This window comes from Ascaphus truei, chromosome 14 (assembly GCF_040206685.1).
Source record: "Ascaphus truei isolate aAscTru1 chromosome 14, aAscTru1.hap1, whole genome shotgun sequence".
NCBI classification, from domain to species: Eukaryota; Metazoa; Chordata; class Amphibia; order Anura; family Ascaphidae; genus Ascaphus; species Ascaphus truei.
The window spans coordinates 20,953,339-21,025,427 of NC_134496.1; the positions used below are offsets into that span (position 1 = coordinate 20,953,339).

At 46.5% G+C, this 72,089-nt stretch overlaps 2 protein-coding genes and 1 long non-coding RNA gene across 4 annotated transcripts in view; all 3 read right to left on the reverse strand.

Annotated features, from left to right (window-relative positions):
- The window catches only part of LOC142465444 (ribosomal protein S6 kinase alpha-4-like), a 14,470-nt gene extending 7,945 nt beyond the window's left edge, over positions 1-6,525 (reverse strand). The window contains exons 1-4 of the mRNA XM_075569400.1: positions 5,249-6,525; positions 1,393-1,464; positions 1,048-1,266; positions 334-449 (exon numbers count right to left, since the gene is read on the reverse strand). Coding sequence (XP_075425515.1) covers positions 334-449; positions 1,048-1,266; positions 1,393-1,464; positions 5,249-5,297 — 456 coding nt within the window. The 5' untranslated portion in view covers positions 5,298-6,525. The remainder of the gene's footprint in view (positions 1-333; positions 450-1,047; positions 1,267-1,392; positions 1,465-5,248) is intronic.
- A 6,279-nt stretch (positions 6,526-12,804) lies between these two features.
- Positions 12,805-32,293, reverse strand: LOC142465786 (uncharacterized). The gene is made up of 3 exons (XR_012787975.1): positions 32,185-32,293; positions 17,187-17,304; positions 12,805-14,784 (listed from the first exon to the last, which is right to left on the reverse strand). It is a non-coding gene; the product is annotated as an uncharacterized LOC142465786 (long non-coding RNA).
- A 27,879-nt stretch (positions 32,294-60,172) lies between these two features.
- The window catches only part of AHNAK (AHNAK nucleoprotein), a 37,134-nt gene continuing 25,217 nt past the window's right edge, over positions 60,173-72,089 (reverse strand). For both annotated transcript variants that reach the window (XM_075570075.1, XM_075570074.1), the window contains exon 5: positions 60,173-72,089. This exon is cut by the window's right edge and continues 8,250 nt beyond it. In XM_075570075.1, coding sequence (XP_075426190.1) covers positions 61,443-72,089 — 10,647 coding nt within the window. In that variant the 3' untranslated portion in view covers positions 60,173-61,442.

The following is a 72,089-nucleotide window of genomic DNA, read 5'->3' on the forward strand; positions in this document are numbered from 1 at the left end:
GTGATGTGTGGTGGGCGGGGCTCCTGCTGTATGGTTGCCAGTGGACGGGGCTCCCATCTGTAGGACGCGCGATAGGTAGGGGTTCTCCATGTAGAGGTGCAGTGGGTGGAGCTTCCAATGAGTGGAGCTTCCAGTGGGCAGGGCTTCTCCTCATAAGGCTTGCAGTGGGCTGGGCTTATCTGGGTAAAGTTAGCAGTGGGCGAGGGCTTCCCCCTACCGGGCGTGCAGTGGGCAGGACTTCCCCTACAGGGCTGGCAGTGGGCAGGACTTCCCCTACCGGGCATGCAGTGGGCAGGACGTCCCCTACAGGGCTTGCAGTGGGCGGTGTCTCACCTTGTGCAGATGCTCCAGCGCCAGTATAACCTCCCCGGAATAAAACCGCACAGCGTCTTCAGAAAAATGGTCCCTCTGATAGAGGTGAGTGAAGAGCTCCCCCCCACTGACATAATCTGGGCGGACACAAGAGGGCAGGAGATAAGGTGACACAGTGACACAGACAGAAGGGAGCTATGAGTTTGTACCTCCCCCTGCAGGGTGACACAGACAGAAGGGAGCTATGAGTCTGTCCCTCCCCCTGCTGGGTGACACAGACAGAAGGGAGCTTGGAGTCGCTTTCCCAATAGTTCTGTACTCCAGTTCTCAAACCCCCCTTTTAACGAAGTCCCTACTTAAGCATAGGGGGTTTAGTCAAAATGATTGAGCCACCTGTGCTTAAAACCCGACCTGTGGGGGGTTCTTGAGGATTGGAGTTGGAAACCACTGGGATAGAAAGACTCCTAGGTCTCTTCTGTCTGTGTCACTGTCACCCTGCGGGGGGAGGGACAGACTCATAGCTCCCTTCTGTCTGTGTCACCCTGTGGGGGGAGGGACAGACTCATAGCAAGGAAACAAACAGAAGGTGGCTAGAAGTCTGTCCATCCCATCGCAAGGTGACAGTCACAAGGTATGAACACAAGACAAAGAAAATGCATACACAGTTTTGCACACATACGCTCTCACTCTGTTCAGAAGGTGTAACATAGGATCACCAGAAGGACACTCACTCACCGAGTATAAGGTGCAGCTTGGCTTCTGTCTGGAAAGCGTAGTGGAGGGTCACCAGGAAGGGGCAGTCCCTCACGTGTTCCAGTACCGTACGCTCTGTCCGCGTGTGCTCTGCAGTCTTCTGCTTCTGGATCAGCGCTGCTTTGCGGAGAACCTTCATAGCGTAGAGATGCCCAACATCCGGACCACTCACCTTACGCACCAGGAAGACCTTCCCGTATGCTGCAAAGCAGGAGAAAATGGGAAGGGTCAGAGAGAAAGAGAGGGAGGGATGTGGGGTAGGAGATAGAGGGAGTGAGACAGAGAGAGAGAGGAACAAGAGAGGGAGAGAGTTGCAATCGCTCTTACCTCCGGTTCCCAAAATCTTGAGCAGTTCGAAGTTTTCCATCCCAACTTTATCTTCATGTCCGGTGAGATTCACTGCGGGTGAGAGAGGTGAATAAAATAATTATAGATGCTGGTTTGAGACTAAGAGTAGGTATTCACCACACTTATTAAGGTTATGGTGGGTAAAAAAAAGTGACAAAAACCCTCCACAGTAAAGCATATGGCAAATGGAAATATTACTGTATGTTCATTTGCATGTGTTAGACAGGTCTGCAACCAACCATTATCACCCAGCATACAGCGCTTCCACTGCAGCAAGGGATTCTGGGCAATGACATGCATTGGCTTAAGGTTGCTCATGTAATATGAGCTTGAGACAAAAGGTGGCACTGTGTGCTCATTTGCATGTCATTTCCCAGAATCCCTTGCTGCAGTGGCAGTGCTGTGTGCTGCGCGATAATGGTGAAAGACAGGGTTGCAGACCTGTCTAAGACATGCAAATGAACATACAGTAATATTTCCATTTGCTATATGCTTTACTGTGGAGGGTTTTTGTCACTTTTTTTTATCCACCATAACCTTAATAAGTATTTAAATCATATATATCATCTCCAACCCTTGTCTCCCACTGCTGGATGAAGCTTCCCAGTGATCTCCCAGGTACTGTGCTTGCAGCCTCTCTTCTCCACGTTGCTCCCACACATTTTCTGATTTCATCTTCCAATATTATGTTTGATCGTCATCTTGCTCTTTTAATTTCCTTTGGAATGGAATCCAGTAGAGTACCATCTTTGCCCAACGATGGTCATTTCTTCTTGTGAGATGTCCGGCCCAACAGCATTTTAATTTCTTCCCCCATGTGAGGATGTCACAGACTTTTGTTTGGTTTCAACCCCATTTGTTATTTTTCCTGTGTCTTCGGGTAATACCCAGCATACATATCCATGCTTCTTTGAGTTGTCTGAAGCTTCCGAATTATCTTCATATTTAGGCTCAGCGTTTCACATCCGTACATGAGCACGGGCAGAATACACTGGTCAAAAATGTTCCTTTTGAGGCACAGTGGAAGGGTCCCTTGAAAGATTGTCTGGTTTCTTCCAAATGCCTCAATCCCATCTTCATTCTCCTATTAATTCAGTCAAAAGGTTCCCATCCATTGTTACTTGCCGGCCAAGGTGGACATAGTCTTCGACTTTTAATTCTATTCCATTTATTTCGATCTTTGCAGAGGTGACACATTTCTTGAACATCATTTTCTATTGGAGAGATTCTTATGGAGGCCTAACGTCTTACTGGCTTCAGCGAGTTCTCCAGGTTGTTTCTGGAGATCTTCTGGACTGGTGGCAAAAATAGCGATGTCATCGGCAAATCGTAGCCAAGTCAAGTATCCACCGTTGATTTTGATCCCTTTTTCTTCCCAATTGAATATCTTGCAAAATTCTTCAAGCGCTGCTGTGAAAAGTACTCCCCTGCTGATCCTTATATCGATTGTCTCTTCATGTAATCTAATGATTGATGTGGAAGTCTGGCAAATGTCCCTAATAATATCAATGTAAGCTTCTTAAACAGCTTAACTTAACGCATGAAGACGACAAAATGCTGAAGAATAGATTGATATTATAAGGACCATTTACGTGAATGAAACATCAACCATTAGATTACATAAAGATACCAGCGAGATAAAGATCGGGAAGGGAGTGTGACAGGGAAACACGGTGTCACCAATGCTTTAGACAGCAATACTTGCAAAATTGTTTAAGACATTGAATTGAAAATCAAAGGTGAATACTGGAGTCTCCTACGATTTTGCAGATGACATTGTTATTTTTGTCCCAAGTCTAGAAGACCTCCAGCAACAAATCATAGAACATGCCGAACAAAGTAAGAACGTGGCCTCCATAGGAATCTCCGAAAGACCAAAGTGATGTTCAACAAATGTGTCACCTCTACAAAGATCTAAATAAATTGAATAGAAGTAAAAAAAAAAAAAGTTGAAAACCACATCTACCTTGGCCGGCAAATAACAATGGATGGGGACCTTTTGAACAAAGTCAATAGGAGAATGAAGATGGGATAGAGGAATTTAGAAGAAACAAGACAATATTTCAAGGGAACCTTCCAAAGTGCCGCAAGAAGAACGTTTTCAACCAGTGTATCAGCCCGTGCTCACGTGTGTATGTGAAACTTGGACCCTCAATGTGAAGATAATTCAGAAGCTTCAGATAACCTAAAAGAAGTATGGAGAGATGCATGCTGGGTATTACCCAAAGAGACAGGAAAATGAATGAATGGGTTTGAAACCAAACAAAAGTCTGTGACATCATCACAAGGGGGAAAATTTTAAAATGGTAGAAGGACAGACACGTAGCAAAAAGAAATGACCATCGTTGGACAAAGATGGAACTCGACTGGATTCTGAGAGAGATTAAAAGACCAAAACGACAATGAAAAGTAAGATGGGAGGGTGAAATCAGAAAATGTGGTGGGAAAACGTGGAGAAGAACGGCTGCAGCCTAAACATTTGGGAGGCTTAATTCAGCAGTGGGGAGACAAGAACTGAAGATATATATATATATATATATATATATATATATATATATATATATATATATATATATATATATATATATATATATATATACATACACACACACACAATCAAATAACTAGAGAGTACAAATCATGACAGCAGTAAGATACACACACACGTAAGGCCTCGGGCATGGTTAGCGCTTAGGCGCTGACCCGTGCTGAGGCGCGTTTACGCTCAGCAGTGAGCCCCTGCAGCCACAATGAGAGCGGCTTTAGCAGGGGCTCGCGCACGCTTCCGCACGCTCCCCCCCCCCCCCACAACACACCATGGCACTGCAACAAAGACACACAAGTGTATCTCACATACATAATACAGCCACATGTTGAATACAGATGTGGGTCATTCACATATCCGTGATGAACTGCCGCGGGTGCTGAGCACATTGTAGCCATGTAGAATAATGGTTGAAGAAGAAGCAGTGTTACACATGGACTCACAGCTGACAGTGACAGTTTAATCAGTCCCAGGATTGATGTTTTGAGCCTCTGTTGGACCGATTAGCTACAAGTTCATGCTAGGCCTGCTTCTTCAACCATTATTCTACACGGACACATGTCACACACACAAGCTGTCAACACACTGCACCGCGACACACACGTGTAACACACTAATGTATCACACAGGACAGATACACATCCCACAAAAAGATGTACCACACACATACGCATAAATAACACTGAACACACACAACATTGTAACACACGACATACATAATAACATACCCATGTGACACACACACACACACACACAAACATTAATTGTAATAATGCACATCTACTGTGTGCGTAAGCCTCCCAAAGTACCACTTAGATCGTAAGCTCTTCAGGGCAGGATGTCGCTTTACCTTAAGTTGTTAATTACCTGTCGCACTTATCCCCATTCTTTGTATTTTATTTACCTGGTATTGTCATTTTGTAAAGTGATGTGTACACTGTGGCACTTTAGAAAAAGAACTATACATAAACACACACACACAACATTATGACACACGGAAAACATGACATAACACACACAACATTGTGACAGAAAATATGACATAACACACACAACATTGTGACAGAAAATATGACATAACACACACAACATTGTGACAGAAAATATGACATAACACACACAACATTGTGACACAGAAAACATGACATACATACCACATACACAACAAATATAACACACAACATTCATAACATTGTGACACGACATATCACACACAGAGACACACACACACACACACACACACACACACACACACACACACACACACACACACACACAATATTGTGTTACCGTGAGTCAGATTGTGGGTCACGATCTCGGTCCCGCCTGGATCCTCCATCTCGGGTCCCGATCCGCTTCTCTTTCTTCCGGTTCCTGGGTCCGGTCTTCCCCGGTTCTATGGCTCCGGTTCTGGTCTTCCCCGGTTCTATGGCTCCGGTTCCGGTCTTCCCCGGGTCCCTGGCTCCGGTCTCCCGCTGCACCGGGTCCCTGGCTCCGGTCTCCGGTCTCCCTCTGCCCCGGCTCCAGATTGTCCCGGGTCCCTGGCTCCGGTCTCCCTCTGCTCCGGTTCTTGCTCCGGTTTTTTGATCTGGTTATTTGATGTATCAGGAAAATGGATACAAATGGGGAACTTCCTGTGTGTGTCACACGGTGTGAGTGTGTCCAGTTTGTAATGTGATAGCGTGTGTGTACTGCACGGGGTGTGTCACAATGTGTGTGTGTGTGATGCACAGGGTGTGTCACACAGTGTGTGTGTGTCCAGACTGTAATGTGATATGCGCAGTATTTCACAATGTATGTGTGTGTTCTGCACAGTCTGTCACCATGTGTGTGTTTGTACTGCACAAGCTGTTGGTGTGTCACAATTTGTGTGTACTGCACAGGGTGTGTCACACTGTTTGTGTCCAGTCTGTAATGTGATGTTGTGTGTGATGCTGTGTGTCTGCGCTGCACAGGGTGGCACAGTGTGTGTACTGCACAGGGGGGGAGGAGGGGGGGAGTGTGTCAAGTTTATAATGTGACGATGTGTGTGTAATGCACAATATTTCACAATGTATGTGTGTGTTCTGCACAGTGTGTCACTGTGTCACTGTGTCAGTGTGTCTACTACACTGGGTGTGAGTATTGCACACAGTGTGTGTGAGTGTGTCCAGTCTGTAATGTGACACTGTGTGTGTGTTTGATGCTCAGAGTTTCACAATGTATGTGTGTGTTTTTCACAGTATGTCATTGTGTGTGTGTGTGTGTGTGTGTGTGTGTGTGTGTATGTACTGGACAGGGTATGTTACAATGTGTGTGAACGGGGTATATGTCAGTGTGTAAGTGTGTTACTTAGTGTCACACCCCTCTTCCAGCGTTAAGTCCTATTGAACGGAATAGGAGGCCGGATCAGGCGCTAGATGTATCTGCCCCATAGGGTGCATTTAACACACGCGCACACACGCACACACGCACACGCGCACACACGCACACACGCACACACGCACGTCAAGTGGAGCAATTCCGGGGCATACATATACTGCGGCTATTTTTGCCCCAGGACTGCACCACATTTGCCTTGATACAGACACCATAGTGCATTTATTGTACATTCTGCCCCTCCTGCCCCTGCTGCTCCTCTCCTCATGACGCAGCATCCTTCATTCCACATGGTGTTGTCTCCCTATTACATACACACAGCTGTTGTACGTCGGGTGAGCTGCCACCTAGCGACAGCAAACGGCTAAGCCAGCGATGATGTAACCCCAGCTGGTGGAACTGTAGCAGCCTTTCAGACCCCTATAAAAGTTGAGTCTCAATAGAAATAAATCCGCTGTAACAATGCAGGGGGAAGACTATGGGGCAGATTCAGCAAGAGCCGGTGCGGTTAGCACCGCCAATCCGCCGTTGACTCCAATATTAAAGTCAATGGATGGTAACATCTCATTGGTTCCACTAACCCAGGGGTGGCCAACTCCAGTCCTCAAGGGCCACAAACAGGTCAGATTTTCAAGATATCCCTGCTTCAGCACAGGTGGCTCAGTCCGAATGATTGAACCACCTGTGCTGAAGCAGGGATATCCCTAATACCTGGCCTGTTGGTAGCCCTTGAGGACTCCAAATAAACAAACGAGTCTGCGCTGGTGACACTTTAGCCGATATCCCAATGGGTTGGCCGTTTCTGCCGCTCCCACTCACTCCCGCGATCCAACGGGGCCAATGAACCGTGCCACGTGTAACAGAAAGGGGCGCAAGAAAAACCAAAGCCAATGTGCTAGAAATAATTATATACTTACTCACTGCTCAGCGGGTAAAACATCAGCGTTATCAGCACATACAATAAATAAGGCTGTCTGGGCACATTTCCTCTCCTCCCCCCCCCCTTTTCCCAAGATGCACACAAACCTCAGTGCTCTGCGTGGTTCTCTCACCACCGGGCCCGGTCGGAGGCTGCGGATGACGTCCAAGCTACCAACACGAAGTGTTACTGAAACACGAAACGCGTAGAGGGATCCTGAGCCTCTGCGGGACGTGTGACGTCATCGCAGGACGCGGCTGGGATTCCCACCTTCCCCCTCCCTTCCCTCAGTAGCGGGCGTGCAGCTTGAGCTCCGCTGCCAGCCCAGGTGGTATTAGCGTGGGCATCATCTGCAGCCTCCGACCGGGCCCGGTGGTGAGAAAACCACGCTGAGCACTGAGGGCCACCACCAGGGTGGGAGCACTGGGACAACCGTCCAGGGCCCGCCAGCAGGTGGAGACCTTCTTGGCTGACCCCAGAAGTTGGGCCCGGCTGGCTGGTCCAAAGAGTCTACTGCGGAGCAGCATGCAGTCAGTGTCCCGTTCCGCAGTCCTCCAGGCTGCAGCAGGACAAGTTAGGAGGCTGGGCAGAAGGAGCTGTCAGGGAGGCTCTGGTTGTAGTTGCACTTGTGATAGCAGGGATGGGTAAGTAACCCTTTCCTACCTTTCCCAGTCCAAGAATCCCCACTGACCTAAGTTATCCTGCTTTCCCCCCACCCCACCCCCAGCCATCCACTGACTTTAAAATAAACCCCATGCCGCCGGAAATACCGCCCAAAACTGGGCCTGAGGAACTACCCATTACTCTAGGGCAGGGGTGCACAATAGTTTTCCCCTGCAACCCCTGCCGGCTCTTCCCCCCCCCTCCTCGCGCCCCCTCCCCCCTCCTTACCTTGGTTCCGGCGCTCTGACGTCACGTTGCCATGGCAATGCAGTGTCACGTGACCATGGCAACGCGTCTCCAAAAGCTGTCTGAGCCAAGGAAAGTGCAGTTTACAGAGGCCTTCGCCACTCTCCCGGCATTTCATTTAAAAGCCTTCGGGAAGCGCACAGGGCCCCTGTAAACCCTGCGCCCCCCGCAGAGAATCTCGCCCCCCCCCCCGAGATTGCGCACCCCTGCTCTAGGGTACACCCCATCAGCCTGAGGTACCCCATCCACTGGCCCCGAGCTGAGGTACAAACCCAAGCTATCCACTAGCCTTTGGTACAGCCCCCCTCCCCCAGTGATCCATCCAAAGCTCAGATTGAAGCATCCCGTAACATCCCCGCCCATCCATCAGCCCGAGGTATCCCCCAGCATATCCCCCAGCTATTAACTGGCCTGTTGTGCCCCTTCCCCTGTCACCCTAAGGAAGCACACTGCACACGATTGGCCACTCATTTGCTTGCGAAACCCCACCGACCATCTACTGGTCCGAGGTATCTCTTGTTTTTCACCAGTCTGAGTTAACTCGCCACCAACCATTCTATCACGAGTTTTATGTATAGCAGAGGGGCGCAAACGGGGGGTGCGGGCGGTTCCAGAGGCCCCGCGCGCTTCCCCAAGGCATTAAAATTAAATGCCGCGCCACGCCAGGCCTCTGGAACATCAACTTACCTTGCTTTAGCCGGCGTCAGGAAGCGTCTCCAATGCAACATTTGACGCCGCGGGGTCACACGCATTTCGTGGCATCAAATGATGTCACGGGTGACGTGATGTCACATGACCCCGCGCAACGTTTGACGCCGCACTGAGCGAAGAGGGCGGGAGCACCGGGGGACAAGAGGAAGGGGGGCGCAGGAGCAAAAGTTTGCGCGCCCTTGATGTACGGGACACCTGTCCTTCTGCAAGGCTTTCACCTTCCTAAGGACAGCGACATCACATTATCATTCCTGTCCCATTGCTGATTTTACTACTACAGTTTTCAAGTTATTTGAATACGTGTTTAAAGTATGTTTTATTTACACATTGGTTTGAGTTGTGATTATAAGGGACATTAGTTGAGGGATTCTAGCATTGAGGGTCAGCAAAGACCCTGCTCTGTCTGTGGTGGTTGTAGGCCTTGATTAGTTCAGGTTGCCAAGAGCAGGAGTGCTGAACTCCAGTCCTCAAGCCACCCCCCAACTGGTCAGGTTTTCAGGATATCCCAGCTTCAGCACAGGTGGCTCAATCAGTCCCTGCTTCAGCACAGGTGGCTCAGCTTGAACCACCTGTGCTGAAGCTGGGATATCCTCAACACCTGACCTATTGGGGGGGGTGGCAGGCCTGAGGACTTGACTTGAGCACCCCTGGGTTAGAGGCTAAGCAATCGATGGTCACCTCAATACGTTGTATATCCTACTAAATGTAATCTACTAAATCTAATCTGAATGGAAAATCAATATAATCCACTTTGTATACGTTTTTGGCATAAAAACCAGGTAGGAATTTATTTACACTGAGGGTGGGCCATGGGTGAGAGCAGGAGCGTAGCTATAGCACGGGCAAAACCCGGGGCTCTTGGGAGGCACACTCTCTAGGTGGAAAAATGTATATCTTTGCAGCTGCCCATGCGCGACCGCCACTTGCCTACCGCGCCTGCGCGTTTGGCACTTGCTTACCGCACAGGCGCACGAGCAGCCTGCAAGTGTCGATGCGCGGGTCCCCGAGAAAAAAATTGCTATTGGGTTTGGCCGCGCATGCGCGACCGGCACTTGTCTACTGCGTATGTGCAGCCGGCATGTGCCGATCGCGCAAGCGCAGTAGGCAAATGCTGGCCACGCATGTGCGGTAGACAAGCGCCGATCATGCAGTAGGCAAGTGCCGGCTGCTCATGCGTTGGAGACAAGCGCCGATCGCGCATGCGTAGTAGACAAGTGCCGGTCGCGCATGCCCGGCCAAACGCAATAGAATTGCCCCGGGGGCCCGCACATGCCTTCCTGCGGCACAGGGTGAGTGAGAGCCCTGCTCCTCACGTGTGTCATGGACCCAAAGGTTTCTAATGGCGCCCCTCGTTCCAGCCAGGACAGACCTCAAGATTTTCTGTGCCTTCATTTTAAAATTGGAGATCTTTTTAGGACCTGATTTTTTGGATGAGATTAGGAAGAGATACAGAGCAAAATCTGTTTCCGAACTGAAAGCATCGAAGTTCCTCAAATGCAAGACGCTCAGCAGACCTCAGCTTCCTCTTTAGAGAAGGACAGTTGGTTTATAAAGATAATTTTAAAATATGTTTTTTCATTCCATATCTATTGCAAGGAATCAGCAGAGACCTCAGAGAAGCAGACCTGTCTGAGACATGCAAGGAATCAGCAGAGACCTCAGAGAAGCAGACCTGTCTGAGACATGCAAGGAATCAGCAGAGACCTCAGAGAAGCAGACCTGTCTGAGACATGCAAGGAATCAGCAGAGACCTCAGAGAAGCAGACCTGTCTGAGACATGCAAGGAATCAGCAGAGACCTCAGAGAAGCAGACCTGTCTGAGACATGCAAGGAATCAGCAGAGACCTCAGAGAAGCAGACCTGTCTGAGACATGCAAGGAATCAGCAGAGACCTCAGAGAAGCAGACCTGTCTGAGACATGCAAAGAACCCCACAGGGGGGAGTTTTATTTGCTGCACACTGCAGGGTATTGTCACTTTTTTTTACCCACTATAACTTTGGTTATTTGGTTATACCAACAAACCAGCTTCACGTTGCATAGTACATATCCAACCTCACACTGATGTGCCCCAAAAGGTAGAAACAGCTGTCTCTGAGTAGGGTTACTTGCTCTGCACTTCTGTAACCCAGGCTGTGATGAAAAGCTGTGTAATACGGCAGGCATACGCTTATAGGGGTCCATATTAAAATGGATAAGAAGTAAAGACTGACACACTGTGAGTGCTCATTTGCATGTAATTACCCAGAATCCCTGGTTGCAGTTCTTTGCTATGAGATAATAGGGAAAGACAGGGTTGCAGTTGCGGGGCCCAAGGCGGCACGTGCCCCCCCCCCTCTAAAAAAGTTAAGGGGAATTTCCTTGACGAGCGGCCCTCCGCCGGCAGTGTCACAGCGTCATGTGACGTCAAGTTGCCATGGCAACACGTCGTCATATGACGTTGGCCACCATGGTAACGAGATGCTACAGGAGGCAGCCCGCTCCGACAAAGGTAACACACCTCTCACAAAGGAACACACCTCTCAGCCGGTCCGGGGGACCTGTGCTTCCTCCTCTCTCTCCTCCTGTCGGCGCCGGGATCCAACGTCCGCCCGGCCGGAGTGGGCAGCAGGGGGAGGGGGGGGGGCCCTGTGCTCTCTCCTCCAGCTCTCCCCTCTGGTTGGGGGAAAGTTGGATCCCGGCGCCGACAGGAGGAGGGCGCACGGGGCCTCCGAAGATGCGGGGCCCAAGGTGGTTCCCTTGCCCTAATGCCATAAACCATACCATACATTGTTTAATGTCCTGAGACTTTGTTGGAATAATTCTCTTTGGGAATGGACGGTGATGGTATTGCCTGGTCAAATGCCCCTTAGGCCAGGTCCCCGCTACCAGCTGCAGCGTGCGCTATAGCGTGCGCTGCAGGGACAAGAACCGCCCCTCAATAGGACTGGGCCGGGCCCCGCTACCTACCTTGGTCGCTGCGCGGCCAGATTTTTCTGAAGACAGAAAAACGGTTTTCAGAACTGGAGACGGAGAGTTTGCCCCGCCCCCCCGGCGGTTCAGCCAATGAGGGCGAACCTGCCGGGTGACGTCATGGTGGCGCCCCTGTCACGTCCACCCCGTCTTTCTCCCCGCAGCTCAGTGCAGACCGGGGATCTCAGCTGCACGGGCCGCCAGCCTGGCAGGCTCGCGTGCAGCGCCGACACCGGGGCCGCAGCCTTATACCGTCCCCAGAGCAATGTAGGCTGTAATAGGTTATGTAAGAGCGGAAAAAAACCACATGTATGCGGCACCTGGATAACGGGCTCCTTTTACACAAAAACAAGCCTACTCTTATGAAACAAGCAGTAGATCTTGTTACCCTGTTACACACACTCAGTTCAAATGGAAACCTAAAGAAACCAGTATTAGAAACTGTAAAATGTATCCAGTTATTGGGTTCATGGTACAATTAGTAACAATTCCCTGCCCAATAAATATTAATTTTAAGTATTTAAAAATGTGTTTATATATATATATATGTTTAGCCTATCCCATAGCCTCTCTTGCATTCCCAGTAAAATCAACCCCACACTGATGAGACCCATCAAGGTCGAAACAGCTGTCTGTGGGTGGTTTTCTGGGTATGCACCTTAACCCTGGCTGTGCTCAAAGCTGTGACCATGCAGCAAGCTTAAGCCTGTAGGGAACCATGTTAAAAATGGTTATTGAGGCAAAAAGTGACAATGTGTGCTCATTTGCATGTAATTTCCCAGAATCCCTTGCTGCAGTGGAAGTGCTGTGTGCTGGGTGATAATGGGGAAAGGCGGGGTTGCAGACCTGCCTAAGACATGCAGATGAGCATACAGTTATATTTGTATATATATATATATATATATATATATATATATATAATATATACAGGAAGAAAGAAAGCCCACATAAATCATGAAGATACAAAAAAGTTTATTATAGAACAAATCAAAACAGAGAAATAGATTTTTTTTAAAAAGACATATTAAGACCAAGCGGGGACCAACAGAAAACCTCACAAACTAGCAACACAAACCCCATAAACACTGAAAATGAAAAGGGCATGAGGGACACAAATCAAATCTAGTAAAGTGCTAATTACATAAACACAGCATATAAGGGAATGTTCCCTATACAGACAGTGGGATCTGAAAAGTTCTCACTGAAACCCCGACCCTCTTTAATTGCGCGTCTGAGATCAGATGCATTGTAAGGAACCTCAATCCTCTCTAATAGCGTGTCTGAGATCAGATGCAGCGTAAGGCGCCCCAACTCCCTCTAACAGCGCGTCTGGGATCTGATGCATTGTAAGGAACCCCAACCCTCTCTAATAGCGCGTCTGAGATCAGATGCATTGTAAGGAACCCCGACCCTCTCTAATAGCGCGTCTGAGATCAGATGCATTGTAAGGAACCCCGACCCTCTCTAATAGCGCGTCTGAGATCAGATTTATTATAAGGAACCCCAACCCTCTCTAATTGCACGTCTGAGATCAGATGCATTGTAAGGAACCCCAACCCTCTCTAATAGCGCGTCTGAGATCAGATGCATTGTAAGGAACCCCAACCCTCTCTAATAGTGCGTCTGAGATCAGATGCATTGTAAGGAACCCAGACCCTCTCTAATAGCGCTTCTGAGATCAGATGCATTGTAAGGAACCCCAACCCTCTCTAATAGCGTGTCTGAGATCAGATTTATTATAAGGAACCCAACCCTCTCTAATAGTGCGTCTGAGATCAGATGCATTGTAAGGAACCCCAACCCTGTCTAATAGCGCATCTGGGATCAGATGCATTGTAAGGAACCCCAACCCTCTCTAATAGCGTGTCTGAGATCAGATGCATTGTAAGGAACCCCAACTCTCTCTAATAGCGCGTCTGGGATCAGATACATTGTAAAGAACCCCAACCCTCTCTAATAGCGCGTCTGAGATCAGATTAATTTTAAATTCTGTATTCTGTCAATCTAAACCAGGGGAGCGCAATCTTTTTTCCCTGTGCCCCCCTGCCGTCTGTCCCCCTCTCCTCGCGCCCCCCCTGCTTACCTTGCTTCAGACGTCCTGGCGTCATTATGTCACGTTGCCACGGCAACGCGACGTCACATGACCCCACGGCGTAATTTGCCACCGCGTTGCCATGGCGACGTCTGACCAGGAGCGTCTGAAACAAGGAAAGTAGAAGTTTACAGAGGCCCTGCAGGTCCCCTTGGCGTTCAATTAAATGTATTCGGGAAGCATGCGGGGGCCTCTGTAAACCCCGAACCCCCCGCAGCGAGTCTCGCGAACCCCTGGGGGGTGCGCCACCCACTTTGTGCACCGCTGATCTAAACTAAGGCAAAGACCGGTGGGTTCCCATGTTGGTCCTTTCTTCCGTGCAGTAAAATAACAAAGGAGGGAGCAGGTAGTATGACACCTTTTATTGGACCATCAAGGACCTGATGAAGGACCATGAGAAGTTCGAAAGCTTGTAATGTATCAACTACTTGTTGGTCCAATAAAAGGTATCATACCCCCTCCTCCCTCTCCCTCCTTTGTTACTTTACTGCAATCTTAACCACAATGTAATATGAAATTCAATTCTGTTTAAAACAAATACGAGATACAAGGCTATCATTAATTGTGTCGGATGTATGAAAAGGTTTTTTTTTAAACAAATGCATTAAATCAGGACATTTCTCCGGTTATAATTAAAGCTGCAGACCTGGCAATATCCTTCATGTGTTTTTTTTGTAATAAATGAATTCTGTACTCTAGCAGTGCAGCAATTGTATCTAGTGACTGCCTGGTCACATGATCTTCCCCACAGAACTTGTCATCTTTGGTCCTCTTCTGCTGTACTGACAGCCATTGACAGCCTTTGAAATCCCCTTTAAAAACCATGGTGGCAGAGGGAATGGCTGCTTAGTGCTTAGGCTCCGTCAGACTCCAACGCTTATATAAGCCTAAATCAAGAAAGAAACAACATTTTATTCTTAAAAACACAAGCTAAAGAGCTATTAAAGCATCAAGATGCCTCCAAAAAAAAAAAGTTTTTGCCGATCTAGCACTCTATTTCAAACAGAAAGAGAATGCACGGACCCCGCGGGGCTTGGAACCTAACGCCAGCAAGGGAGCGGAGCTGGAGCACGAATCAGAAAGGGATGAACCGAGTCAACAAGCGACAAAAAAAGATATTAAGGACCAGTTCAGCAACTTAAAAACCTTACTTACACTGAACTAAAAGACATAAGAAAAGAAATGACAACTATAGGTGATAGAACCGCCGATCTAGAAAAAAAAACTAGATGAAACAATAAAGGCAATGAATAAAACGGGAAAGGTAACTACAGGCATACCCCGCATTAACGTACGCAATGGGACCGGAGCATGTATGTAATACAGGCATACCCCGCATTAACGTACGCAATGGGACCGGAGCATGTATGTAACACAGGCATACCCCGCATTAACGTACGCAATGGGACCGGAGCATGTATGTAACACAGGCATACCCCGCATTAACGAACGTAATGGGACCGGAGCATGTATGTAACACAGGCATACCCCGCATTAACGTACGCAATGGGACCGGAGCATGTATGTAACACAGGCATACCCCGCATTAACGTACGCAATGGGACCGGAGCATGTATGTAACACAGGCATACCCCGCATTAACGTACGCAATGGGACCGGAGCATGTATGTAACACAGGCATACCCCGCATTAACGTACGCAATGGGACCGGAGCATGTATGTAACACAGGCATACCCCGCATTAACGTACGTAATGGGACCGGAGCATGTATGTAAAGTGAAAAAGTACTTAAAGTGAAGCACTACCTTTTCCCCACTTATCGATGCATGTACTGTTCTGCAATTGGTATATACGAGCATAACGGATGTAAATAACGCTTGTGTAACAGGCTCTATAGTCTCCCCGCTTGCGCACAGCTTCGGTACAGGTAAGGAGCCGGTATAGCTGTTCAGGACGTGCTGACAGGCGCATGCGTGAGCTGCCGTTTGCCTATTGGGCGATATGTCCTTACTCGCGAGTGTACTTAAAGTGAGTATCCTTAAACCGGGGTATGCCTGTACTCGCCTCCAATCTCAACTCTCAGAGGTCTCTGACCGTCAGGAGGACGCTAAAAATAGAGACAGAAGGAACCATTTAAGACTGAGAGGAATCCTAGAAGCCATTACAGACCTGGAAGAATTTATCTCAAAATGGCTGAGGGCCAGGCTTCCTGGTGCTTCCAAAGGCATCTCTAGAACTAGACTAGTGTCATAGAGCTTTGTGCTCCAAACCTCCTCCAGAAGAAAATCCCAGGGATATAATCATCCGATTTCATTATTTTGAAGTAAAGGAAGCTCTATATCAAACTGCAAGAAACTCTATTAACAACACTTTTAAAAAACATAAAAATACAAGTTTTCCAGAATATCTCCCCAGTCACACTGGCTAGAAGCAGAAATCTACAGCCAGTCACATCCATACTGAGGGAAAAAGGAGTGCGATGCCGCTGGACCTTTCCATTTAGACTTATGGTTATTAAAAATGGTTGTACCTTTACAATGAGGGAACTGGTCGAACAGATGAAGTAAAAATTTTAAGGAACCGGGACAATCTGTCTCCCTTAGCCCAAGCTACTCTTGTCGCGGTAGAACTTGCCCTCTCGTGTTTGGCCGTGATGGGGACGGGCGCTACCTGTTGGAATCCCGTTGCGGGGTCCCCTATTGGACGGAGATGGGGCCTAAGTGGCAGACTCAAGCGGAGGACCCTCCTTGCAATGTCGGCCTGCGACTTTGGAATAATTTAATGAGGTCAAACTACATGAAACGACTGGCGAAGCCGGTGGCGGAGGACGCTGTTTCCCCGGTGTCCTGATAATGTCATGAGATATTATGTATTTTAATCCATCTGGTGCTTCAGGGTTTAATGAGCTGCAGTTTGGGTGGGAGTGTTATAATAATATTAAATATATAATCAGTGACTCATGTTAAATTATTGTTAAAGTTGGTTATAGATATTGAGTCGTCTACCTCTGAGTTATGTGTTAAAAATCTGAACATTTTACTTAAAACTTAAGTAGATTAAGATTGTTAAACGTTAAATGTTTTTTTTCTTGTTAAAAACGTGTTAATTAGGCCGGAGGCTGGAGCCAGCGTGGTGACGGGTCCCCGGGCTACTGGCATGATTCCTCACACAGGCAGACACGGGATAACCTGTGTTGTCTACAAGATCCCTTGGAGTTTTATTTTTTCCCAATTTTTTTCCCTTGTCAACCCCCCCCCCCCCCCCAAATATTTTGGCCCTCCCCTTCCCTCCCTACACCTAGAAAAAGCAGATTTATTTGGTTTTTACCTTTAGTCAGCAATCGATGCTCTCCAAATAGAATAATTTCTTCAAAGGTTAATATACAATCTCTATCACAGTGTCTGTGTCAGCAATATCCCACAATGTAAAAGGGGTTTAACAGCCCCTGTAAAAGGAAGAGTGGCTTTGTCTGATTATTAGAAAGAGAGCAGACATTATTCTACTACAAGAAACACATTTCAGCCATTCAAATTTCCCCAAATATTTTGACAGGTATTATCGACAATTCTTTCTATCCTCGGCCAAAGTAAAAAAAAAAAGAAAAAAAAAAAAGAGTAGCCATTCTAATACATAATCAAATCTCTTTTATAGTTGAGCAAACCAAAAAGGACAGAGATGGAAGGTTTTTAATATTAGTAGGCTCACTTCAAAGTCAAGGACTCACAATAGCGAATTTTATATGCTCCAAATGAGTCCAGCTCAACAATGTTCACATCTTTCTTCCACATGCTAGGAAGTATGACACAAGGATATACGATACTAGCAGGTGATTTCAATCTAGCGCTTAACCCAAACATAGATAGATCCAATAATCCAAAAAACTATAAAAATGAGGACGCAAAGACTCTATCTCTGGGGGTTAAAAGCTGACCAATTACAGGTAGTCCTTGTTATCCAACATTCCACTTTACAATGAATGGCATATCCAACGCTTTACCATGCAACCCTAAGGGCCGTTTTTCGACGCCTGAATGCGTTATCCAACGCTCACTGCCACTGATTAACATGGGACTAACTTTACAACGGTTTCACTATCCAACGCTACTTCCAGAACGGATTACGATGGATAACCGAGGACTGCCTGTACTTGATATATATGAGAGAACTACACCCACAAGATAGGGAATATACATTCCTTTGCCCACCCTCACCAAAACTATAGCAGAATTGATGATATCTTCGTATAGAACAGACTTTGATACAAATCTCCCACACCACACCAAAATCCATGATATAACATGGTCAGATCATGCACCAATTGAAATGAGATCTTCCCAGCTAAATATAAACCACCCAGGAGCCCATTGGAAACTAAATGAACCTATACTAAAAAAATACCAGAAATCTGTGAGAATCAGGGATGAATTATGACATTTTTTCAGGGGAAAAAAGAGATAGTGTAACTTCCCGGACTATCCTATGGGAGGCCCATAAGGCTACTCTGAGAGGGTGCAATAGGAGAGAGCACCACACATTACACTCCTGTACTCTGAGAGGGTCCCTGATAAGCATATCAGCAGGTAGGAAGAAAGAGAAAAATGAAAGCATACTCAAATTACAAACAAAAATATCTGAATTAACTATTTTACACAAAAGAGATGGCCTCGAATCCACACTTAAAAGCTGAAAGATGCCGGGTCGGAACGGAATCTGCTCCTGACTTCCCAGGCAGGAAGTTCCCTGAGGTGGTCAAAAAGAAAGTTCTATGGAAAATCCAATAAACCATATACATTATTTGCTGTTAAGTTGAAAAATAGACAACCACCCTGTAATATCCAGGCTATCAGATTAGGATCGGGTGTTATGACTTCAAACCCTAAGCCTATAGCACACGAATTTCAAAATTATTACGAAGATCTTTATAATGGGGGAAAAAATTCAACAAAATAACAAAACTAGTGAGGGATTGAGCAACTTCCTAGCAGACACGGATCTCCCCAAACTAAGTGGAGAAGGAGAAGCTTTGGGGAAATAAATCACGATAGAAGAACTATTACAAGTGTAACAGGGTATGTCCTATTATACCTTTCTTTCCCCTGTTATCCCTGTTATGCAAGTCCTGTTAGCTGCAGGCAGTAACAAGTTAAATCTATGGGCTCTTGACGACTCTTATGTCCCTCTTATGAGTGATAGAAGTAAGGTGGTGACTCGTGGCCTGTGTAAGCCTATCATGGATAGGTATATAGACCATGAGCCCGGGCCTTCTTGAGTCTCCTAGGAGGGCGTGACCAAGTTAGTCAGAGTCCTGCTTGAGCTCTTGAAGAGAGAAGAAGCAGAGAGCTGTGAGTCTCTCCTATGGCAGGATGAGCATGCTTGGCCCCAGCTTCTGAGCTGGGGGAACATCAGATTCAGCCTAAGGCCCTATACTATCAGGGTAAAGCACCATCCAGAGGAACGGAACCTCTGAGACCATGCACCGCTGTGAGATAGAACTGCAGTGAGTGCCAGCCGATAAAGATCCTGTTCTAATATACCTCAGTCTGAGTATCGGTCCTTGGGCTGAGGGGGAAAGAGTGCAATAGTGGGGGGCTGACCTTCGAACATCCTGGAGCCCACTACTGCTGGAGGCGCTAAGCACCATGAGAAGAACCAGAGGAAGAATCTAAGCCTGTCCTGATCTCCACAATACCGCATATCAGCTCAGCTCTCCTGACCCTAAGGCCTGGGACATAGTAAGCACTTAGGTGCTGCTGCTCGCTCTTGCTTGCTGCCGCTCGCTGTACCAGGAGCTTTATGCTGTCCTGGCAGAGGAGACAGCAAGCGCGCTTGGGAAGCGGGTATCACTGTGTGTGTGTGTGTGTCACTTGGTAGCTGTCAGTGTGTGTGTGTGTCACTTTGAAGTGGTCTGTGTGTTTGTGTGTCACTGGGGAACCTATGTGTGTGTATATATGTGTGTGTGTGTATATTATATATGTAGCGGTCATGTAAAATGGCTACAGTCATCTCTCCTGCTGACAGTAAGGCCTGGTAAGTTGTGGGCATGCCAGCAGTAATTATGGAGGTTTGCCCTCACACCCTGGTGAGGTGCCCTGTGTATGGATGGGAGTGGTCACAGGCTCTGACTCCATGGTTAGTGATGTCAGAGGTGTGTCAGCTTCCAGAGTGTACATAAGGCACAGCACTGTGTCTAAAAGTTAGTTCTGAGTTAGTTCTGCTAAGTGGAGGAGGAGTTCTGAGAGGAGTAGAGTTATGTTATAGTAGCTGAGTAAGGAGACTGTGTCCAGGGACCTGGCACAGGGTAAAGACATGCCGGCTGGGATAGGGAATCCCTATTAAAGGAGAATTACACCTTTCAAAGGGAAGCACTGAATGATGATGAGTGGCTAGAGAAACTACTGCGAGGGGCAGCTAGCCCACCTCAAGCAATAAAGATGCTCTTAATTACAAACCCTCTCGTGTACATGTGTGGAGTGATTGTACAGAGAGGAGCACCACAGAGGAGTTCCTCGCCAGGACCATCCCCAAGTGACCGAAGGGACCCTGATGAGGTGGAGGCGCTGCACTGGAACTAGGTAGGACTCAAGCACACTACCTCAGCTGCCTGTCTGGACGGGTCCTCCCCATACACCATCATGCGGGAGACTCAGGAGTCCTGTTGCCAACAGGTGCACCACCAGACACTACCACACTGTAATGGGGACTGGTTAGACCACAGGGGCCAATGTGAGATTGGGTGGGTCAGGCCGGTTCACAAAAACCGTTACATATAATATTTTAAAAATTAAAAAAAAAGACATGTTGTGAGAATAAATTATTTATTAACATTGTGCAACTTTGATGAATATATTCACACGCACGCACACACATAGACACATATGCACACATGCACACACACACATGCACACACATGCACACACACACATACACACACACGCACACATGCACACACACACACGCACGCACATGCACACACATGCACATACACACACACACACATACACATACACCTCTGTGCTGCCTCTGTCTTGTCTGGTAGTTACAATGCCGGACCGGCTGCAGACCCATTGGATGGGAGCGGTCACGTGACCGCTCCTCCGCTTCCCCGAGCGGCAAATTTCAAACTTGCCTGTCTCGGGGAAGTTTCTCAGCCTCCGCACGCATCAGCAAGCATGCGGAGGGAGAAACTATAGCCGCGCTGATAACAGATGCAGGGGCTTTGTGCATCTGTGCAGCGCGGCTCAGCCCGGCTCAGCGACGCTGAGTGCACTATGTCCTGGGCCTAACAGGTATCGCACCACACTCTAGGTAGCATCGGCTGTGTAATCTCCCACTGGGGGGGGGGGTGGGGAGGGGAGGAAACAGTGCTACACAAGTAATCAAAAATGTAAAACCCTCAAAAGCCCCAAATCCAGATTGGTTCGCAAACCTCTATTGTAAAAAAAAATTTTATTCTATAATAATCTCAGGCACTTCTTTCCCACAGAGTATGCTCCAGGCATCAATCACTGTGACAGGTAGGGGTAAATCTGGCTGCTGTTAATAAAGGTTAAGTCTGCCATTACCCCTACCTGTCAGTAATACATTGGTATTGTATTATGTGTTATATATATATTTGTATGTATTTTACTTTTTTCCAGCACCTCAGGAATCAGCGGTTAATGTGCTGCAGGAGAAATGTTGCAGAAGATGGCTGTGACCTGCTCCTGTAACAGTTTATGTTGCAAATGTTATGTTGCAGTCAGTCCTAGTCTAGGGTTTCCAGGTGTCCTGTATTGAACCGGATAGCCCGGTATTTGGTTACTCTGTCCGGTAAAAAATGAGAGGTAATACCGGACATGTATGTGTGCGTGAGACATGTATGTGTCCGGTATTACCTCTCTGTACATGTATGTGTCCGGTATTATGTCTCTGGACAGAAACCAATCGCGGGATTTCCCCCTGAGAAGGGATGGAGCAGGGCTGCTGCTTCTAGGGGGCTGGGCTGCGTCCTCCATCAGGATTGGCTGCATTACACAGCAGCAGCCAATCAGGAGGTGGCAGGAGCCTGGGGGTGGGGCCTAAGAGCAGAGGAAAAGCATGGAGCAGAGAGAGGTGAGGCTGTGTCATGTCTCCTGTGTCCTGTGTGTATTTGTTCTGTTTTGTCCTGGTGTGTGTATTTGTACTTGTACTGTTGTGTGTGTGTTTGTTTGTTTTTCTCTGGCTGTTCTGTGGGGTGGATAATGACAGTGAGGGGGATTGAGAGAGGATGAAGGGAGGGGGGATGAGAGAGGATGAAGGGAGGGGGGTGAGAGGATGAAGGGAGGGGGATGAGAAAGGATGACGGGAGGGGGGATGAGAGAGGATGAAGGGTGGGATGAGAGAGGATTAAGGGAGGGGGGGTGAGAGAGGATGAAGGGAGGGGGGTTGAGAGGATGAAGGGTTAGGGGATGAGAGGATGAAGGGAGGGGGGATGAGAGAGGATGAAGGGAGGGGGGGTAAGAGAGGATGAAGGGAGGGGGGTAAGGCCTCGTTCAGGGTGCTGGCTTCGGAGGGAGGGCGTGCTGCCGTGCGTGCTGCCGTGCGTGCTGCCGTGAGAAACAAAGTATTCAATTTGAATACTGGTTGTCAGGGTAGCAACTGCCCTGTCTCCGAAGCCAGGAGTTGAAGCTGGCTACAGTTTCAATAAACGAAAATTTCGTTTTTTGGAGCTGCAGCAGCGTCACAGGGACCTAGGCAGAATGATTTCATGACTGCAACCTCAATACTTAACCTGCCGTGTGTAACCCCGCCCCCTCCCCGCCCCCTCCTCAACGCTGAAAAGTCTGCTGGGGGATAAACACAGATCGCCCAGCAAACTGCCGCCCTGCCTCCCTCCCTCCGAGTCCTGCAGCTGGCACCCTGAACGAGGCCTAAGAGAGGATGAAGGGAGGGGATGGGAGAGGATGAAGTGTTAGGGGATGAGAGAGGAGGAAGGGAGGGGGGGTGAGAGAGGATGAAGGGAGGGGGGGTGAGAGAGGATGATAAAAAATCCTCGGAAGGGCACCCCCTCCCAAGACTCCTCCCCACATTTTTTTTACGAAACAGAATATAAATTGGAGAAATTTAGAAAAAATGACGTAAGTCAGGTCATTTATAAATAACATTCTTCACCACCAACGATTCACGCGCGTCGCACCTTTCACCATTTTTCCAGTATTTTTGGACAGGCCACCTGACAACCCTAAGTTTTACCCACCAATCAGGGCCTGGGCATGTAGGCAGCACCTGGCCCTGAATCTAGGGGCGTGCCCCCCAGTTTGCGCACCGCTGGGCTAGGAGTATAAACATGTGGGGAGGGAGATTCTAGTTAGCTTAACTTAGCTGTAGTTCTAGTTCTGAGTTCAGGTGCAGGTGAAAAGCTCCAGTACTGGTCTCAGGTCTGACAAGTAGGCACTGTAGGCACTGTGCAGGAAGCAGAGCAGGGGAAACCTATGCAAGAAAGTCCCTGCAACTAGGCCTGTTGGGTATCCCCAGTATCCCCAGTTAAGTATGTGTGTTGTCTGTGTATTTGTACTGTTGTGGATATACTTTTCCAATATATTAATTTGATAAACTCTCGTGTTTCTATCTGGCGATATTGATCCCTGGTATTAGTCCTGGTCACACGTGACAATCACTTTAATATATAAACAAGGAAAAGACCCCACAAGTTGTGCAAGCTACAGACCAATTTCTTTACTAAATTAAGATGTAAAAATCTATTTAAAAAATATTGCAAATGGGATTGGTTCGATTCTACCCAAGTTGGTTTACCCAGATTAGGTGGGTTTTATAAAAGATAGACAAGCGGCTGATAATACCAGATGTATAATATATTTGATAGATCTGGCTAATAAGAGAAACATTCCCCTCATGGTTCTGGGGTTGGACGCGGAAAATGCGTTCGACTGAGTGGACTGGTTTTATATGTACACCACTCTAGAGGCCTTTGGCTTCGGAGGAGGAATTATGAGGGCTATCTCTGCACTCTATTCTAGCCCTGAGGCCAAAGTGATCTGTCAGGGATTTTCTTCAGATCGGTTCAAAATCAAGAGTGGCACGAGACAGTGCTGCCCACTCTCCCCCCTGCTGTTCGCCTTATGTATGGAACCTCTGGTGGGTAATATAACAAAAAGTCCAGATATTTTTGGTATCCAACTAAACAAACAAACCCATAAACTAGCTTTATTCGCAGACGATATAATTCTAACCATAACTAAACCACTAACATCCCTCCCAAACCTGTTGAGCTTACTTTCAATTTTTTTTTTTTAATCTTTTTTTCCCTTTATTGGTGTCTTTTAAAGTACATACATGGGGATATAGATATGACATTCACAGCATAACATAACAAATCGTTGTGACGTATAGGCAGATGGCAGTGAGGTACTCTGAGACACACAATAAACCTTTTTTTTTTCCTACTTTCAGTAGTGAAAAGAGAGGGGATGACGAGGGACGGGTGGATAGTTAGGAACGACATGGGGATAAAGAGGGGGAGGGGGGGTGGAGGGGGGGGGAGGGATTGTGGCGGATAGGGCACACCGGCCCTCGGCCCCGAGGGTATCAGAGTTGGACCAGGGCTTGCACCAGTGTCGGGGCCCCTGAGCCTGGCCAAGGCTCCCAGGTTCTATAGAATTGAGGCATTCGCTGCTTCAACATGGCTGTCAGTCTCTCCATGTTCATGACCCCGTCTATTCTTTTAATTACTGTTCTCCTGGAAGGGGCCTTTACTTGTTTCCAGGCCGCCGCGATGCAGCATCTGGCGGCCGTAAGGATCGTCGAGGAAAGTCTGGCTATAGGGGCGGGAAGGTCTTCAATTGGTTTCCCCAGCACGTACGTCAGGGGGTCCAGGGGAACCTCCAGATCCAAAGTTTCAATCAGGAGACTCTGGATCCTGGTCCAGAACCTCTGGATCTCCGGGCATGCCCAACAAATATGGGGCATGTCCCCCCTTTGACCACATCCCCGCCAGCACACGTCTGAGGTGCCTGGGTAGATCTGGCAAAGTCTATTCGGGGTTAGGTACCATTGGAATAAAATTTTATAGATATTTTCCTTCGTGATTGAGCAAATTGATGTTCTGGTAGCAGCTTCCCAGATATCCTCCCAGTCTTCCAGGTCGATTGAGGTATTTAGATCAGCGCTCCATTTTTGCATATATGAGTGTGAGGGGGGGGGGGGGTTGAGATGCCTCTAATGTTCTATACACTTCGGAAATTAAACCTCTGTGATATGCCCCCTTGAGGCAGAGGGTCTCGAATCTAGTGCGCGCTGGGAATTTAAGGCTAGGGGATTGGGCTCTCAGGAAGTGCCTAATCTGAAGGTATTTGAAGATGGGGAGGTCTGGGGAAGAGAACTTATTTTTAAGATCTTGGAAGGAGAGGACCTCATCACTTTCCAGCAGATCCGCAATCACTCTGATATTTAGGCCCTGGAATTGACCAAATTGGGTACGGGAGCACCCGGGTGGGAAGTCCGGGTTTCCAAAAATGGGGGTGAGTTGTGAGGGGGATGAAGCTAGGCCATATTTCCCTTTAGCTTTAATCCAAGTAGACCACGTGCACCTCATTGCCCCGAGTTTGAATCTCAGGGGCCTCCTTCCTTTGTGGGCCCGAGACCATAGTAGGGCCGAGAGGGGGGTGGGGGCCGCGTCGTGTGTTTCTATCTCCAACCAGCAATTGGAGGTTGGGGGGTTATTCCAAACCACCGCCTGCCTCAGCTGGGCCGCCTGGTAATATCTGACTACATCCGGGGCCCCCAGACCCCCTCTCGTCCTTGAAGCCAACAGCACCGATCTCGGCACCCTTGGTCTACGCTGCTTCCATATAAAACGGAGAATATGGGCCTGCATGTTTCGCAGTTCTACTAGCGGGACGGGGACTGGGAGGGTTTGAAAATAGTAAAGTAATCGGGGGAGGATATTCATTTTGGTGGACACAATTCTTCCAAACCAAGAGATCTGATGGGCATGCCAAGTCTCCAAGTCTCTCTTGATCTGGCGGAAAAGGGGGGGGGGGGTAGTTGGCTTGATATAGCGAGCTGGATGAGCTTGCTATTTTTATCCCTAGATATTTAATGTGGGAGTTATTCCACTTATATTTGAAATTGGTTTGTAGGAGTTTCCATGTAGGGTCTGGGAGAGAAATATTGAGCGCCTCGGACTTGTCCGTATTTATTTTATAATCGGATACTCGGCTAAATTGGTTTCTTTCAATTTTTAACAAGATTTCAGGTTTTAAAATAAATAACTCTAAACCTGAAGGTTTAAATATTAACCTCCCAAAAGATGTGGTGAAATTATTAGCTATTCATTTTTTACTTTAAATGGCAGCATAAATCTATTACATATTTAGGAGTATTTATTACAAACAATTATATATCTCTCTATCAAGCAAATTATCCTAAGCTATTAAAAACTTTTAGAGAGGATATTAAGGTTTGGTCGGGATATAATATATCCTGGATAGGTAAAATACATTGTATTAAAATGAACCTAATCCCACATATTCTTTATTTTTTCCAAACTCTCCCAATCCCAATTGTGATTAAAGATATACTCTCCCTTCAATCATTATTTACAAAATGTATCTGGAATTATAAAAAGCCAAGAATTACCAGACGTACTCTAACGAGGCCAACTACGGCGGGGGGCTTAGCGGTGCCTTGTTTGTTATCCCACTACAGGGCAGCTCAATTAAGCAAATGGCATGTAGACCCAACTTTAAAAAGATGGGTGTCTCTAGAAAATTCAGTGTGCTACCCACTGGAATTAAATAAATGAAGCTGGCTTCCACAAATAGCTGTAAATAATATGAAGGAGCCTTCAATCATCAATTCTCTGAACATCTGGGAAGCCACAACACTTTAAATTTGCCCTAACAACTAAACGCTCTCTTATGACCCCGACTTTGCCCCGGGTCTAAAAAAATTAAGATTTCACAACATGGAAACAAGCAGGATTACTAAGATTCAAAGTTCTAGGTACAGGAAGGAGCATTCAAACATTTGAACAAATCAAGACAGAAAAAGCTTTACCTAATTCCGAATTTTTTCGGAACCTCCAATTAAGGGCATTTTATACTAAACACCAATCATTTCTCCCTCTGACAAATTAAAAAAGAAACTAAGTTAAATGGAAACAGACACTGGGGGTCTCATCTCACAACTGTGTACAGTAAAGAGTTGACATATACAGTAGATGGTTCAACACACAAACTAAAATATATATCACAATGGGAATCTGATCTAAGAGAGGTGTTGGATGAGGACGAGATATTCATGTCAGCTTCCAAGAGCAAATAAACTGATGAATCAGACTATGTAAAGGGCCCTAGAAAGGCAGGTGCAAAGGGTAAGAGTTAACAACAAAACAAAAAACCCAAAGAGATAGGGTCATAAGGCACCCCTAGATTATGCACTCATTGCCTAGTAAGTAAATGTATCCCGGGTTACTCCCCACTTTGCCCTAGAAGCTGTGGAGCCCAAGCCAATCTAGTACATATGTGGTGGCCCTGTCTTCAAGTAGCATCTCTTTGGGAAAAAAAATATGAAATTGTCTGCAGAGGATTTTAAGTCGAAATTTACCACTAGACCCTTGTTTGTTCCTTCTGAATAGACCAGTTAAGGGAATATCCAGAGCAGAAGGTAAACTAATTGCTCATTTTGCAACCGCGACAAAGTGTGAAATAGCAGCAACGTGGAAACAACAAGAAGTACCACAAATTCCCCAAATTAGAAATAGAATCTGGTTCGTATGCCAAATGGAAAAATGAACAAGTATTTTAAATGATTCATGCGCAAAATTCCCCAAAATATGGCAACCTTGGATAGTTCCATTTGATATTCAAGGGGTAACCCCTTCCACAGTTATGCTCTGATCACCAAATGTGCCTTCTCCATAGGATAAGATCTAAGAAATGTATAATTCCGACTAACTATAGATGTATAAAAGACCAGATATTTTTTGTGATATTGAAATAATAGATCCTGTGACTATATGAATATTCCACCTCCTCCGATGTGTACCCCCTATATTATTTCTACTCCCAAATATGAAATATTATTTATATGTCTGTAAAAATGATTTGTTTTCAATAAAATTTAAGTTTAAAAAAAACCCAAAAAACAGGAAGTAATACCAGTGAATCCACCGGTAAGTTTTTGGGGGGCCCCGCAGCAGAAAATAGTGTGATACAGCTCTGGGGGTTCTTCCGGTTCTAATCCTGTAAGAATATGGGGGTGAGGGGGGGATTGCTGCTTTACGGGGCATGCACCAATAAAGCCCAATTATTCTAATACCTGGGATATTAATACTGTATTCTATTAGAGTATCTCAGCTTACTAGATAATGTGTCTAAAGACATTTCAGTTTTGGAAGCAAAAGTGGCTTGTTGTTTTTGCTCTGTCGCTTGTTGTTTTTGCTCTGTCGCTCGCTTCTTGTGCAGAACTTAGGCTGAGTCCAGGGTCAGCGCTTAGGCGCTGACCCGTGCTGAGGCGCGCTGGCGCTTGGCAGTGAGCCCCTGCAGCCGCAATGAGAGCGGCTTTAGCAGGGGCGTCCGCAGGCGTGCGGAGGCGTAGCTGTTAATTTTTTTTTAGTTTAGTATAGTTTGAGCGCTCACGGGAGCGCAGGGCTGGTCACGTGAGCGGTTCGCCCAATGAGGGCGAACCAGCTCCGTGACGTCACTAGCCCGCGCCCTGACACGCCCCCGGACAGCGTGGGAACTAAGGCCAGGGAAAGCACCCGCTTTCCCTCAGCCTCAGCGCACCTCCGCCCTGCTGCAGTCACCATGGACTCAGCCTTACACTAAATAACATGAAGTATACTTGTGCATCCCATACTTTCAAAGAGATCACATTGATCTTAAAGGGAGAAAGAACCAAGACACAATTGCTTGGGAATTCAAGAGCATAAGATGTTATCCACTCTCATCAGAAGCCTTCCTACATGTCCTGATAATTACTGCTACAAGGCTGGTCAGGTCAGGAGTGCCATAGACCAATTATGTGTTACAGAGATCCTTTCAGACCAGTTAAACCAGCTACTGTCAGAAAAGTGACACACACTGAGTGCTCATTTTCATGTCATTACCCAGAAACCCTGGCTGCAGTGAAAGCATGGTATGCTAAGAGAAAGGCAGGGTTGCGGAGACGTGTGATATTTATTTGGTGTAGGGTGGATTTTAAAGCAGAACTACAGGTTGCGTTTTTTTAAAAATAGGATTGATCAGTAGGGTTGCCAGGTGTCCGGTATTGAACCGGACTGTCCTGTATTTAGACACTCTGTCCAGTAAAAAATGAGAGGTACTGTAATACTGGACATGTATGTGTCCAGTATTTTCCTCCCTGGACATAGTGACCTGACGCACCTTTCACCATTGTGTCCAGTATTTTTGGAGAAGCCACCTGACAACCCTATTGATCAGGGGGTCTCCGAAGCTGAACTGCGTTAATAAAACGCCGCAAAGGGATGACGTCACGCCTTCCTATTGGCCCGCCAGACGCGGGGCGTTTAAAGCCGCCATTATGTTAGCCCCTGCAAACCCTGTCGTTTTGTCACAGAAATTGTGTTTTGATTTTTCATTGAAAACATCACAATCACAAATACAATTTCTGTGACAAAACAGTGACAAAAGACAAAGAAGTTTCACTTAAAATGCACATGCTCAGCACACACCCTTTTTCTTTAAATATATATACAAATATTACTGGAGACTCTGATGAGGGGCGTTTATCAGATAGAATACCAGGCAGACATTTGGTCATGGCCATTTCTCTGCAATCAAATCTCCGCCGGCATTTCGCCGCAAGTGACTCCATTGCCGGACGCTTCGCTGCTAAGGTAAGTCACTAACCTTAGCCCTTACCGTAAAACTCTCTAATCTTAACCCCAAATACTAACGCTACCCCTACCCTAAAAACCTTACCCCTTACCCTAAAACTCCTCCCTAGTTAATTCCCTACCCTAACCACTAAAACCCCTAACGTTAACCCCCTACATCAGGGTTGCCAGATTTCCAGTATTGAACCGGACTGTACAGTCTTTGGACACTGTCCAGTACAAAATGGGAAAATGGGAGTTAATACTGAACATGTATGTGTATACCGGTATTACCTCTCTGGACGTGTATGTGTATACCGGTATTACCTCTCTGGACGTGTATGTGTATACCGGTATTACTTCTCTGGGCGTGTATGTGTATACCGGTATTACCTCTCTGGGAGTGTATGTGTATACCGGTATTACCTCTCTGGGAGTGTATGTGTATACCGGTATTACCTCTCTGGGCGTGTATGTGTATACCGGTATTACCTCTCTGGACATGTATGTGTATACCGGTATTACCTCTCTGGGCGTGTATGTGTATACCGGTATTACCTCTCTGGGAGTGTATGTGTATACCGGTATTACCTCTCTAGGCGTATATGTATATACCGGTATTACCTCTCTGGGTGTGTCTGTGTATACCGGTATTGCCTCTCTGGGCGTGTATGTGTATACCGGTATTACCTCTCTGGGTGTGTATGTGTATACCGGTATTACCTCTCTGGGAGTGTATGTGTATACCGGTATTACCTCTCTGGGAGTGTATGTGTATACCGGTATTACCTCTCTGGACGTGTATGTGTATACCGGTATTACTTCTCTGGGCGTGTATGTGTATACCGGTATTACCTCTCTGGGAGTGTATGTGTATACCGGTATTACCTCTCTGGGAGTGTATGTGTATACCGGTATTACCTCTCTGGGCGTGTATGTGTATACCGGTATTACCTCTCTGGACATGTATGTGTATACCGGTATTACCTCTCTGGGCGTGTATGTGTATACCGGTATTACCTCTCTGGGAGTGTATGTGTATACCGGTATTACCTCTCTAGGCGTATATGTATATACCGGTATTACCTCTCTGGGTGTGTCTGTGTATACCGGTATTACCTCTCTGGGCGTGTATGTGTATACCGGTATTACCTCTCTGGGTGTGTATGTGTATACCGGTATTACCTCTCTGGGAGTGTATGTGTATACCGGTATTACCTCTCTGGGAGTGTATGTGTATACCGGTATTACCTCTCTAGGCGTATATGTATATACCGGTATTACCTCTCTGGGTGTGTCTGTGTATACCGGTATTACCTCTCTGGGCGTGTATGTGTATACCGGTATTACCTCTCTGGGTGTGTATGTGTATACCAGTATTACCTCTCTGGGAGTGTATGTGTATACCGGTATTACCTCTCTGGGCGTGTATGTGTATACCGGTATTATCTCTCTAGGCGTATATGTATATACCGGTATTACCTCTCTGGGTGTGTCTGTGTATACCGGTATTACCTCTCTGGGCGTGTATGTGTATACCGGTATTACCTCTCTGGGTGTGTATGTGTATACCGGTATTACCTCTCTGGGAGTGTATGTGTATACCGGTATTACCTCTCTGGGCGTGTATGTATATACCGGTATTACCTCTCTGGGCGTGTATGTGTATACCGGTATTACCTCTGTGGGCGTGTATGTGTATACCGGTATTACCTCTCTGGGTGTGTATGTGTATACTGTTATTACCGGACATTTATGTGTATACCGGTATTACCTTTCTGGACATGTATGTGTATACCGGTATTACCTCTCTGGGCGTGTATGTATATACCGGTATTACCTCTCTGGGCGTGTATGTGTATACCGGTATTACCTCTCTGTGTGTGTATACCGGTATTACCTCTCTGGACATGTATATATATACCGGTATTACCTCTCTGGACATGTATGTGTATACCGGTATTACCTCTCTGGACATGTGTATACAGGTATTACCTCTCTGGACATGTATGTGTATACCGGTATTACCTCTCTGGACATGTATGTATATACCGGTATTAGCTCTCTGGACATGTATGTGTATACCGGTATTACCTCTCTGGACATGTATGTGTATACCGGTATTACCTCTCTGGACATAGTGACCTGACGTTTTGGGATGCTGCGGGATTTCCCCAGAGCAGGGAGAGAGCAGGGCTACTGCTAGGGGGCTGGGCAGCTTCATCCATCCTGATTGGCTGCTGCTGGGTAATGCAGCCAATCAGGAGGAGGTGTCTGACACCTGCGGGTGGACCCAAAGAGAGGAGGAAACAGCATGGAGCAGAAAGAGGTGAGATGGGTGTGTGTCTTGAGCGCAACGCACCATTCACCATTGTGTCCTGTATTTTTGGAGAAGCCACCTGGCAACACTATCCGCTAAAACCCCTCAAGGTAACCCCCTACACTAACCTGTATAACCCCTTACGTTAACCCTACACCCTAAAACTAACCCCGTATCCTAAAACTTACCTCCTTGTAGAAGTGGCCGGCGGTGAAGGCTCCCGCTGCAGCCAAATGCCGGCGGGGAATTGGTTCCGGCAAGACGGCCAACATCAAATGTTCCTTTCCGATACCAGGCCTGTGCTATTTACTAGAACTAGACTAGAAATATTTCTAGTCACTAGGTGGCAATCTTACCCAACATGCAAAATGGAAGTTACAGGAACCTATGATCAGCCATTTCTGTTTGTATTAGTATGAGAGCTGACACCTAGTGACAGCTCCCCACCCATCATTATTAGTTCAACATCCTTTGTCTTGGTTTAACCCACCCTACTAATTCAGGTATTTATTATTTTTTCCTATTTAGCAGATCATCAAAATCAGATTTGAACCAGGGCGGGTCAGGATTAGGGGTGTCAGGTGCCTTCTCCAAAAATACTGGACACAATGGTGAAAGGTGCAACGCTCTCGAGACACACACACACGAGCTCGAGCCAGACACACAGACCGCTCTCTGCTCCATGCTGTTTCCTCCTCTTCTTGGCCCCACCCTCAAGCTGCTGACACCTCCTCCTGATTGGCTGCATTACTCTGCAGCAGCCATTCAGGATGGAGGAAGCTGCCCAACCCCCTAGCAGCAGCCCTGTTCTCTCCCTGCTCGGGGAAATCCCGCAGCCTCCCAAGCCGGTCAGGTCACTATGTCCAGGCAATTCCCGGTATACACATACATGTCCAGAGAGGTAAATCCCAGTATACACATACATGTCCAGAGAGGTAAATCCTGGTATACACATACATGTCCAGAGAGGCAATTCCCGGTATACACATACATGTCCAGAGAGGCAATTCCCGGTATACACATACATGTCCAGAGAGGTAAATCCCGGTATACACATACATGTCCAGAGAGGCAATTCCCGGTATACACATACATGTCCAGAGAGGCAATTCCCGATATACACATACATGTCCAGAGAGGTAATACCGGTATACACATACACGCCCAGAGAGATAATTCCGGTATACACATACCTGTCCAGAGAGGTAATTCCGGTATACACATACATGTCCAGAGAGGTAATACTGGTATACACATACACGCCCAGAGAGATAATTCCGGTATACACATACATGTCCAGAGAGGTAATTCCGGTATACACATACATGTCCAGTATTACTTCGCATTTTTTACTGGACAGAGTGTCCAAATACAGGACCGTCCGGTTTAATATTAATACTGGACACCTGGCGTCCATAATTTTATGATGGAAGACAAGCCACTGTTAACAAATGTTAAGACAACCTGAGGTTTGAATCATTACTTGTTTTTTTTTACAATTTACAATTGTTACATTTATGTATAACAATAATATAACTTATACATGAAATAAAAGAATATATATTCACAATGATGTTGTTTTCTTTAATTCACTTTCATTACATGGTGCTGGAAGGGAATAGTTAATTACATTTCAATTGATACATAGTTACAGTTACATAGTAGATGAGGTTGAAAAAAGACGTGTCCATCAAGTTCAACCTACTGTATGCTAAATTTAGACAACAGATACTTTATCCTATATCTATACTGACTTATTGATCCAGAGGAAGGCAAACAAAAAACCCCAGTCATATCATCCATTGAAGTAGTGTCACCCGTTAAGAGAGCAATTGGGCAAAAGTCATATTAAATACACGAATATAATAGCTATGAGATAATATAATAGTGTGCAAGACGCTCTGCATGAGGGGAAGGGAGAGACAGCCTGCAGGAAGGAAGCGGGAGAAATGCTCTGCGGGAAGGGGGGGAGCAGGGTGAGACTGCATGGGGAGGAGGGAGAGATGTTTTGCGGGGGGGGAGGAGGGAGAGACGGTTTGCAGGTGGGTGAGGAGGGAGAGAAGCTCTGCTGGGAGGGGGAAGAGGGAGAGGCTCTGCGGGGGGAAGGCGGGAGAGACGATCTGCAGGGGAAGAGGCGGAGTCACTGCATGAGGAGGAGGGACAGACGCTCTGCGGGCGGGGAGAGACGTTCTGCCGGAGGGAAGAGGGAGAGGGGGGAAGGAGAGAGATGATCTGCGGGGGGAGAGGAGGAGGAAATGCTCTGGGAGAGGAGGAGGGGGAGTCACTGCATGGGGAGAAGGAGGGAACGACGCTTTGTGGGGGGGTGACGTTCTGCAGAGGGAAGAAGGGAGAGACGCTGTGTGGGGAGGACGGTGAGACTACATGGGGAGGAGGGGGAGACAACTTGGGGAAGATGGTGAGATGCTATGCGGTCAGGGGAGGGTGAGACATTGCATGGGGAGGAGGGAGAGATGCTCTGTGGGGGGAAGACGTTCTTCAGTGGGGTAGAGGGAGAGAGACGCCCTGCGGGGGGAGACGGGAAGGACATCTGTGGGGGGGAGAGACGTTCTTCAAGGGGTGGAGGGAGACGCTCTGCGTGGGGAGGAGGGTGTGTCTGCATGGGGATCATATGGTGCAAGTACATATCTGTGTATGTGTAGGGGTGGGAGCAATGAATATGCGTCAGTTATGTAAAAAAAAAAAAAAAGAACGGACATTTACTGCAATGAGGTGGAGGAAAGAATCTTAGGATGCGCTTATAGCGCCTGGCGATGGCGAAGCGACGTCGCTCCAAAAGAAATGCATTATCGCCATCGCAAGTGCTTATAGTAAGCGCGATGCGACGGGAGCGACGTCGCGACCAAAAATTTGGTAGTCGGTCAAATTTGATTTTTCAGAGGCTGTCGCCACATGTGACAGCCTCTAAATCAATCAATGGATAGGTCGCTAGTGATGTCGCTGCAAAGCGAAATTCAACTTTCGCGGGTGGCGATGGCGACGGGTGAAGTCATGCGTCGCCGTCGCGGGCACTATACGCGAGGCTTTAGAGGTGAGATTTCACATTTTAAAAAGCCAGGAAATTCAGTTATTATGGGCCCTGGCATGGGAGCAATAACTCTTCCCGCCCCACCCCTTTACTCTGCATAACATAATTGATGACTTCATTGATGACATCATTTCACTCTATTTACAATCTGTCATTGAGCAAAATATGCACATTTTACATTAAGAAAATGTCAATAGAAGAGTGACATCAGAGAAAATCAGCTGGATGGGTCTGCACTAAATTCCACCCATTTAATTTGTAGTAGGTACACACAGATATATACATAAACTGTATTTCTTAGATAATTACATGGCCTTAAAGCTTAAAGGGAAGGAACGGCTGCATTTCTTGAAAAAACAAATACATTGGGCAGAGGAAATGCCCCGTTCATTTATCTGCAACCTTTCATATGACAGATGCCCGGTGTCGATGTATAACTCTGTGCCCGAGACATACGTGGAAACCGGAGGTAACTCTCAATGTATTACTCCCTGGTAAAACACATTATAAATAAATGTGTCCACCTCTGTTGTGTTTCAATAAAGTTAAAAAAAAAAAAAAAGTCCCGCCCTTTCTGCAATTTCCCACCTTAAAGGAATCGCCATCTTAGAGCACGAAGCCAGACGGTTAGTGGAGAGAAAGTGAGGGAGGAGAGGGGTGTAATGAGAGGGTGAGGGGTGTAATGAGGGGGAGAGGGGTGTAAGGGGGGGGGGAGAGGGGTGTAAGGGGGGGGAGAGGGGTGTCATGAGGGTGAGGGGGTGTAATGAGGAGGAGGAATGTAATGAGGGGGTGAGGAGTTTAATGAGGTGGGGAGGAGTGAAAAGAGGGGGAGAGGAGTGTATGTAATGAGGGGGAGAGGGGTGGAAAGAGGGGAGAAGGGTGTATTGATGGCGGGAGGATTGTCATGAGGGGGAGAGGGGTGTAATGGGGGGAATGTAATGAGGGGGAGAGGGGTGTCATGAAGGGAAAGAAAGGTGTAATGAGGGGGACTGGAGTGTAATGAGGGGGAGTGGAGTGTAATGAGGGGGAGAGGGGTGTATAGAGGGGGAGAGGGGTGTATAGAGGCAGAGTGGGGTGTATAGAGGGAGAGAGGAGTGTTTAGAGGGGGAGAGGGGTGTATAGTGGGGGGAGGGGTGTATAGAGGAGGAAAGGGGTGTATAGAGGGGGAGGGGTGTAATGATGGGGAGAGGCGTGTAATGAGGGGGAGAGGTGTATAGAGGGAGAGAGGAGTGTATAGAGGGGGAGGGGTGTAATGATGGGGAGAGGCGTGTAATGAGGGGGAGAGGTGTATAGAGGGAGAGAGGAGTGTATAGAGGGGGAGAGGGGTGTATAGAGGGGGGAGGGGTGTATAGAGGGGGAAGGGGTGTATAGAGGGGGAAGGGGTGTATAGAGGGGGAGAGGGGTGTAATGAGGGGGAGAGGCGTGTAATGAGGTGGGGGAAGTTATAATGAGGGGAGTAGGGGTGTAATGAGGGGGGGAGGGTAGTAATGGAGGCATGAGGGTTGTAATGAGGAGCAGGAGTGTGCAATGAGGGGAGGAGGAGTATAATAAGTGGTACTTTGACTGGCAGCCCTGCATGCTCCTAAAAGTGGGAGAATTTTTGATAAACAGCCAGAGATTAACCCTGTGGAGGCCATAAGAGGGGCAGGTTTTTATCCAGCTGTATAGCACCTTGTTGCGGTGTGCATCCATTTTTTATGCCACAGGGCCCTGCAGGGTGTTTCTGGTCTGTGTACAGGCAGAGGAGTCATATTACAGAACACTGTGTATGATATCCTGCATTCTGTTACACTATGTGCAGCGGCGGCCAGCTCCAGGCCTCAAGGGCCATCAAAAGGTCAGGTTTTCAGGATATCCCTGCTTCAGCACAAGTGGCTCAGTGAATGACACCTGCCTCGGGCGGAGAAGCGATAACTGAGCTGCCTGGCTCCTGGGTGGGTAGGGATGCCAGGTGGCTTCTCCAAAAATACGGGTCACAGTGGCGGATTTCCCACTAGGCCTGGGCCTAGGGTGGTAAAATTTGGGGGCTTGCCGCACTATTGGGCCCCATGAGAAGTCATTTTATCTGTTGCGGGCCGCCTCCTTACCCGCCGCTCTCCTCCTTCTGAACCAACGTCACCAACGTGACGCATAGGCGCCCCATTGCCATGACAACTTGACACTGTGTGACGTCGTCATGGCAACCCGGTGTCAAAAGCCATATTGAAGGGAGTTGCAGGGGGAGATGCCGGGAGGATGCCGCTGAAGGTAAGTGTAACATTAGAAAAAAATGTACCGGGTCGTCCCCGCTCCCAGGCTCCTTACACTTCCTCCTGATTGGCTGCATTACCCAACAGCAGCCAATCAGGATGGAGCAAGCTGCCCAGCAACAGCCCCCTCCTGTGGGAAACCCCGCCCAGGCAATACAATTCTTGTCCAGGCACAAAGCCTTATCTTGGCCTTGGGCAGACTTCACGTTGTGTACCCAAAATGTACCATAAACAAGTCCCTTGTTCTAACTTTTCTACAAAATAAGTTGTTTCCCTCGAATGTGTTCTTCTTGTATTACACAATCTTTCTCAGTTCAGTCTGAATAGAGTGTAGAGAAACAAAATGGATACAAACAGACAACATGGATTCCGAATCACTTGAATTCCATTTACAGCCTGCCCTGGGGTGGAGAGGCTATGGTGGCGCTTATTGGTTTACGTTACGTATTTTAATTAAATCCGCCGCCCTTGCACCTGCAGACCTTGTGTGTATTTGTTTATTATATATATTATTATGGGAGTAAGTATACACGGGGGGAGGGGGAGCTTGATCGCAGAATCCAAGGTCAATTAGCCTCGATCCCCTTAGGCGACAGGCTCACCCTCCCCTTCTCTCTCTGGGACATTTTCCTGTCTCCCCGCATACCGGTTTGGTAGTGACGTGGTGGGGGGACGGGGGGGAGGAGGGAGAGGTTATTTAGGACCTGTGCAGGGGCAGGAAAGCATTCCACGCCCTGCCAGGAAAGTTTCCTCCCACCCTTCCCTTTGTTCTGATGTTATACTGTTTGATGTCTGTACTTGTTGAGTAAAGAAACAAGAAACAAGAGACATTAAAGATAAGACGCTAATGTCTGGTTATGTTTTTGAGGAGAACGCAGAGAGGGACACAGGCACACAGTAATAGCAGCAATGTGCATCAATTGGCGGTGCTCTTGGAGATGGGGATGATCCTGTTCTACCCCAGTGAGATCACAAAGTAGAAGGAAAGCATCCAGGCACACGGTCTTGCAAAAAAAGTTGATTTAATGGCAAATCCAACGTTTCGACCACAGTCTTTGTCAAGGTGAGGGCTAAGCATCAAACAACCAAGTGTAATATATATACCCCTTGTACTCACCTATTACCTCGCTACAGGTGTCCCACAGCGCGAAAGCTGCCCTCCTCATGACTTCACTGCGCCGACAGGGCTCCGCGCAGGCACAGAATGCATAAATCCCCGCATTGAGAGTATCGCGCATGTGCACCGGGCAGATGATCCATGCGCGCGGCGCGCATACTCAGAGCACGCAGGCGCGCTTGGAACGCAGAGCACATGCGCTAACCGCACAAGCCTACTGCGCATGCGCAACAGTAAGCAGGGAGCATACTGCGCATGCGCGACATCCCCAGTATAGGCGTAGCCGCATGGGGAACACAGCACGCCCCACTGTCATAGTAACTGGATGCCAAGTAATGGCGGGCAGTGGCAAAGAGGCAGCGGGGCGTAGCAAGGCAAGAAGATGTACACCAAACAGAGAAGAATAAAGAGCCAATCCCACTTACAGTGTCCCAGTGTATAGCCCCAAAGTGGCAGGTAAACTACCTGTAAAAAAACAAAAGAGGCAACATTATTATACTAAAAAGATAATAATCTCTGCACAAACAGTACAAACAAATGAACAAAAACTGTAAAGCATAGAACCCAAAAAGTACTAAAACATTAACAACAAAGACAAACTAACATAAAAGCCCAATACAAAAGGAAGCAGCACTGAAATGGAACCAGCAGGAGCTTTAAATAGCTTTGGATCCATATTGAGACTTCCGGATACTATGAAAGATGGAGAAGATGACGGAGGTGTCGGGGCGTTTTTGAGGTGGCCATTTTGAGCCGTGTTGCCTTTCTTGCTGCGGCTGTTGGGGTATGTGTGTTTGAACCTTGCCAGGCTGGGCTCTATGTTTTGGTAAAGTCATGAGGTGGTTGGGAGTGGTGAGTGGGCAGGGCTCATTTAAGCGTGACTTCCTGGTGCCCATTCTCGCTAAATGGCCGGTGCGGTGCCGGCTTGGTGGCAGTGGCAGATTTCCCATTAGGTCCGATAGGCCCGGGCCTAGGCCAGCAAAATATGGGGGCGGCAAAAATTCTCGCCCCCATACACCGACGCAAAGCGCTCTCGGGCCTATCGGGCCTGATGGGACGTTCCTTAACTGCTGCCGCCTCCGCTTTCCTGCTGCATCCACCTCCGTTCTGCAGCTTCAAATGATGCTGCGATGTCAGACGGCGTCTCGTTGGCATCAAATGACGTTGCGTGACGTACTGCGCTTTCAAAGAAGACGGAGGGCGGCAGCAAGGAGGAGGCGGCACCAGGTAAGTGCCTAGGGGTATATGATGGTAGGGTATAATGAGGGGAAGGGATGGTGGGGTGTTATGAGGGGGAGGGTTGTAGTGATGGTGGGCTGTAATGAGGGGGAGGGTTGTAGTGATGGTGGGCTGTAATGAGGGGGAGGGTTGTAGTGATGGTGGGCTGTAATGAGGGGGAGGGTTGTAGTGATGGTGGGCTGTAATAAGGGGGAGGGTTGTAGTGATGGTGGGGTATAATGAGAAGGAGGGTTGGGTTGTAATAATGGGGTATAATGAGTGGGTGATGTAGTGACAGTGGGGTGTAATGAGTGGGTGATGTAGTGACAGTGGGATGTAATGAGTGGGTGATGTACTGACAGTGGGCAGTAATGAGGGGGAGGGTTGTGATGGTGGGGTATAATGAGAGAGAGGGGTGTAGTGATTGTGGGGTGTGATGAGCGGGGAGCAGGGTTGCAACCACTCTGGGTTTGACCCGGAGACTACGGGTCTTGGGCACTTACCTCCAGGCTACAGGTTCGGCATCTCCGGCATTCTCCTGCATCTCTCCATGCAACTCCAGTGAGCATGGCTGCGCGGCGTCAAATGTCCCCGGCTTGCAATGACAACGGAATGCTACGTTATGTCACAGCATCACGTGATGCCAGTTGCCATCACAACGGAATGCTACGTGACGTTGCAGCGCTACGCAGGGTCACGTTGCCATGGTAACTTGACACAGCTTAGTGTCATGACGTCACGTAGCGTCCCGTTGTCACGGCAAGGTGGCGTCATTTGACTGCGCAGCCATGTTCATAGGAGTTGTAGGGGGAGATGCAGGAGGATGCCGGGAGATGCCGAAGCCGCTGCAGGTGAGAGAAATGTTTCTACATTTTTCTCCGGGTTGGCCATCAGTAGCAGGTAGCAACCATGGCGGGGAGGGATGTAGTGATGGTGGGGTATAATGAGGGGGTTGTAGTGATGGTGGGGTATAATGAGGGGGTTGTAGTGATGGGGTATAATGAGGGGGTTGTAGTGATGGTGGGGTATAATGAGGGGATTGTAGTGATGGTGGGGTATAATGAGGTGGTTGTAGTGATGGTGGGGTATAATGAGGGGGTTGTAGTGATGGCGGGGTATAATGAGGGGATTGTAGTGATGGTGGGGTATAATGAGGGGGTTGTAGTGATTGTGGGGTGTAATGAGGAGGCCCCGCCTCCCAGGGTTTAAGCTCGCCCGCCTCACTTTCCAATTAGCAGGTTTTTTTTCATGTTGTTGTGTATGACAGACCCAATGTGGTCATTCTCCCTCCAGTAGAGGTACATGAGGATTTTACCAGGTAGTGTTAGGACCTGCAAATTGGTCATGCCCTAAAGTGGCTGCAGGCTTATAACGCTTTGGCCAAAGGGTTGAACTAAATGACCCTTTCTCATGAGAAGATTAGCACTGAAGTATTGTACTATACATTTTGTCACTTTGGATGTGGCACTGGGCATTTCTGTCTTTTGTTGTATACATTTGGCCACGCTCAGCAGCACGCCTTTTTGACACAAATGTATATGCTGTGTATATTATGTGGTGGGTTTTGGGGTTCTTCAGCTTGCTGGGCTTGTGTGTTTTTTTTGTGGGGTGTAATGAGGAAGGAGGGTTGTAGTGATTGTGGGGTGAAATGAGGGGGGAGGGTTGTAGTGATTGTGGGGTGTAAAGAGGAGAATGGTTGTAGTGATAGTGGGTTATAAAGAGGGGAATGGTTGTGGACATGGCCCACATCTGGTGGACCTGTCCGGAAATTGTAAAATACTGGACTAAGGTCCACAATTTGATAAAAGAGGTCACAGACCTAGAATTACCTATAGAACCGTTGACCTTCCTACTTGCAAGGCCAATACCTGGAATTGGCCGTCCAACTAGGAAATTAATCTCCTATATTCTCACCGCGGCCAGATGTGAGATAGTGGCATCCTGGAAAAAACAAACTACCCCATCCAAAACATCCATCAAAAAAAGGATCGAGCGGCCGGGGGAACATGCGGGGGGGGGGGGGCAACACGTGACCTCCACCGGCCATTCTCCTCACCACCCCCGCGGGCCCCGTACTATCTCCCCTCAGCAGGGACCGCAGTACTATCTCCCTTCAGCACCCCCACCGCCTCCGCCGCCTCCCGGCACCTCAGGGGGCGGGGCGGCGGAGCTGTGCAGGAGGGGGGGGTTGGGGGGGGGCGCCGGAGCTGTGCAGGGGGTGGGGGGGCGCCGGAGCTGTCCAGGGGGCGGGGCCGTCGGAGCTGTGCAGGGGGGGGGAGCCACCGGAGCTGTGCAGGGGGGGGGGAGCCGCCGGAGCTGTGCAGGGGGGGGCCACCGGAGCTGTGCAGGGGGGGGCTGCAGGAGCTGTGCAGGGGGGGAGAGAGGGGGGAGCGGAGAAAAAGACGGGGAGCGGAGAGGGGGGAGCGGAGAAATAGACGAGGAGCGGAGAGATAGGAGGGAGCGGGAAATTTTGAACCCGGGCAACGCCGGGTATATCAGCTAGTAAAGGATAAATTCAATAATGGGATATGCCAAATCGATTTAATACGTAAATATTTCAAGTGAACAAAAAGTAAACAACTTGGATAATGCAGCAAAAAGAGCACAAACAACTAATAAGAAGCTCTAGGTACAAACAGGGAGGGAGATGACACAGGGAAAGGGCGGGTGGACAAGCGAAACCACACAAGGGGGGGGGTTGGGAAAGAGTAGACAATAGGGAAAAGAGGGGGGCAATTTTTTGGGGCGATGGCCCCTTCCCCAGGCCCGTTACCATAGGTAACAAATGACCAGAGGTACTTCCCTTTAAACCCTGTGTAAAAAGGACAAACTCCGTACAGACAACTATTGTCACAATCTCAATAGGAGCTCTACTGTAGCAAAGCACTTAAAGTCTTATAAGAGCAATATTGTCCACCCGCCCTTTCCCTGTGTCATCTCCCTCCCCGTGTGTACCTAGAGCTTCTTATTAGCTGTTTGGGGTCTTTTAGTGTTTGCTGCATTATCCAAGTTGTTTACTTTTGCTTCACTTAACATATTTACGTATTAAATCGATTTGGCATATCCCATTATTGAATTTATCCTTTATTGAGTGCTGGGAACTCCCCTTTCCTCCCCCCTCGGACTTATATTATGTGTTACACACATCTTTGAAGTGTAGTTGAGGCTTGCTGCGTTTATGTGTGGGTATATGCAGTGTTCCACATCTCATTCCTGAGCACATTGGTGCCAGTCACTTTCCAAATCGTGACACAGCTGAAGTAATCAGGTATTCCATCCGCCTGGGTTAAAGCGTCTTCCCGGCTCCCGTAGATTCATCCTTAGAATCTCTGGCTTTGGATGATGCTTCGAGCAGCTGGATGCTGTCAGTTCCCACAGTCTGTCACATCAATCAATCTGTGTAACTCTGTTTACCTATTGACTTACCATGAGACTGTTCTCTATTGCTGTATGTGTAACCTGTCTGTGTAGTGCTGGGTGCACTTTGGATGTAAAGAAAAACTTTAATTTATTCAGATTTCATTGTCTCTGATGTTAATTTCTTGAAACACCTCACCTCTCTCTCGTTCATACCCACACTATATCTTTTTCTTACTAATTGTTCCCCTACTCCCCGATATTCCTCAGCAATTAATAGGGAGAGGGAGTGGCTCAGTGAGTAAAGACACCAACTCTGCAAACAACGACACTGAGTGTGAATCAGGGGAACCGGCTTCAATTCCCGGTGTCAGCTCCTTGTGACCTTGGACAAGTCACCTTATCTGCCTGTGCCTCAGGCACCAAAAACATGGACTAAGGGGCCTATGCAGAGAGCAGCGCTAGAATAAATTGGAGAGTTTAAGAAAAAGTAGCTTTAATGGAGAGTTTTTTTTCTCCATATGCAGAAAGGGCATAAAACTGCATTTAAAAACCTGTCTGCATATGGAGAGTTTCAACCGGCGATATGAGCGCTGTTGAAACTTGTGGGAAAAAAATCACGTTTTTTTTTTTTTCTCCCCCACCGGCCGCCGAGCTCCAGCTTCTTGCCAACTTTTGTTGGCGAAGCAAAATGTTGAAAATCGCGTCTTTTTTTGGCGCGAACAGCCGCTAGATGGCGTTCGCGGCTCTCTGAATACGGCCGTTTTCAACACTGGAGAGATTTAGGTTCTCTCCAGCCACGCGGCGAGATTTGCAAATAAAAAAAAAATGGCGCTTCTTTCAAAACTCGCCATTACCTGCCTTTCTAAAGGCAGATTTCGGCAAAAAATGCCGCTTTTCCTGTTAGCGCTGCTCTCTGCATGAGGCCCTAAGTCTGTAATATTCCTATGTGCTGCGTACCATGCACTGTACTGCAAAAGTGAAGTGCTGACTCTGAGAAAAGCGCTGTATACAATATTATTATTATTAACTATATGGCATTATGCCTAATTTATATATATCCCTCTATCCTAGTGTCCTGTGCAACTTATCCCCTCTCAGCTGATATCTCTTTTCTACCTATATGCTTTTCTACTTAACTACCTGACAATATAAACAATTTCTTGATTATTCTACCTTTTAACTGCCTGTCTGCTTCTATATTAGTATGTCTGCCTAGCTTATATACTAATTGTATGTTCCCATCTGTCAATATGTGTATGTTATTTTCCTGTTTATATATTCCTATATACCTGTTGTTGGACATTGAGGCTATCTCCAGTCCTCAAGGGCCACCAACAACAGGTCAGGTTTACAGGATATACCTGCCTCAGCACTGGTGGCTCAGTCAAAAACTGCACCACCTGTAGTGAAGCAGGAATATCCGTAACACCTGACCTATTGGTGGCCCTTGAGAACAGGAGCTGCCCACCCTTGATGTATATCAATATTTAATACTGTGAATTTGGGTTCTATCTTCTCTCTCTCCTCCCTCTAATCTACTCTCTCTCCTCCCTCTTCTCTCCCTTCTCCCTCTTCTATCTCTTCCTCCCCCATCGGTGTTATGTAGGAAGAACAGTGCACTGCCAGCGGAAAAAGAGAAGTACTCCGTCTGTACTGCCATAATGATTAGGAGAGCAGGCACACGTCATTATGAAAGGGAGGGTCTCTGTTGGGAACCAAAATGCTAGCGTGTGTGTAAATATTCCTTTGAGTATATAACTATTTTTTAATATATAATTAATTTTGGAAATAATATTCCTCTGGGTATATAACTGCTCAGTTTGTTATTAAATATTCATCTGGGAATATAACTGCTCAGTTTGGTATTTAAATATTCCACGGGGAATTTAATTGCTCAGTTTGGTATTTAAATATTCCACCGGGAATATAATTGCTCTGTTTGGTATTTAAATATTTATCGGGGTATATAACTGCTCAGTTTGTTATTTAAATATTCCACCGGGTATATAACTGCTCAGTTTGGTATTTAAATTGTTCTGGACATATAGGCCCTTATAGTACCGGGGTTGGGTTAGGCAGATTAACCCACTCCCTTTTGATGCACACTGAGTCCTTCTTTCTTTCTGTTCTTTTATTGTAAAACAAACAATAACAACAGATGAGGGGAACTGTAGGTGTCCTGGAACAGGATTGTTGTTTGGGCTTCCCTGTAGCTAGTCTGTACAAACAGGATATAGTCAGGACTAACCATATAACCAGGGTTGCTGGAAGAAACAACAGGGGTCTGTGCTGTAGTTGCTAGGCAACAGGCAAACCAGGGAGGGAAAGTAGTTACAAAAATAACAACAATGTGGCAACTTACACTGGGGAGTGCTCCTGTTCGTAGCCATATGGTTGCACTCTGAGTGTAGGGAGTGGAATCTGTATTCTACCATCTATGGAATGTATGGTGTAGCCATTTGCTCTCTTCCCATGTTCTGAGTGTGTAGGGGGAGGCATTGTCTTGTGTGTTGAACAAGTTGAAGAATCCTGACTTGACCAATGATCTGTTGCTTTGATCATCGATGATTGCGTACATCCTAATAACCCTCTCAGGTTGTCTCTTGGGGTATACTGCAACAAGGCATATTTTGGAGCAAGACCTGGTCACGTCCTCTGCAAACCTCGGTGCATTGGGATGTGACAGATAGTGAAGGTGACTTCTCTTCTCCTTCCTCCCCGCCATGCTTTGCCATGGTTGTAGGGTTGTTGAGTCGGTCAAGTGTCAGTGTCTCTGGATGTAGAGATGTTACGTTCTTGTCACTGTTGCACACTGTACAGTTGATGGCTTCTTTACAGTCGTTGAATAGATGACTTATGGCAGCACAGCACCTAAAGCAAACTCCAAATTCTCTGAGTAGGTTCTTGCGTTCCTCTATGGGCTTCATCCTAAACCCAAAACACCTGTTAAGTGGGTGTGGCTTCTTGTGTATGGGGCATTCCCTGTTTGGGTCCCGTCTCCCTGCTTGTAGCGATAGAATGATTGGGACGTGTAGGTGTTTTAGAAGACACGTCTGTCCTGTGGACCGAGAAAGACGTTCTGGTGCTACTGTATCTTGTTACCGGTTCTTCATTCTTTAGGTTGCTTGCACTGGGCGCAATTGGTCTACCCATGGCGAAGCTGGGATCGTTTTTCGTTTTAGCTACTTCGCGAATGAAGCTTAAGAAGAATGAAAAGGGGGGGGGGGTGAGGCGACTTGCTTCTCCTTTTTGTATTTTGAACCTTGCGAAGACCATCTTTCTTGAAGGTTGTGACTTAGTTTCTTCAAGATGGATTTCACTCGACAAGCGGAGTCTAAGACGTTGAGACCTGATAGAGATTGATCTGCTCTTGAAGATTCCAATTCCTGCAGCAGATCTCCGAGCTCTCGTAGCTTTGTATAGTCTTTGATCTTAATTCTGGGGAAGTTGTCAACTCTCTTGAAAAGTGCATTTTTGATTACCTCTGGGCTACCATAGCACTCCTCTAGCCTTTCCTATACTAAGTCAAGACCTACTTGGGGACGGTTTACGTTCGCTGCCCTGAGTCTCTTTGCATGCTCTGTTGATTTTTCCCCAACCATTTATTTATTTTATTTATAAAATATTTTACCAGGAAGTAATACATTGAGAGTTACCTCTCGTTTTCAAGTATGTCCTAGGCACAGAGTTAAGACAAATAATACATGTTTACAAATACAGTTACATAATGAGCAGGGTATACATTATATACAAGACATTGCGTGCACAGTTAAAGATAATTAGTATTATGGGCGTATGAAACAGTTACAGACCACATTAAAATGTGTGACAGCCTTAGATTTGAAAGAACTTAGACTGGTGGTGGATATGAGAGTCTCTGGTAGGTTGTTCCAGTTTTGGGGTGCACGGTAAGAGAAGGAGGAGCGGCTGGATACTTTGTTGAGCTTTGGGACCATGAACAGTCTTTTGGAGTCTGATCTCAGGTGATAGGTGCTGCATGTGGTAGGGGTGAGGAGCTTGTTCAGGTAACTGGGTAGCTTGCCCATAAAGAATTTGAAGGCAAGACAGGAAAGGTGAACTTTGCGCCTAGACTCGAGTGATGACCAATCTAGTTTTTTGAGCATTTCGCAGTGATGTGTGTTATAGTTGCGTTGGAGAACAAAACGACAAATTGAGTTGTATAGGGTGTTAAGTTTGCTAAGGTGGGTTTGAGGTGCCGAGCCATATACTATGTCTCCATAGTCAATAATTGGCATTAGCATCTGCTGTGCGATACGTTTTCTGAACAGGAGACTTAGGGAGGATTTGTTCCTGTAAAGTACCCCTAAGTTTGGCATAGGTCTTGGTTGTCAGGGTATTAATGTGCATCCCGAATGTTAAGTGGGAGTCAAACCATATGCCCAGGTATTTAAAACTAGTAACAGGAGTTAGGGTGGTGTTAGTGTTGGTTGTAATCTGGAGCTCAGTCGCTGGAAGCTTTAAAAATGTAGTCTTGGTCCCAAACACCATTCTTACAGTCTTGTCAGTGTTTAAAAACAGTTTGTTTTGGGAAATCCAGTTTTCGAGTCTGAAAAAGTCAGACTGAAGTATGTGTTGAAGGTCAGAGAGGCTATGGCTGTGTGCATATAGGATTGTGTCATCTGCATACATGTATTGAGGCTTCCTGACAAGCTGTGGGAAGATCATTGATGAACACCGAGAAGAGTAGGGGCCCCAGAACAGAGCCTTGCGGGACGCCACAGGTGATATCCAGGGGGTTAGGGTTAGAGCCAGAGATGGACACATGTTGGGATTTACCTGATAGGTAGGACTGAAACCAGTTTAAAGCATGCTTCCCTATTCCAGAGCTCTGGAGTTTGTTGAGCAGGATAGCATGATCAACAGTATCAAAAGCCTTTGCAAAATCTAGGAATACTGCACCAGTGAGTTGATCCCGTTCCATTCCACACTGGATTTCATTGCAAACTTTTAGCAGGGTAGTTACGGTAGAGTGTTTGGGGCGAAAGCCAGATTGCAATTGGTTTGGGAAATTTGTCTTGTTATAGTAATCGCTTAATTGGGAGTGGACACATTTTTCCATGACTTTGGATAGGATTGGGAAAAGGGAGATTGGTCTGTAGTTTGAGACAGTGTTTTTGTCCCCACTTTTGAAGATTAGGACAACTCTGGCAGCTTTCCAGGTCTTAGGGATATGGCCAGCAGACAGGATAGAGTTGACTATGGAAGCAATTGGTTTGGCAATTGCTGGGGCACCAAGTCTTAGGAACCTAGATTGTAGTAAGTCAGGTCCACATTGGCTGCTTAGTTTTAATTTGAGAAGTGCTTGTGTAATCTCCTCTTCGGATACTGGGCCAAATTGAAAATTGTGGGCAATGTTGGGAGGGGGTGGGGCTATAGGGATACTCCCAGGATGAGATTCAGGTCTGTGGTTTGGGTTGCGTTTTGCTAATAAGTTAGTAGCACACCCCACAAAGTAATCATTGAATGGATTTGCAATGTCAGTGGGGTTTGTCAGAATAATATCGCCCTTAGTGATATTACTTGGCTGTTGGTGGTTAGAGGGCTGGAATATGTTGTTGATAACCTTCCAGAAGTTAGCTGGGTTTGATGTGTTGTGGAGGAGATTGTCAGAGTAATATTGTGCTTTTGCGTGCCTTGTTTGCCTTGTGCACACGTTCCGCAGGCATCTGTAGTGATTGAGATCCTTGGTAGTGCCAGTTATTTTGTGGCTTTTCCACAAGGCATCCCTGAACTGGTAGAGTGCTATAAGGTCAGGTGTAACCCATGGAAGGTGGGCACCCCGTACCCTTATTCTGCGTAGTGGAGCATAGGTATCTCAGAGTTTTAAGAACTCGGATTGGAAATAGTCGAGCGCAGAATCAGGGTCAGGAATTAAATCGATTCTGTGCCAAGGGCAGTTGGTAAGGTCATCCAGAAACTGTTGTGGGTTAAAGTTTCTAAATGTTCTAGTGAGAAGAACTTTAGGGCTTGATTGGGGCGGTTTAATTTTCCTTACACAGTACACTATTGCATGGTCACTGAAAATATCAGGAAGGATGCCAGAGGATTGGATTCTGCTGGGATTTGAGGAGAGAATCCAGTCAAGCAAGGAATGGCTGTGCGATTTCAGGTTTGTTCATGTGGGTTGGGAAATGAGTTGCGATAGGTTAAGCAACTTGATTTGTGTGTGGATTTTGTGGTTTTTAGGGTCAAGCCAATTGAAGTTGAAATCCCCAAGAACTAGCAGCTCACTCTTCTCATTCTGAGAGGAAATGGAGCCAAGAAACTGGGTGATATCAGTCAGAGATTGTAGAGGGGCTTTAGGGGGCGGTAGATGCCAGCAATCAGGACGGGCTTAGAGAAGGGGAGGCAGATTCTGCCAACTAGGATTTCAAAAGAGGTTGATCTTGGGGGGCAGTTTACCAGTGTAAATTGTAAGGTGTCTGCAATATAAAATAACACCCCTCCTCCTCTCTTTGACCTATCTCTCCTAAAAATGGAGTATCCCTGAATGGTAATTTGTGCATCAGGAGTTTTAGGGGTTAGCCATGTTTCTGTAAGAACGATGGCTTTTGGTTTATGCATAAGGCACCATGCAGTTCATCCAGTTTGGGCAGCAGACTCCGGATATTTGTATGAGCGAGAGATAGCCCTTTTTGGAATTTGAAGGGGGTATTCTCAGGGGCATGGGACAGAGTTGAAGTGGGAGGGACTGGGTTAGGTTCAATATCACCTGCTAAAGAGAGTAATAGTATGAGTAGAAATTTGAGTAGTTGTTTGCAAGTTGTAACTTTATTATTTTTGCCAATTGAGTGGGCGGTGGTTGGAGTGCTGGTTTTCAGGGTTCTCCCCCAACATTCAATAGATAGTGCAAGGCTTTTGAGTAGTCCAGGGTGTATGGTGATGTTGGGGCGTGGGCCAGGAGGGGGGAGTGTGTAGTGGATAGAGAGAATAACATTTCAATGAGGCCATGAGAAAGAACAAAGTGGAGGTAAAAAGCAGGTTCATTATGCCAGAGGTAGGTAATGCTGCATGGAGCTGTTTTGAGCCAAATGTGTATGCATAGACTAAACAGCAGGGATCATAGTGTTGTCAGAATAGCTCACAGTTTGTTGCCATGTGCAGAAGAGTTTGCAGTAGATCCATTCCCCAGTCACCTCTAGTCAAACTATAGTCTAAGTATATTTATCACTTAAAAGCTCACTTTAAATGCCTCACTAATGCCAATGCAGTGCCTGCAAAAAAATTTTTGGTTAGTAGGCTGAGTTCTTCCCTCGCAGTGAAGTCCAGACTCTTGATTACATCCTTGAATGTGGACTTCCATATTCTGTAGTTCTCGAGACGGTCGTCAAAGTTGGTGAGTCCTGTTTGTACCATATCACGCCGGATCATGTACTTGCCCAAGTCTGTTAGGCCTGATGCATCAGCATGTTGGTTTTGCAGAGGATATGGATATGGCCAGTCGCATTCTGGTATGTTGCTCTGTCCGCCGCCCAAATTTGCAGCATTGGACTGTAAGGTTGAGTGGGGTTTGACGTGCGTATTTGACATGTGTGTAGAGTGTGCACTTTGGTGCAATGGTGGTTGCTGGGAGGGACATTGCAGTCGCCTCTTCCTTGGTGTGGATGTGTGATGACTGCTGGTCAGTGTTGGGAGCTGTATTTCTCTGTGTGGACGTACCTGGATTGCAAGCCTGTTGTAGTGCATCCGTATGTGTGCGGGTGTGTGGATCACTGTTGTGGCTGTAGCTATCCCTGGTAGAGTATGCCTTTGAAGAAACATCAACTTCTCCACGTGAACTCTCCAAAGCTTTGGCATCTGTGATATCCTCCTCATCGGGTAGAGATGGTGCGCTGGCGTTTACACTGGGGAGGCCCCTCACAGTCTTTAATGCGCTGAGCTGGATCCTCTGAAGGTATCCGACTGTACGATTGCTCCCCACCATCCTGTCTTACGGCTGCTTCTAAGAGCTTGGCATGGGCATCGGCTTCCTTCTCTTCACACAAGTTTGCTACTAAATCGGCCTTATGGCGAGCAGCGGCTGCAGGAGCAGCGGTGGCATTGGTGGCCTTCTGCTCCTCTTCAATACAGGCCATCTCTAATTTCATGGCTACCTGCTGTACGCAGCCTTTGCACGTGCAGCCTCTGCGGTAGCTCACGCCTTGGTGGCGCTTGATGCTAGATGCATTAGATTGCACTGAGTTTGCTGACCTTGATGAATGCCTGGATGTGCTGTGATGCGGCCTCCAGCAAGAGGTCATTTCTCTGGCTCTCAACTTGCGTGATGGCGGTCTGTACGAAGCTGTCACGTTCCAGATTGGCTGCTTCCTGCAGGTCACGTTCTCTGAGGCTTTCTTCTGTATTGACCCTTTTCAGGTAGGTGAGATATGTCTGCGACAGCATTTGATAATGTCTATGACATGACATTAGTTGAGCTATAGCCTGCTTAATTTGTTTTTCTTGATGACTAATATTTGTAGCATTAGACATTTCAAGTCTGGTTTTCTCCCAGGCCTTCTCTAATTTGTCACGGTGCGCCTCAATGTCAGTTTCATATTTCTCGCAGGCCTTTCGTGTGTGTGTGATTGTCCGCTTAGGTCTTGCGCCTGCTTGCGTCTGTTGCGGTTGTGTAGCGGTCTCAGCGTCTGAGTTGTCACTCTCATGCATGGTGTCTGGTGAGGGTCTGAGTTCTGCCATGCTGCAGTTGTTTGTAGGCCTTTAGCCAGTGTGTGGCATGTGGTCTGTTATCTGCTACAGCGATAGACGACTGTCTCAGATGGTGCCGATCGGTGTCCTGCAGTGGTCAGCGTAGCGATAGCTGCACTTACAGGTGTCCGTGGCTATGACCCGTGTCTTGGCGGATGTCCTTTAGCGTGGCCCTTGTTAGCCCTAGCTGTGGGGACATAGTGCAGGGGTAGGTGTGATGGCTTCAACCTCACTGTGTGCTGTGTAGAGTTGCAGGCCTGTGGAGCTGGGACAGCTGCTGTGCAGAATACAGGCTCTGCTAGTCTGTGTAGCTGCAGCCTGTGTATATGCAGGGGCTCTGCTCTCTGAAGCTGTCTGCAGCTTTGATGCAGTGACTGACCTTTCAGAAGCTGTGGTACTGCAGCTGGTGTCTCCTGTAGGGCCACTCTGCTTGTCTGTGTAGCTGCCCTGCAGCCTGTAGTGCAGTGAGTAACCTCTCAGACAGCTATGAAACTGTAGCTTGTGCGTCAGCAGTGGAGCTGTTTAAAGCTGTAGTTGTAGCTCTGAATCTCCCTGTGGTAATGCGGTTAATTTACTGTTCTGGCCCTCTAGCCCCTTGTAGCAAAGGGGTAGGTTCAGGCAGGTTAACCCACTCCCTTTAGATACACACTGAGTCCTTCTTTCTTTCTGTTCTTTTATTGTAAAACAAACAATAACAACAGATGAGGGAACTGTGGGTGAGTGGCATATGTGGGGAGAGGTAAATTAATAATGCCTGGTATCGGGGAGGACGTAAAATGTGCGTACTCACAGACTGCTTGATCCAAAAGGAAGTGTGCTAGTCTGTACAAACAGGATATAGTCAGGACTAACCATATAACCAGGGTTGCTGGGAGAAACTAACAGGGGTCTTTGCTGTAGTTGCTAGGCAACAGGCAAACCAAGGAGGGAAAGTAATTACACAAATAACAACTATGTGGCAACTTACACTGGGGAGTGCTGGCAGCCTGAGAGCAGAGAAAAGTTATAATCCTGTTCTAGGACAGAAATATTCATCTGGATATATAACTGCTCAGTTTGGTATTTAAATATTCCTCTGGCTATATTATTGCTCAGTTTAGTGTTTAAATTTTCCTCTGGGAATATAACTGCTCAATTTGGTATTTAAATTTTCCTCTGGGTATTTAGCTGCTCAATTTGGTATTTACATTTTCCTCTGGGTATATAACTGCTCAGTTTGATATTTAAATATTACTCTGGGTATTTAACTGGTCAGTTTGGTATTTAAATATTACTCTGGGTATATAACTGCTCAGTTTGGTATTTAAATATTCCTCTGGGTATATAATTGTTCAGTCTGCTTGGTATTTAATTACCTTACATAAGTATTCCTCTGGTTACATAATGGCTTGTATATATATATATATATGTATATATATATATATATATATATATATATATATGCCCTATATATATATGTATGTATATATGATTATATATATATATATATATATATATATATATATATATATGGCATACCATAAATATGCAAAAAATTGGCCCAACGTTTAGGCTCCCAGTGATAAAGGCTCCCAGTGGGAGTGTTGGACCAATAAAATACATTTTTATGGCATATTTATTGGTGTGCCTTTCCCTTTGTTATTTTTGTACAGTACCTTATAGGTTCTCTGATAGCAGCGTCCTCTCCAGTAATCTATACTATTTAAGTTTTCCCCAATCCCTTAATATGTTCTGTGTATGTATATTGTGACGGTGAGGGGTAACCAGGCCATAAATAAAGGTATTATGCCCGGCTTGTTACCTCTGAACCTTGTTTCAGGTTTTAGATTGTCAACTTTTCAACCTGTGTATTGTACCTGCAATGAATGTATTGTATGACAATAAAGAATTTGTGTGTCTTTTGCCTTTCCAGGAGTGCTAACCAGTGGAGATTCTTAGGTTATGAGTTTCAGGATGGACTTTGCGGTAAAAGCGTTGTCAGATTGTGTCTATGTAGACGGGGTCCAGAGTTACTGGCCATCCCAAAAATGTATCCGGGTGCAGAGTCATATTCCCGGGTACATGTAGACACCGACCTCCGGACAAAGTCCTCCCTAGAAAGCAGTCACGTGGCTCACCGACAGGATGCCCTGCTTCAGCCCAGACCAGAAAGGTTAAAGGGGGTATAGGGATACACTTATCCCAGGTATAGTCAGGGGTCCCTGGTTTAGGGGGAGTCTCCCGCAGTATATGCCCAGACCCCTGTACCCGGTATAGGGGTCGGGGTGTCTCCAACCATGTATAATTTCTAAGTCCAGCTTCGGTACAATAGAAGCAACTCTGAAAATGAACCTAAGCATTATTTGAAGCAACTTTTTAGTAAATTTCTTATAGGAAGGTCAAGGGGCTCTGAAAATGAACGTGCCTGTCTTTTCAGTAGATCCTAGGGGAAGAGGTAGTTAGAAGAATTTTGTAAGATTTTTATTAACATGGTGTATAACAGTATTTTATGCACTGTATATGAACTGGGGAATTTCCAAGTCCGTGGTTCCGAGAGACCAGATGGCCACCAGGCTTGGTGCCACTCTGTCTGTTTGGGTTCCGGACTTGAAAGTCTCAGAGATGCCATGAATAAGGGCTATCCGGCAACCATTTGCCCATCCCCAGACTCAGAGGAGCCTGGCCCAGCGGGGGGTTCAATATGCTATGCGGCAGAGGTGCCAGGTTGACGCATGCCCCTTGGCAGAATTGAAATCAGTGCCCGCCCGGCTTCAGGGTACCGGCAAATCTGTGATAGGCCGGTATAAATATTCCCACACGCGGATTGGCTGTAGCATTTTGTGAATGTGACTGAAATCCTATAAGAAACCTAGCAGCCAATCACGTTGAGCGATGCTAAGCGCCAAGACAGCAGCAGCAGATTTGAACTGACCAAAAGATGCTCTGTGGGAAATAGACGTTAGCCGGCTTCAGAAATTTCAAGGCAAGTAGTCTCACTTTTCGGGGCCAAGTTCTGAACATAGCGGTCGCGGCTGGTACAACAAGCCGAAAAAGTACCAGGACGTTTGGTACTCGCTCCCTGTCAAGGGATTTCAGCTCCTCCAGAGCAGAAAGAGCAGTGGCATCAGGAACTGCATGCAGAGTTCGGTTCCAGGACTTTCCGGGCTTAGTCCCGGTCATCTAAAGGACTTGTAAAGACTTTGTTTTCTGTGCTATTTCAACTAGGAAAGGTTAGTTTTGTAGCCCAGACCCCCCGGTAAGTGTGTTTTCTTCTTTATATTGTAATCCATTGTGTGTATGTCTGTATCTAAGGAATACATCGCAATTTGTTTTACATCTTGGTTTTGCTCAGTGATATGATCCCGGTATAAAGGTGTAAATCCCTGGTCTCCCGTGACATATATACCTTTTTTTTTTTTTTTTTGGTACATTAGTTGCCTGGATAAAAAAAAAATGTCAGCTATATTCTTCATTTAGGTAATTAGCCATGTGGTTATACGGTTTTAGATATGATCATCATTGTAGCGGTAAAAGTCATCAACTACATTCTTTGAGTACAGCGGAAAAGGCGAATAAATGTACTTTTTGACATTATTTCAAAATCATACTTAATGAGTTTTATGTTTTTGGTAACTGTAAGGAAATAAGCTGTTAATGATTTTTTTTCAATAGAAATATGAAGAAATTCAAGAAGTGCATTTAGTGAATTTGTGCCGAAAATGCACTTTAATTAATTTTACCACTAAGTGTGCGCGTGCACGGATCTTCCTTTGACTTTCCTCTATTTTCTGATTTTTTTCCCTTCTATATATACACACAAGTTTATTCTATTAAACCCAATTATCACCTATATTTTTCAATTAAAGGACGACTCGGCCTCTAACACCGTACCACATTTGTTATACTGTTATAGCTTATGTGACATTATTTCATACTGTTGGTATTATTAGTGCCGGATTTATTTCAGATGTATTGCCTTTATAGATGTTTCTGCAGTCTTTATTGCATTGCATTTTTGACTCCACAATTCAAGAGTAACTCTCTGTGAAATAACGCAAAACATTGGATTTTCAACGTTTATTTTGACTCTATGAAACCTCTGCTGGTTAATCTTAAGGGTGTAAAAATGCTATTGCTGAGGCGGGCTTCTATTCTTTAAATAAACTAGCAGCTTTCAATGTTACACATAATTTCCAATAATGCAATAGATCAGGGGTGGCCAACTCCAGTCCTCAAGGGCCACTAACAGGCCAGCTTTTAAGGCTATCCCTGCTTCAGCACAGGTGGCTCAGAAATGTGCTGAAGCAGGGATATCCTGAAAACCTGACCTGTTGGTGGCCCTTGAGGACTTGAGTTGGACACCCCCTGGCCTATACAATGTATTTTTATAGAGATGTTATACTTATTAATATATACTAGCTGAGAGACCCGGCGTTGCCCGGGATGTAAATGCGTAATAGGTAGTATTATTTATAAATCGTGGAACAATAGGTGAGTATTTGTTGTAAAGGTTTCGGGGGGGGGGAGAAAGGGGAGCGGGGGGGGAGAAAGGGGAGCGGGGGGGGGAGAAAGGGGAGCGGGGGGGGAGAAAGGGGAGCGGGGGGGGGGAGAAAGGGGAGCGGGGGGGGGGAGAAAGGGGGGCGGGGGGGGAGAAAGGGGAGCGGGGGTGGAGAAAGGGGAGCGGGGGAGAAAGGGGAGCGGGGGGGGAGAAAGGGGAGCGGGGGGGAGAAAGGGGAGCGGGGGGGAGAAAGGGGAGCGGGGGGGAGAAAGGGGAGCGGGGGGGGAGAAAGGGGAGCGGGGGGGAGAAAGGGGAGCGAGAAAGGGGAGCGGGGGGGGGGAGAAAGGGGAGCGGGGGGGGAGAAAGGGGAGCGGGGGGGGGAGAAAGGGGAGCGGGGGGGGGAGAAAGGGGAGCGGGGGGGGGAGAAAGGGGAGCGGGGGGGGAGAAAGGGGAGCGGGGGGGGAGAAAGGGGAGCGGGAGGGGAGAAAGGGGAGCGGGGGGGGAGAAAGGGGAGCGGGGGGGGAGAAGGGAGCGGGGGGGGGAGAAAGGGGAGCGGGGGGGGGAGAAAGGGGAGCGGGGGGGGGAGAAAGGGGAGCGGGGGGGGAGAAAGGGGAGCGGGGGAGGGAGAAAGTGGAGTGGGGGAAAGGGGAGCGGGGGGGGGGGGAAAGGGGAGCGGGGGGGGGAAAGGGGAGCGGGGGGGGGGGGAAAGGGGAGTGGGGGGGGGGGAAAGGGGAGTGGGGGGGGTGGAGAGCAGTGGGCATATGTATTGTCATAATTTATGTATGGGCATTTCCCCCCCCTCCTCCATGCGTCCGTCCCCCTGCTGGTTCGGCTGGTGGCCCCCCCGTTCCCCCTGACTCCCCCCCCCGGCGCCCGCTTGGTCCCCCGATGTGCCGTCCTGCTGAGTGAGGCGTGCAGGCGGCTGCAGGAAGCGCCCTGTGTGTGCCTAAGACTCGCGCTCCCCCCCCCCCCGGCGCCAGCTCGATGTGGCGTCCGGCTGAGCGGCGGTAGGAAGCGCCCTGTGTGGGCCTGAGGCTGAGGCGGGACGCGCAGTGGGCCTGAGGCTGAGGCGGCACGCGCAGTGGGCCTGAGGCTGAGGCGGGACGCGCAGTGGGCCTGAGGCTGAGGCGGGACGCACAGTGACTTACCTGAGCGGGTGGTAGCGCCGGGGAGGTAAGGGAGCGGCTGGGGTAGGAGGGCCGCGCTTCCCGTCCGGAGCCAGTGCAGGACGGCGCACGTGAGGGGGGGGAGGGGGGCGGACAGAGGGGGTGTGTGTCTGTGTGTGTGTGTGTGTAGAGCTGCTGTGTTGTGTGTGTGTGTGTATAGAGCTGATGTGTTGTGTGTGTGTGTGTGTGTATAGAGCTGCTGTGTTGTGTGTGTGTGTATAGAGCTGCTGTGTTGTGTGTGTGTGTGTATAGAGCTGCTGTGTTGTGTGTGTGTGTGTGTATAGAGCTGCTGTGGTGTGTGTGTGTATGTGTGTGTATAGAGCTGCTGTGTTGTGTGTGTGTGTGGCCCGTCACTCCGCCTCAGGCCAATGAGAGGTGTGCGGGGGCGGGCGACCCAAGGGACCAATGAGATTTCCCCTAGGGACACCGGACATCCAGGCAGGCAAACATACAGTGCTTTCACTAATATAGTATAAGATTTGCTTTTTCTGTTTATTTATACAGTACTTCGTGGTACACTGGCATTCTAGAAGCGGTGAGAGCGGAGCGATCCGTCCTACCCGGAGCTCCCAAGATTTTATTCATACCATGTTTTAAAAACGAATACCATGATTCATCTACTAAATCAGACAACAAGCACTAAGATTTGCCACAGTATTTTGGATAAGCTTTTGACACTTGTGAGTATCACGAAATCTCAAATTCCCAAATTGTAACCATGTATTGTTTCCCTAACTTTGTGCCCAGGACATACATGAAAACGAGCGGTAACAATGTATTCCTGCCTGGTGAAACTTTTTATAAATAAATAAGATTCCCTGAAGTCCAACACTTTATTTATAAAATGTTTTACCAGGAAGTAACACATTGAGAGTTACCTCTCGTTTTCACGTATGTCCTGGACACAGTTATGATGACAAATACATGGTTACAAATACATAGTTACATTAAGTGAGAAGTGTTATAAACTATATACAAGACATTGCATGCACAGTAAGAGATCATATATATTATAGGCGTGTGAAACAATTACAGACCAAATTAAAATTTGAGACCACTTTAGTTTTGAACGACTGGTGGCGGCTGTGAGAGTCTCCGGTAGATTGTTGTAGTTTTGGGGTGCACGATGAGAGGAGTACATGGATACTTTGTTGAACCTTGGGACCATGAACAGTCTTTGTAGTCAGATCTCAGGTGATAAGTGCTGCATGTGGTAGGGGTGAGGAGCTTGTTCAGGTAGCTGGGTAGCTTGCCCAGAAAGTATTTGAAGGCAAGACAGGAAAGTTGAACATTGCGCCTAGACTCAAGTGATGACCAATCTAGTCCTTTGAGCATTTCGCAGTGATGTGTGTTGTAATTGCATTGGAGAACAAAACGACATATTGAATTGTAGAGGGTGTCAAGTTTGATAAGGTGGGTTTGGGGTGCCGTGCTATGTCCCCATAGTCTATTATTGGCATTGGCATCTGCTGTGCGATACGCTTTCCGACCAGCAGGCTTAGGGAGGATTTGTTCCTACTTTGATAACATATTGCCCTATATTCTGTTTTGTTCTTGTATTTTTCGGTTACTTCATTGTGCTCGTCTGTTTTGGACAAACGAACATGCTTGAGAAGGATTGGTGGAAGAATTCTTTTAAAAGGGTTTGAGCTGCAATTAGTATTTACTTTTACATTATATTATACACTATATTAATACTTTGATTATTATACACGATTGTTGTTCTGAATCTGTGTTATATCACTTGGGATCACTTTTTAAAATACATTGGCGCACTTGAATTATTTCACTTGTTTCATTTTGTTTATACATGTCCTTAAGAGGACACAGAACTCCTTATTCACAGTATGTGTGGTGAGGGGCGCCCTTTGTAACACTTTTTTCACTACATGCTATCCCCACCCTGGCTTTATAGTCTGTGATCAATTTCCCATACATTCTTTATCTTCTGCATTCCTTTGGCATAACGTGTGGGGAGTATTTCTTTTCTTTGTATCCAGTGCCTACAGCTAGAACCTAAATCATGTATTTGGCATCCAAGGAGGGAAAGTTGAGAGAAGTTTTGCTTCTCTGAAGATTTACTTCCCTTGTTGACACCTCTGTGTCCCAGCCACATACTAAATATTAACCTCTTTTGTACAGGGACGTGACACATTAGGTCAGGAGTGGTTAACTCCAATCCTCACGGGCTACCAACAGGACAGGTTTTAAGGATATCCCTGCTTCAGCACAGGTGGCTCAGTAAACAACTGAGCCACCTGTGCCGAAGCAGGGATATCTTTAAAATCAGAGCTGTTGGTAGCCCGTGAAGATTGGAGTTGGCTACCCCTGCAATAGATCAATGAATACCATTTTCCAAAAGATTTTCCAAAATAAATGTCATGATTCACATCATGGCGTCTTGGAAAGCACAATACAACATACGCAATGGGACCAGAGCATGTATGTAAAGCGAAAATGTACTTAAAGTGAAGCACTCCCTTTTTCCCACTAATCGATGCATGTACTGTACTGCAATCGTCATACACGTGCATAACTGATGTAAATAATGCATGTGTAACAGGCTCTCTAGTCTCTCTGCTTGCGCACAGCTTCGGTACAGGTAGGGAGCCGGTATTGCTGTTCAGGACGTGCTGACAAGCGCATGCGCAAAGTGCTGTTTGCCTATTGGGCGATATGTCCTTACTTGCGAGTGTACTTAAAGTGAGTGTCCTTAAACTGGGGTATGCCTGTACTCGTCATCACCACATTGGTCTCAGGGAAATAATGACGTCGTAAGATGTTTCCCTGCGTCCCATGACCGGGATTTGTACATAATGACAACAAGGAGACACTGGGAAGGTTAGAAGCTTTAATTTGCTTTGAAACAATCCACCGCCACACACTCTGTAATGATTTGCCATTAAAGTGCTTACAGATTTCTGAAGTTAAAACAGGTTTATTTTATTATTTATTTATTTTTTTTAACATTTTTTCACATTTTTTTTACCAGAAATAAAAAGCAGTTTGTCCCCCCCTCCCCCCAAAACAAAATAAGCGGCAGTTTGGTTATGACAATCTGATGAATAAAAGTCTTATAGTACAAATAAGAAATGCATTGAGCCAGGGGGGAGTCTGTAGAAAACATTCATCTCAGAACAGGGCTCGCTCTTCGAATCGTTTAAAGTCAGAGCCTGTTTCAGCCCACTTGACTCAATCAGTGGCTTAGTCAAAGACTGAGTCACCTGTGCAGAAGCAGGGATATCCTGAAAACCTGACCTATTGGGGGGGGTGAAGAGGTCAAGAGCACTGTAGTTGAGAACCCCTTGTTTAATGCTCTGACACCCTGTGAACATATATACTGGTTAAAACACCCCTAAGTATACATTTCACACATTACTTTAGATGAGCAGTACCGGTTTAGGAGAATGCCAGAGCCCGTGAGATTGTACAAACTACCGGCTTGATTCACGATTGAGATTTTTGGTTGGTGTTTTTATTCCTCCTTCCCACCACTCTTTGTAGTTTCACTTTCTGGTTCAAGCTTAGCCCTTGCGGCTGCTTTAAAACAGAAGTTGTTTTACCATCAGACTAACTCTTTCTGAAGAGGCGTATTTTAACTGATGATATTGCTCTGGGTATAAGACAAATCAAACAGCCTACCAATCCTCTGAATGCCAGCCTCGCCGCTGGTTCAATGCAATTTACAGTGTCTTTAATTAACCACGATGCATCTGTAAAAGCCCCACGAAAAAAAAAAAAAAAGGAACATGAGTTAAAAAAAAAAAAAAATATATGGAAAAATATATTTCCATGTACAAACGGTTATATCAAAATAGCTTTTGGATAGACAGACACTGTCAGCCCTTTAACTCCCTCATCTGCTGGAGTGTCCTGCAGGTGTAGGCTTCTCTGGCAGGGAAGGGGTTTAGGTGTGCATGAAAGTTATTAGAATAGCTAAAGATTTTCTCCGTTATTTTTTTTTTTTTTTTGTGACCTCTCACTAAGAATTTCCTTTCTACTCTTGAATCAGGAAGGATCGCATCAGGCTGCAAAATGTATGTACAAACACACAGAGATATATATATATATTTATATACAAGCTCAGATTAGGAGGAAGGCAACAGTCTACTCTTTCTTTTTGGCAACGGTCAGCTCCACCTTGGGCAATCGGAAACCCGCCTTGGTGCCACTGTCGTTGCTAGAGGAGGAAGAGACCCTGGACTTACGAGAGGACAGAGATGCACCACTCCCCTGGACGTTTTCATCATCACTCAGCGTGACCTCATAACAACCCTTCGACTTAGACCCCAGACCCCCGAATGTGCCAAATTTGATCTTTGAATGCTTCCCCTTTTTTTTCCCCCCTTCCAAAGACGCCGCTCCCCCCTCTACTTCCAGAGTACCACTGGGCGAGGACTGGGTGGACTCTTCCTTCTCCTCGCTTAGAGAGGAAGACCTGTGCCTTTGGTTTTTGCTAGTGAACAGGGAGAACTCGTATTTTGGGGACTTCTCTTTGGGGGAGACGCTTACCCCACCTAACTCCAAACCGGCTGACCCCAGCCCTCCCTCGGCAGAGCCCAAACTAGCCTTTGAGCTCTTCAAATCACCCTTTGACCCGGACACGGAGATGTCGGGGAGACTGGCGTCACCTTTACCTTTTGCCTTGGAGAAGTTGAACTTGGGCATTTTTATCTTGGACTTTTTGATTTTTATGTCACCCTCTTCCAATTCTAGATCAGCCTGGCCCGACCCTCCAAGCCTCACGTCTGCTTTAGGGAAGTCTACGTCAACGCCCACCTCCCTCCCGCTCAACTCGGGTCCAGAGGTTGTAAATTTAGGCATCAAGAGCCTGGGGAAGGTAATTGTACCCGTTTGACTTTCTAAATTACCCTGTGTGGTGCTCATCTTAAACTGCCCATCTACACTGGGTCCACTCAGACCCCCCTCTATCTTTGGTCCTGCTATTCTTACCCCACCTGGCCCTTTAAACTCCAGTGATGACCCTTGAATGTTTCCGCTCACTCCCTGCCCTCGCAAATCAATTTCAGGTTTCCCCATACCGAATGAAAGTCCTCGAATGTCTCCTTTAAGCTGAGCTCCACTAGCATCGATATCTGCTTTCGGAAGTTTAATGTGGCCGTCGCTATCTTGGCCCTGAAGGGTAGAACCTGACATACTGAAACCAGGAGCTCCCACTGACATACCACCCTTTATTTTTGGGTCTTTTGCACTCAGGTCAATCCCAGGAGATGACACTTTAGGTACGAACGGCATTTGAATTGAAGGCCCTTTCACACTAATATCAGAACCTTCCATTTTGGCGGAGGCATGAGGCAGTTCAATCTTTGGCCTGGATAGAGAGACATCCCCCTTCAGAAACTTAACACTGGGGCCTTGCAAATCTGGACCAGACAGTTCCATCTGGGGCAGTTTAATCTGACCACCTAAACCATTCACATCAATGCCTGGCACCCCAACATCAACTTTCTGTCCTTTCAAACCACCAGAAATGCCAAAATCACCTCCAATCTTTGGTCCTTTCAAGTTCACATCGAAGTCAGGGTCAGAAACCTTTGGAGACGAAATATCAAGTGAGGGACCTTTCAGATTCCCAACTAACTCAGGCATCTTGAGATCAGGAGCAAGCACATCCATGCTTGCTAATCCCACCCCACACCTAAACTTGGACTCAGGAAATTCAGTCCCAATACCTGCATCAGGTCCCTCCACTGAAGGGCCAGAGATTCCGAATGTAGGCATGCTCAATTTGGGCATCTTAATCTTCCCACCTGAACCAGACACATCAATGCCAGGGGAATTTAAATTTAGATTTCCAGAAACACCCATATCCCCCTTAATCTTTGGTCCTTTCAAGTTCAAATCTATATCCGGGGTGGTCATCTTTGGCACTGGGGAACCTATTGAAACACTAGGTCCTTTAAGGTTGACATCTGGGGCACCGAGGTTGAGATCCAGGCTAGGAGCCCTCACATCTCCTCCAAACTTTGGGCCAGATACCTCCATGTCCTCTTTGGGAAGTGAGAGGTCAGCACCTGGTAACTCCACCTTTGGGCCTGACATATTGAAGGTCGGAAGTTTGAATTTGGGTTTCTTAGCCTTTATATCGGGACCCTCAATGCCAACGCCAGGAGAGGACAAATCAATTTCAGGTGTTTTTAATCCACTCCCAATCTCCAAATCCGGAGTCATCAGCTCTGCTTTAGGACTATGCAGGGAGGCCTCGCCTTTTAATTTAGGAGATTTGATGTCAAACTCAACATCAGGGAAACTGATTTTCCCAAAGAGAGGTTTGCGGGTTTTAGGTGCCTTTATGCCTATGGGCGATTTTAACGCTGTGTCCCCAGCCGAAATATTTACATCCATATCAGGGGCATTTAGATTTATATCACCATCTCCGCCAGGCACACTTACATCAAACCCACCTTTTTTTCCTTTGATTTTGGGGCCACTCATGTGAATTTTGGGCATTTTAAATTTGCCTCTCTTTCCTTTACCCCCCATGCTTATATCAGGGGTGTCTGCATCCAATTCTACCTCCGGAGATGTGATATCCAGTGATGGGATTTTCATGTCTGCTTTTGGGGATTTCATGCCAAAACCAAACTTTGGTTTCTTAGCCTTGGGCAATTTCAGATTACCTTCAGGGCCCTCAATTTCCACTCCTGGACCTTTCAATCCAACACCAGGAGTCTCAAGGCTGACAACAGGTACCTTGACGTCAATTTTAGGACCTTTCAAATCCCCCTCTACTTTTGGGCAAGTAAGATCAATGCCTCCCTTCAAATTTGGTCCTTTCAAGTCTATATCACCTTCGAGATTATTGCCAGAAATGCCTGCCCCTCCCTTAAACTTGGGTCCTTTCAGATTCAGGTCTATGTCAGGCATGGAAACTTTAGGTAAATTGACATTCATTGAGGGCATCTTAAATGTTGAACCTTTCACTTTCCCCTCTGGGCCCTCAAAGTCTAATTCTGGAGCTCCAATAGCTACCTTTGGACCGGAAATATCAATTTCACCTTTTGGCAGTTTAACATCTACGTCGGGACGTTCCACTTTGGGTCCTGAAATCCCAAATTTGGGCATTTTAAATTTAGGCATTTTCAGCTTTCCTTCGGGACCTTCCAGATCAACATCTGGCATTTCTAGATCAAACTCTGGACCTTTCAGTTCGCCTTCCAATTTTGGGCCTGAAATGTCTGCTCCTCCCTTCCACTTGGGACCTTTCAGATTTAGATCAATATCAGGCATTGAAACTTTAGGTAAATTAACATTCATTGAGGGCATCTTAAATTTGGGACCCTTCACGTTCCCCTCTGGACACTCAATATCAAAATCTGGAGCCTCAATATCAACTCTTGGACCCGATATATTTAGGTCACCTTTTGGAAGTTTAACATCCACATCTGGACCTTCCCCCTTGGGGCCAGAAATGCCAAATTTAGGAACGTTGAATTTGGGCATTTTTAGTTTTCCCTCTGGACCTTTCAGATCTAAATCTGGAGCCTCAAGATTAACTACTGGGCCTTTTATGTCTATTTCTGGATGTTTTAAATCACCTTCTAGTTTGGGTCCTGAAATATCAGCTCCACCCTTCCATTTGGGACCTTTCAGATTCAGGTCAATGTCAGGCATGGACACTTTAGGTAAATTGACATTCATAGAGGGTATCTTGAACTTCGAGCCTTTAATCTTTCCTTCCGGACCATCAATGTTTACATCTGGAATATCTATATCCATCTTTGGACCAGAAATATCAAAGTCACCTTTTGGTAATTTCACATCAACATCTGGGTCATCCACTTTGGGGCCTGAAAAGCCAAATTTAGGTAGACTAAATTTAGGCATTTTCAGTTTGCCCTCTGGACCCTCAATGTCTATATCTGGAGCCTCAATATCTAATTCTGGGCCTTTCAGATCCCCCTCTAACTTGGGTCCTGAAATGTCAGCTCCTCCATTCCACTTGGGACCTTTCAGATCCAGGTCAATATCAGGCATGGACATTTTCGGTAAATTAACATTCATAGAGGGCATTTTAAATGTAGGACCCTTCCCTTTACACTCTGGTCCCTTAATGTCTAATTCAGGAGCCTCCAGATCAAAGTCTGGGCCTTTGATGTCAACTTTGGGACCTTTTAAATCTCCTTTACGTTTGGGACCCTTGAGATTCAGGTCAAAATCAGGCATGGAAACTTTTGGTAAATTGACATTCATTGATGGCATCTTAAATGTAGAACCCTTCACTTTTCCATCAATATCAAGGTCTGGAGCATTAATATCTACCTTTGGTCCGGACATATCAAAGTCACCCTTTGGCAAATTTATGTCAACATCTGGGCCTTCCACTCTGGGGCCAGAAAAACCAAACTTCGGAAGATTAAATTTGGGCATTTTGAGTTTTCCCTTCCCTTCTGGGCCTTCTAAATCTATGTCTGGGGCTTCAAGGTCTATTTCAGGGCCTTTTAGATCACCCTGCAACTTAGGACTAGAGATCTCAGCTCCTCCCTTCCATTTGGGGCCTTTCAGATTGAGGTCAATATCAGGCATAGATACCTTGGGTAAGTTAACATTCATTGAGGGCATTTTAAATTTGGAACCTTTCACTTTCCCCTCTGGACCCTCAATGTCTAATTCTGAAGCCTCAAGATCCAAGTTTGGGCCTTTCAAATCTCCCTCCAGTTTGGGTCCTGAAATGTCTGCTCCTCCTTTCCCCTTTGGACCTTTTAGATTTAGGTCAAGGTCAGGCATAGATATGTTGGGTAAGTTAACATTCATTGAGGGCATCTTAAATTTGGGACTTTTCACTTTGCCCTCAATGTCTAAATCTGGAGCTTCGATATCTATTTTTGGACCCGATAGATCAATGTCGCCTTTTGGAAGTTTAACATTCACATCTGGACCTTCCACTTTAGGTCCAGAGAAACCAAACTTAGGCATTTTAAATTTTGGCATTTTCAGTTTTCCTTCTGGGCCTTCCAGTTCAACATCTTGCATTTCCACATCTACCGCTGGCCCCCTGATGTCAAGTTTAGGGCCTTTCAAATCTCCTAGTTTGGGGGCAGACACATCTACATCCCCTTTCCAGTTGGGACCTTTGACATTTAGATCAAAATCAGGCATGGACATTTTAGGTAGATGCATTGAGGGCATCTTGAATTTGGAACCTTTCACTTTTCCATCCACGTCTAAATCTGGAGCTTCGAAATCAACATCTGGACCCTTGATATCAACGTTGGGACCTTTCAAATCCCCTTCCAGTTTAGGACCTTTTTGATTCAGGTCAATGTCAGGCATGGACACCTTTGGCAAGTTAACATTCATTGAAGGCATCTTAAATTTAGAACCCTTCACTTTTCCATCTGGACCCTGAATGTTTAACTCTGGAGCCTCCAAGCATCCTGATACATCAGCTCCTCCTTTCCACTTGGGACCTTTCAGATTCAGGTCAATATCAGGCATGGACATTTTCGGTAAATTAACATTCATTGAGGGCATCGTAAATTTAGGACCTTTAATCTTTCCTTCTGGGCCCTCAATGTCAACATCTGGTACATCAATGTCTACCTTTGGGCCTGATAGATCAAGGTTTCCTTTAGGTAATTTCACATCAAAATCTGGTCCTTCTACTTTGGAGCCAGATATGCCAAACTTAGGTAGGTGGAATTTGGGCATTTTCAGTTTTCCCTTCCCTTCAGGACCTTCAATGTCTATATCAGGAGCTTCAAGATTGAGTTCTGGACCTTTTAGATCACCTTCCATTTTGGGGGCTGAAATATCTGCTCCTCCCTTCCAGTTTGGGCCTTTCAGATTTAGATCAATATCAGGCATTGATACTTTTGGTAAATTAACATTCATTGAGGGCACCTTAAATTTAGAACCTTTCACTCTCCCCTCTGGGCCCTCAATGTCCAAATCTGGAGCTTTGATATCTACCTTTGGACCCGATATATCAAACTCACCTTTTGGAAGTTTAACATCCACATCTGGACCTTCCACTTTTGGGCCAGAAAATCCAAATTTGGGGAGGCTGAACTTTGGCATTTTTAGCTTCCCCTTTGCATCAGGCCATTCAATGTCTAAATCTGGAGTCTCAAGGTCTATATCTGGTGTCTTGATGTCAAGCTTAGGTCCTTTCAGTTCACCTTCAATTTTTGGGCCTGTGACATCCACATCTCCTTTTACCTTTGGTCCCTTTAAGTTTAATTCAACATCGGGCATGGAAACTTTGGGACTAGTGATGTGTAATGAGGGCATTTTGAATTTGGGACTTTTAACTTTGGCTTCTGGATGAGAAATGTCAATATCAGGGCCATGGATGTCCAGTTCAGATTTTGGAAGCTTTACATCCATGCTGGGTGCCTGGACTTTGGGACCCGAAAAATTAAACTTGGGCATCTTAAATTTCGATTTCTTGACCTTTCCCTCAGGTATTTCAAGGTCTACTTTTGGGCCACTGATGTCCAAATCAGGGCCTTTGAGACTGCCCCCCTTGGAAATTGAAGCATCAATGTCACCTTTAACTTTAGGCCCTTTCAGATTCAGGTCAACTTCTGGCATTGAGATACTGGGTTTAGAAAAACCCCATGAGGGTAATTTAAATTTGGAGCCTTTCACTTTCCCTTCAGGCATCTCGACTGATAAACTTGGGGATGGAATGTCAATTTCAGGACCTTTCATTTCAACCTTCGGGGCCTTCAAATCAGCTTCCAAATTTGCCTCTGGTATGTCTATATCCCCCTTAAATTTGGAACCTTTCAGATTCAGGTCAATGTCAGGCATTGACACTTTTGGTAAATTGACATTCATTGAAGGCATCTTAAATGTTGAACCCTTCACCTTCCCTTCTGGCCCCTCAATGTCTATATCTGGAGCCTCAAGATCCAATTTGGGCCCTTTCAGATCTCCCTCCAGTTTAGGTCCTGAAATATCAGCCCCTCCCTTCCACTTGGGGCCTTTCAGGTCAATGTCAGGCATAGACATTTTTGGTAAATTGACATTCATTGAGGGCATTTTGAATTTAGGACCTTTCACTTTCCCCTCTGGACCTTCAATATCAATCTCTGGAGCCTCAAGATCTATATTTGGACCAGAAATATCAAGGTTGCCCTTTGGCAGATTGATATCTACATCTGGGCCTTCAAGTTTGGGACCAGAAAAGCCAAACTTTGGCATATGGAATTTGGGCATTTTCATTTTCCCTTTAGGACCTTCCAGGTCTATATCTGGAGCCTCAAGATCAAAATCTGGCCCTTTTATGTCTACTTCTGAACCTTTTAAATCACCTTCCAGTTTGTGGCCTGAAATATCAGCTCCTCCCTTCCATTTTGGACCTTTCAGATTCAAGTCAATGTCAGGCATAGACATTTTTGGTAAATTGACATTCATTGAGGGCATCTTAAATCCAGGACCCTTCACCTTTCCCTCTGGTCCCTCAATGTCTATATCGGGAGCCTCAATATCTAATTTGGGACCCTTCATATCTCCTTCCAGTTTAGGTCCTGAAATATCAGCCCCTCCCTTCCACTTGGGGCCTTTCAGGTCAATGTCAGGCATAGACATTTTTGGTAAATTGACATTCATTGAGGGCATTTTGAATTTAGGACCTTTCACTTTCCCCTCTGGACCTTCAATATCAATCTCTGGAGTCTCAAGATCTATCTTTGGACCAGAAATATCAAGGTTGCCCTTTGGCAGATTGATATCTACATCTGGGCCTTCAAGTTTGGGACCAGAAAAGCCAAACTTTGGCATATGGAATTTGGGCATTTTCATTTTCCCTTTAGGACCTTCCAGGTCTATATCTGGAGCCTCAAGATCAAAATCTGGCCCTTTTATGTCTACTTCTGAACCTTTTAAATCACCTTCCAGTTTGTGGCCTGAAATATCAGCTCCTCCCTTCCATTTTGGACCTTTCAGATTCAAGTCAATGTCAGGCATAGACATTTTTGGTAAATTGACATTCATTGAGGGCATCTTAAATCCAGGACCCTTCACCTTTCCCTCTGGTCCCTCAATGTCTATATCGGGAGCCTCAATATCTAATTTGGGACCCTTCATATCTCCTTCCAGTTTAGGTCCTGAAATATCAGCCCCTCCCTTCCACTTGGGGCCTTTCAGGTCAATGTCAGGCATAGACATTTTTGGTAAATTGACATTCATTGAGGGCATTTTGAATTTAGGACCTTTCACTTTCCCCTCTGGACCTTCAATATCAATCTCTGGAGTCTCAAGATCTATCTTTGGACCAGAAATATCAAGGTTACCCTTTGGCAGATTGATATCTACATCTGGGCCTTCAAGTTTGGGACCAGAAAAGCCAAACTTTGGCATATGGAATTTGGGCATTTTCATTTTTCCTTTAGGACCTTCCAGGTCTATATCTGGAGCTTCAAGATCAAAATCTGGTCCTTTTATGTCTATTTCTGAACCTTTTAAATCACCTTCCTGTTTCGGGCATGAAATATCAGCTCCTCCCTTCCATTTTGGACCTTTCAGATTCAAGTCAATGTCAGGCATAGACATTTTTGGTAAATTGACATTCATTGAGGGCATCTTAAATCCAGGACCCTTCACCTTTCCCTCTGGTCCCTCAATGTCTATATCGGGAGCCTCAATATCTAATTTGGGACCCTTCATATCTCCTTCCAGTTTAGGTCCTGAAATATCAGCTCCTCCTTTCCACTTGGGGCCTTTCAGGTCAATGTCAGGCATAGACATTTTTGGTAAATTGACATTCATTGAGGGCATTTTGAATTTAGGACCTTTCACTTTCCCCTCTGGACCTTCAATATCAATCTCTGGAGCCTCAAGATCTATCTTTGGACCAGAAATATCAAGGTTGCCCTTTGGCAGATTGATATCTACATCTGTGCCTTCAAGTTTGGGACCAGAAAAGCCAAACTTTGGCATATGGAATTTGGGCATTTTCATTTTCCCTTTCCCTTCAGGACCTTCCAGGTCTATATCTGGGGCCTCAAGATCAAAATCTGGCCCTTTTATATCCATTTCCGGACCTTTTAAAACACCTTCCAGTTTGGGGCCTGAAATATCAGCCCCTCCCTTCCACTTGGGGCCTTTCAGGTCAATGTCAGGCATGGACATTTTTGGTAAATTGACATTCATTGAGGGCATCTTAAATTTGGAACCTTTAATTTTCCCTTCTGGACCCTCGATGTCCAATTCTGGAGCTTCAATATCTACTTTGGGACCAGATATATCAAAGCCACCTTTTGGAAGTTTAACATCCACATCTGGACCTTCTAATTTGGGTCCAGAGAAGCCAAACTTAGGCATTTTAAATTTTGGCATTTTCAGTTTTCCATCTGGACCTTCCAGATCAACACCTGGCATTTCTAGATCAACCTCTGGAACTTTGATGTCAAGTTTAGGACCTTTCAAATCAGCTTCCACTTTGGGCACAGACACATCTACATCCCCTTTCCAGTTGGGACCCTTCAAATTCAGATCAAAATCAGGCATCGACACTTTAGGGAGATGCATGGTGGGCATCTTAAATTTGGGACCCTTCACTTTCCCATCAACATCTAAATCTGGAGCTTCAAGATCACACTCTGGACCCTTCAGATCTCCTTCCAGTTTAGTGCCAGATATGTCAGCGTCACCCTTCCATTTGGGGCCTCTAAGATTTAGGTCAATGTCAGGCATAGATACCTTGGGTAAGTTAACATTCATTGAGGGCATCTTGAATTTTGAACCTTTTACTTTCCCATCTGGACCATTAATGTCTAATTCTGGAGCCTCGAGGTCCAGTTCTGGACCTTTCAGATCTCCCTCCAATTTGTGTCCCGAAATGTCAGCTCCTCCCTTCCACTTGGGGCCTTTCAGATTCAGGTCGATGTCAGGCATGGACATTTTAGGCAAATTCACATTCATTGAGGGCATGTTAAATTTGGAACCCTTAATTTTCCCCTCCGGGCCCCCAATATCAAGCCCTGGAGCATCAATATCTACCTTTGTACCTGAAATATCAAGGTTGCCCTTTGGCAATTTTACATCCACATGTGGACCTTCCACTTTGGGGCCGGACATACCAAACTTGGGCATATGAAATTTGGGCATTTTTAATTTTCCCTTCCCTTCAATGTCTAATTCTGGGGCATCAAGATCAACCTCTGGACATTTTATGTCTATTTCTGGACCTTTCAGATCACCTAGTTTTGGACCTGAAATATCAGCTCCTCCCTTCCATTTGGGGCCTTTCAGATTCAGGTCAATATCAGGCATGGATACCTTTGGTAAATTCACATTCATTGAGGGCATCTTAAATTTAGGACCCTTCACTTTACCATCTGGACCCTCAATATCAATCTCTGGACCCTCAAAACCTGCCTTTGGACCAGAAATATCAATGTCACATTTTGGAAGTTTAACATCAACATCTGGACCTTCTACTTTAGGACCAGAAAAGCCAAACTTGGGCATTTTCAATTTTCCTTTACCTTCTATATCTGGAGCCTCAAGATCAACATCTGGGCCTTTAATGTCTATTTCTGGACCTTTTAGATCACTTTCTATCTTAGGTCCTGAAATGTTAGCCCCTCCCTTCCACTTGGGACTTTTCAGATTCAGGTCAACATCAGGCATGGAGACTTTTGGTAGATGCATTGAGGGCATCTTAAATTTACCCTTTACTTTTCCTTCTGGACTTTCTAGGTCTAATTCTGGAGCTTCAATATCTACCTTTGGACCAGAAATATCAATGTCACTTTTTCGAAGTTTAACATCTATATCTGG